Source organism: Panthera uncia (assembly GCF_023721935.1).
Source record: "Panthera uncia isolate 11264 chromosome C1 unlocalized genomic scaffold, Puncia_PCG_1.0 HiC_scaffold_4, whole genome shotgun sequence".
In the NCBI taxonomy this organism is placed as follows: Eukaryota; Metazoa; Chordata; class Mammalia; order Carnivora; family Felidae; genus Panthera; species Panthera uncia.
In genome coordinates this window covers 11,798,602-11,870,502 of record NW_026057585.1, presented here as the reverse complement: position 1 = coordinate 11,870,502, position 71,901 = coordinate 11,798,602, and the positions used below count along the sequence as shown (strand labels likewise).

Sequence of the window (71,901 nt, the reverse complement as noted above, 5' to 3'; positions counted from 1 at the left end):
GTGCCTATTCATGCCGAACTTCTGCCCATTTCTTCACTGGATTATTTGTCTTATGGGTGTGGAGTTTGTAAGTTCTTTATAAATTTTGTATACTAACCCTTTATCAGGTATGTTGTTTGCAAATATCTTCTCCCATTCCATAGACTGCATGTTAGTTTTCTTGATTGTTTCCTCACTGTGCAGATTTTTATCTTGATGAGTTCCCAATAGTTCAATTTTGCTTCTGTTTCTCTTGCCCCCAGGAGACATGTCTAGTAAGAAGTTGTTGCAGGAAAGGTCAAAGAGGTTGCTGCCTGTATTCTCTTCCAGGATTTTGATGGTTTCCTGACTTACATTTAGGTCTTTCATCCATTTTGAGTTTATTTTTGTGTATGGAATAAGAAAATGGTCCAGTTTTCCCAGCACCGTTTCCTGAAGAGACCATCTTTTCTGTCTTTTCTGCTTTGTTGTTGGCTATACATTTGTGGTTCCACTTTTGGGTTCTCTGTTCTGTTCTGTTCTAAGATCTATGTGTCTGTTTTTGTGCCAGTACCATAGTGTCTTGAGGATTATAGCTTTGTAATACAGCTTGAAGTCTGGAATTGTGATGCCTCCAGCTTTGGTTTCCTTTTTGAACATTGTCTATTCGGGGTCTTTTCTGGTCACATACAAATTTTAGAATTGTTTGTTCTAGCTCTGTGAAGAATACTAGTGTTATTTTGATAGGGATTGCACTGAATGTGTAGATTGCTTTGGGTTGTATAGATGTTTTATTATATATTCTTCTAATCTATAAGCATGGAATGTCTTTCCATTTCTTTGTGCTTTATTCTATTTCTTTCATAAGCTTTCTATAGTTTTCAGCATACAGATCTCTTTTACTTTTTTAGTTAGGTTTATTCCTAGGTGTCTTACGGTTTTTGATGCAATTGTAAATGGGATAGATTCTTTGATTTCTCTTTCTACTGCTTCATTATTGGTGTACAGAAATGCAACTGATTTCTTTAAGATTTTATATCCTGCGACTTTGCTGAATTCATGTTGTCAGTTCTAGCGGGATTTTGGGGGAGTCTTTTGGATTTTGGAGAGTATGATGTCATCTGCCAAGAGTGAAAGTTTGACTTCTTCTTTGCCAATTTGTATGCCTTTTGTATCTTTTTGTTGTCTGATTGCTAAGGCTAGGATTTCCAGTACTATTCGAACAATAGTGGTGAGAGTGGACATCCCTGTCGTGTTCCTGATCTTAGGGGGAAGCTCTCAGTTTTTCCCCATTGAGGATATTAGCTGTGGGTCTTTTGTACATGGACTTTATAATGTTGAGGTATGTTCCTTCTATCCCTACTTTCTTGAGAGTTTTTATCACAAAAGTTTGCTATATGTTGTCAAATGCTTTTTCTGCATCTATTGAGTGTCATAGAGGTCTTGGCTTTTCATTAATATGGTGTAGCACACTGACTGATTCGCAAATATTGGACCAGCCTTGCAGTCCAGGAATAAATCCACTTGATTGTGGTGAATAAATCTTTTAATGTACTGTTGAATTTGATTTGCTAGTATCTTGTTAAGAATTTTTGCAACCATGTTCATCAGGGATATTGGCCTGTAATTCTACTCTTTAGTGGGTTTTTGTCTGGTTTTGGAATCAAGGTAATGCCGGCTTCATAGAATGAGTTTGGAAGCTGTCCTTCCATTCTAGTTTTTGGAACAGTTTAAGAAGAATAGGTATTAACTCTTCTTTAAACATCTGGTAGAATTCCCCTGGGAATCATCTGGCCCAGGACTCTTGTTAGTTGGGTGATTTTTTATTACTGATTCTATTTCTTTGCTGGTTATGAGTCTCTTCAAATTTTCTATTTCTTCTGTTTCCGCTTTGGTAATTTGTATGTTTCTAGGAATTTGTCCATTTCCTCCAGATTGTCCAGTTTGTTGGCATATAACTTTTCATAGTACTCTCTTAAAATGGTTAGTATTTCTGTGGTATTGGTTGCTATATCTCCTCTTTTGTTCATGATTTTATCCTTTTACGTCCTTTGTCTTTTCTTTTTGAGAAGTCTAGCTAGGGGCTTATCAATTTTGTTAATTCTTTCAAATTAGTTTAATGATCTGTTTTACTGGGTTTTGTTGTTGTTGTTTCTGTATCATTTATTCCTGTTCTAATCTTTATTATTTCCCTTCTTCTGTTGGCTTTAGCCTTTATTTGCTGTTTCTTTTCCGTCTCCCTTAGGTGAAAGGTTAGATTGTGTATTTGGGACGCTTCTTGCTTCTTGAGACAGGCCTGAATTGCTTATATACTTTCCTCTTAGGACTGCCCTTGCTTCATCCAACGTGTTTGGACTATCGTGTTTTACTTTTCACTGACTTCCATGTATTTTTTATTATGTCTTTAATTTCCCGGTTAACCCTTCATTCTTTAGTAGGATGTTCTTTAACCTTCATGTATTTGAGGGCTTTCCAATTTTTTTCTTGTGGTCTCAAGCTTCATAGCGTTGTGATCTGAAAATATGCATGGTATAATCTAGATCTTTTTCACCTGTTGAGGGTTGATTTGTGACCAAGTATGTGATCTATTCTGGAGAAGGTTCCATGTGCACTCGAGAAGAATGTGTATTCTGCTGTTTTAGGGTGAAATTTTCTGAATATATCTGTTAAGTCAATCTGGTCCAGTGTGTCATTCAAAACCATTGCTTCCATGTTGATTTTCTGCCTAGATGATCTGTCCGTTACTGTAAGTGGGGAATTAAAGCCCCCTACTATTGTAGTATTATTATCAATGAGTTTCCTCATGTTTGTTATTGATTTATATATTTGGGTGTCACAAGTTGGGGGAATAAATATTTACATTTGTTATATCTTCTTGATGGATAGACCCCTTAATTAAGATATAATGCCCCTCTTCGTCTCTTGTTACAGTCTTTGTTTTAAAATCTAGTTTGTCTGATATAAGTATGGCTGCTCTGGCTTTCTTTTCATGTCCATCAGTATGATAGATGGTTCTGCATCCCTTCACTTTCAATCTACAGGTCTATAATGAGTCTCTTGGAGGCAGTATATAGATGTATTTTTTTCTTCATCCATTCTTATCCCCTATGTCTTTTGATTGGAGCATTTAGTCCATTTACATTCAGAGTGATTATTGAAAGATATGAAGTTAGTGCCACTGTGTTACCTGTAGAGTTGGTGTTTCTGATGATGTTCTCTAATGCTTTGTAGTCTTTATTGCTTTACACTGTCAATGTAGAGCTGGATGTGGGGCTCAAACTCACAAACTGTGTGACTCATTTGGCTCATGACCAGAGCTAAAATCAAGAGTTAGATGCTTAACCGACTGAGCCACCCAGGTATCCTGGTATTCTTATTTTTAATGTTTTGAGAGACCTCCATACTGTTTTCCACAATGGATGCACCAATTTACATTTCCACCACAGTGCACAAGAATCTCTTTTCTTTACACTCTTGCCAACACTTGTCATTTCCTATTTTTTCTTTGTTTTGTTTTGTTTCTGACTCTAGCCATTCTGACAGATGTAATGTGATATCTCATTATTTTGATTTGTATTTCCCTGATAATTACTGACATTGAGCATCTTTCATGTCTGTTGGTCATCTATATATCTTCTTTGGAAAAATATCTATTCAGGTCCTCTTCTCATTTTTAATTGCATTATTTGCTTTTTTGGTGTTGAGTTGTGTAGGTTCTTTACATATTTTGGATATTAACCCATTATTGGATATATCATTTGTGAATATCTTCTCCCATCCAGTATGTTACCTTTTCATTTTGTTGATGATTTGCTTTGCTGTGCAAAAGCTCTTATTTTAGAGTAGTCCCAATAGTTTTATTTTTGCTTTTGTTTTCCTTATCTGAGAAGACAGATCTAGAAAAATGTTGCCAAGGCTAACATCCAAGAGATTAACGCCTGTTTTCTTCAAGGGTTTTATGGTTTCAGGTCTCACCTTTAGGTCTTCAATCCATTTTAAGTTTATTTTTATGTATGGTGTGAGAAAGTGGCCCAGTTTCATTCTTTTGCATGTAACTGTTCAGTTTTCCCAAAACCCTTTACTGAAGAGACTATCTTTTCCCCATTGTATATTGCCTCTTTTGTCGTTGATTAGTTGACAATGTAAGTGTCAGTTTATTCCTGGGCTCTCTATTCTGTTCCATTGATCTGTTTCTATTTTTGTGCAAGTTCCATATTGTTTTGATTACTATAGTTTTAGAGTATTCTTAAAATCTGGGATTGTGATACCTCCAGCTTTGTTCTTCTTTCTCAGGGCCTTTTGTGTTTCCATAAAACTTTTAGTATTATTTGCTCTGGTTCTGTGAAAAATGCTGTTGGTATTTTGATAGGGCTAGCATTGAATCTATAAATTGCTTTGGGTAGTATGGACATTTTAACAATACTAATTATTCCAATACAGGAGCATGAAATATCTTCCCATTTGTTTGTGTCATCTCCAGTTTCTTTCATCAATGCTTGCAGTTTTCAGATTACAGGTCTTTCACTCCCTTAGCTGAGTTTATTCCTGTTCCTAAGTATTTTATGCTTTTTGTTGCAATTGTAAATGGAACTGTTTTCTTAATTTCTCTTACTTCTACTTCATTATTAGTGTATAGAAACATAACCAATTGCTGTGTGTTAACTTTTTGTCCTGTAAATTTACTGAATTCATTTATTACGAAGCTTGTATTGTTGACTAATTTTGGATCAGTGTCTTGATGGCCAAAAAATAAATATCTTTTCTTTTAAAAAGTAGAAAATGGGTTCAAAACCTCTTAGAAATTGTAAAGTGGGCTTTCTGCAAAATAACTAATTGACTTAAATACTGAAATGGGATTCTAAATGGTCTTGTTCTAAATAAAGTAATCTTTGCTGTTTTTATCAGTGGTCTTTTACTTTTTAAGGTATAATTTTCCATTTAAGAAAAATTTTAGGGGTGCCTGGGTGGCTCAGTTGGTTAAGTGTTCAGCACTTGATTTCGGCTCAGGTCGTGAACTCACAGTTGGTGGGATGGAGCCCTGCGTGGGGCTCTCTGCTGACAGCGTGGAGGCTGCTTGGGATTCTCTCTCTCTCTCTCTTGCTCTCTGCCCCTGCTCCACATGCTCTCTTTCTCTCTGAAAATAATTAACATTAAAAAAATGTTGGCACCAAGAACTGCTTCCATTACCTATTCAGTCTCAATTCAGGTACTAGAGCCCCTTACGCCTGCCTTTTTTAAAAGAGATAGAAGTTTATCGAATACACTGCAAGGGAGCAGCAGGCAGGACAGCAAGGGAAAGACTGCCTGCTCTAGACCCCCTTTTTAACTTGACAGGGTAATGGTACCATGAAATTTCACCTCCTGTGAAATTTGGAGGAAGGGGCTTGCTAAAATAAAAACAACACTGCATCTGAAGGCAGACATTTGCTCACCTATTTATTCATTTGATTTATAAATATTATTTATATTTTATATTAAAATTTTATAAATATATTTTGTAATTTTTTAATGTTTATTTATTTTTGATAGAGAGACAGAGAGACAGAGAGACAGAGAGAGAAGGAGGGGTAGAGAAAGAGGGAGGCACAGAATCTGAAGCAGGAGCCAGACTCTGAGCTGTCAGCTCAAACTCTCGAACCATCAGATCATGACCTGAGTCAAAGTAGGTCCCTTAATGAACCAAGCCACCCAGGCGCCCCCAAAATTTCACAAGTATTAATAAAACATTTATAATATTTATAAGTATTAATATATTTATTATAAATTTTACTATGTGCCAGTCTCTCAGGCAGATAGAATAGTGATGAAAATAGACATGCTTTGTCCTCACGGAACTTTTGGTCCAATCCCAGTCTCCTCACATTCTTCTGCTTGGGTAATTTTGAACAAGTCACTTCATCTCTCAAAACCTGGATTTCCTTATTTGTATGATGGGCAATATGCACAAGGATTGTGAGGATTACAGATACTATAGGCTTAGCACAAAGCCCGGCATACAGTGGTTACTTAGTAGATTTCAGTGAGGACATCCTACCCAGAAGCCTCATACATTCAGACAGGTACTCATTCATGAGTTCAAACTGTGGTGGATACCAAGGTTTCAGGAAGTTTGGGTACTATATCATAGAGAAAATACTTCAGTTCTGAAGAACAAATGAGGTCATTTCAATTCATTGATTATTTTACTGTTTTATTTGTTATGCTTATTGAACAAGCTGCATTAATTTGTTAGCTTGAGCAAATCTCTCTTTAGTCTGTTAATACTGTCAGTAGATGATCACTTTAATTCCAGAAGGTTGCCAATCACAAACTTACATTTCTTAGAACAGGGCTAGCCTCAGTTACAATTTTTAATAAATGACAGGAATCAAGGAGGACACAAGTTCTTTAGAATCCTAGTTAATGGTTTTGACAATAAATGTTTACTATCATAGATATTGGTTTAAGTTCTCTACCAAGCCTATACAATGAGGAAATGCACAGTAATGTTTTTTTTCCCAGAAGGTAGAAAAAAATTGAATATTCCTTTCAAAATACTATTTTAATCCATTATCCCCAAGCCTAACATAATCATGCATTTTTCATCACTAAATTAAAGCTCTTTATACAGGTAATATAAATACAAATAGTCATCATTAAAGTAGAAGATTAACTTGAAACCAATATTGCACTGTATGTTAACCAACTAAAATTTAAATAAATTTTTTTTAAAAAAGTAGAAGATTAATATAAAGCAAAGGAAAAAAGGAGATTTCCTCTAAGGTGAAGGTAACTTGGTTTCACATAATTTGCAAAATAAACAGCAATTCCCCAGCAGAGTCGTTTGGGAAATGCCCATGAGCACCAGGATCAGGGGAGGTGATGGCTTTGCCCACAAAGGGAATTCAAGTTTACACAGAGGAAGGTTGAAAGATGGGGACAAAATTCAACTGGCCTCATTGGTTCATGTGGAAAGACAACCCCAATTTAGGTTTCTGGCAAGTGCACAGGGAGGTAGCTTTCTGGATAAAAGCAGGATTCCAGATATTTAGCCCAATTCTTTGAATCCAAGGGAGAGAGACATGTCATTGTCTCTATGGCCTGGCTGCCCAAAGTAGGAGGGGACCACTCTGAGGCACTGACAGGTAAAACTCATCTATTCTGCTGGCATACGCTTCAGTGATTCCTGTTTTGGGTCTGTTCTTTGCTACCTAAGGCCAGGGGTACAATTCCCTAGCACACTAAATCAATTATCAGGTTAGTAACAGAATCAAACTATTTGTCTATCTGGTTGGCCAACTGTTCACCTGAATTAACGGGCAGCTAGCAAGAGTCAAGAGCCCTTATCAATAAGCCAAATGTTGGCTGAATTAATTGGTTAGTTGATTGACACCTGAATTCAGCTAAGAGAAAGGATCTCATTCAGAGAGCACCCGAGTCACTTCCTGCCCTCCCATGTTTTTGTTTTTTTGTTGTTGTTGTTGTTAGTGAAGGCAGCAAAATCTGTGATTATTCACTGATTGTTTTTACTTTGCTTTGTGATAAGCCTCTTCTCTTTCCTACAAATTTTCTGTATGTGTGTGTCTTGGGGGAATGAAATGTTTCCCAATTAGAAACACATTTGGAAGGGACATGAAAACTCATCAAATCCAAATAATTCTCCAATGCTTACATCTTCTTTAATTGCCCTCATAATTTATTCTTGTTGAACACTTCTAGTGAAGGGAAGCAGATATCTTCTATGTTCAGATAGCACTAACTGTGCTGACATAACTGGGAAAAAAAGAGGGAATGGAAGAGGAAGAGGTGAAGAGGAGAGGAGGGGAAAGGAAGAAAGCTCTACCACTTACTGAGCACTTACTCTGGACCCAGCCCTGTACCAACATGAATTACAGACATACTGTGTTGTTTGGGCCTGTGGCTATGGAGTCCAGCAGCATAGAGAAGCAGAGTTAACATAGGGGCACGATTTCCTCACCCTGCTAAGGAGACAGAGCAAGAGATAGTGGCTGCATGTTAGAGGAGGGAGGCCAGTGTCATCGACCTCTCTGCTGCCCTATAAATCCTCATTTTCATCCCCTGGAGGTAGCAGAGTTCCTCTCCCCTTAAAGGTTATAAAATGCCTTTGCCTACATATCTTCGTGGTTGAGCAGGGATTGGAATCCAGGCCTATTTATTTAGCGTTAGAGCCTGTGCTCTCAACAAGGCTTTGCTAGTTAGTTCTGTCCTATCTTTCACTGGCTTTCCCTCCTTCGTCATGCCTCTGCATTGCATCCAGCTGGTGCAGCAGTCCTGCAGCATAAATGCAACTGACTGGTGGAAGGGAAGTGATAATTCTCTGGGCACATTCTCAAAAGTGTTCTTGGATTTTTTTAAGGTAATAAACTGACCGGATTTTTTAAGATTATAGAGAAAGGGCATAAAAGTAGCAGTGTGAAAGCAAGTCCAGGAGACAGGTAGAAAAGGTTGTCAGTTTGTGACCCTTTCTGGAACGGCTCCCTCATCAACAACAAAGGCAAACTCACTCTCCCTGAAGTCAAAACCTGTATGATAGGCTGCTTCATGGAAACATTCCTCTTCCCGCCTCTGTGAGACTATGCAAACTAGCCGATGTACTCCGGCCCCGTGAGCAGCAGTGCTCATGGTTAGGAGTGAGGGATTGAGAGCAAATCTGAATCTCATCTCTGCCGTTTTCTAGCTGATGACCATGGGTAAGTTATTTCACTTCTCTGCGAATAATAAGTAAGGATAATAACCCACGACAGAGGGTTGTTGTGATGACAGTTACATTTTTCAGCACTTAGGACAGTGCCTGGGATCGAGTAATAACGTCCTCATCCGCAGCAATAGCAGCAACATCCAGGAGTCTGGCTGTGCTCTCAGAATCGAAGCCCTCCCTCTGACATCTCAGATCCTTATTTGTGCTTTGCAGGGGATGGAGAGAACTTGTCTCTGTGCCTTCCCCGTGCTACACTCAATGGGCTCAGAGTGCGCATCACCAGTCCTGGCGACCGCTCACCGCAAGTTCCAGGTTAGTTCTGTGAGCCACGTGGAAAGCTAGAAAACTAGGGCCCCACAGAATGGCAGGACACTGGGTCGATTTTAAAATGGGACTCGTGTACTGCCAAAAGCTGTTAGTATGATATGAGATCACTGGAAGAACTTAATTACTCACAAAATTACATGCACAAACACTGCAGTATGTGGCAAAACAAACTGGGATTTGTTGCCAATGCTTTCTTCAAAGCAGAGGCAATTTCTTGGTAAACTTCAGTAATGTGGGCAGCCTGGAATAGCTAGTGATTTCACAATCTCTGTATTTATGTTTTTTCCCATGCTAGGCACATGTTCAGTTTTTCTCCTTCCTGGTATCCCATTTCACAGATGAGAAACTGTGTCTCAGAGAAGTTAAACAACTTGTTCAAATGTGACCCTTACAGAGCAGCACCCTGGACTTTGTATAGGACTCTCCGGCTACTCTGATAACTTCATTATTACCCTCACATAGTACTTTCTGTCCCTGCATGTGGGGTTTCCCATCTCCACCTGCAGCAGGAGGGTCCTTCCACAACTATGTTAAGAATGTAACACATCCAGTACAAGGGTGTTGGGAATAGTCACATGGTTTCAGCCTCAGGCTCTGAGGATAACAGACTTTCTTGAGCAGGTTCTCTCTCTATCTTGAACTTCGGGGGAGGGCCTATGACTTAGACCAAGATGGAATTGAGGAGGAGACCTGGGCCTTTGTATCTCATTCAAAAGAAGAACCTGAGGCTACCTTACACTCAATTGGCTGGTCGCACACCATGCGTTAGGCCCCCCTGGTTCTGAATCTTCTTTTCCCATTTACTGCTGCCCGACATAAAATCTTTTTAATGACCTGATTTTATCTTTTTCAAATTGTGAGTGAAAAACACTCCTGCCTCTGCATTACACCAGCACAAGCACTGACCTCAGAATCAAGAGAATCTCAAACCTCACACTCACATGATTTTCTCTTGCTCAGGCTATGGAAACGGTAACAGAAATAAGAAATTTATCTCTCAAGTCACTAAGAAGCTGAAAAGGAGAAAAATTCATAGTAGGTATGATAGGGGCTGTTTCTCTGCACATAAGCAGTACTTGAGGGGGGAAAGGGTTTTTTGTCCTGAGTCCTTGATTCTCTAGGTCCATCTGAGAGTTCACAAACTCTGGAATGTTTGAGAGTTCACAAACTCTCTACTACTTCTACCTTCCTTTTAGATCTTCTTTTCTTTACATAACTCCCCAAGCCACCATAGTGCATTCAGGATGACAGAGCATATAATTCTCCTTTCCTTTCTTTTTACTTTGTCCTTCCTCCCCTTTGTATTCTTCTTCTCCTTTATTCAATGTCCTGCTTTCCCCGAAGCCTGACATTGCTCCTGATGAAATGAAGATATGTATAGGGAGGAGGAGTGCCTGAGTAGCTCAGTCAGTTGAGCGTCCGACTTCAGCTCAGGTCATGATCTCACAGTTTGTGAGTTCGAGCCCCACGTTGGGCTCTGTGCTGACAGCTCAGAGCCTGGAGCTTGCTTCAGATTCTGGGTCTTCCTCTTTCTGCCCCTCCCCCACTCACACTCTTTCTCAAAAATGAATAAAAGTTAAAACAATTTAATAAAAAAAGATCTAGATAGGTAGGAGAAGAGGGGGGATTGAAGCAGTCACAAGTGCTTATTGCAAATTCTTTTCTTTCCCATTTCAGGTTTTGGGGGAAAAAAGAAGATACTCCTCCACCCAAATAAAAAATCTTCCAAAAACCTGAGTGGGGAATGAAAATCATCCACTGTCAGCCCATGGTCTATGTGTAAGCTAGAACTTTCTGTGCTTTGCATGTCTTATCGCTGGGTGCTCTAGGGAAGCAAAGGCATGGTGATCCCACCCTGGGAAAACCAAACAACCATAGCAGAATTTGTGCTTCGAGGATTTTCCTCCATCCGACAGCTAAATATTTTCCTCTTTATGACATTTTTAGTTTTCTACATCTTAATCGTTTCTGGAAACATCCTCATTGTTCTGCTAGTTTTTTTCAGTCATCACCTCCACACCCCCATGTACTTCTTCCTGGTGAACTTGTCCTTTCTAGAGATCTGGTATACCTCCAACATCGTCCCCAAGATGTTGCTGATCATCATAGCTGAGCAGAAGACTATCTCTGTGGCTGGGTGTCTGGCACAGTTCTACTTCTTTGGATCCCTGGCTGCAACAGAGTGTCTCTTGCTTGCTGTGATGTCCTATGACCGGTATCTGGCCATCTGCCAACCTCTCCACTATCCCATCCTCATGACTGGCCCCCTTTGCATTAAGCTGGCTTCCAGTTCTTGGCTCTGCTGCTTCCTCCTCACAGCAATTACTATGGTCCTACTGTCTAGACTAACCTTCTGTGGACCCAATGAAATCGATCACTTCTTCTGCGACTTCACGCCTCTGGTCCATCTTTCCTGCATGGACACTTCACTGACCGAGACCATTGCTTATGCCACCTCTTCTGCAGTGACTCTGGTTCCATTTCTCCTCATCACAGCCTCCTACTCCTGCATTCTTGTTGCCATCCTAAGAATTCCATCTGGCACAGGGCGGAGAAAGGCTTTCTCCACCTGCTCCTCCCACCTCACTGTGGTCACGGTGTTTTATGGGACACTGATTGCCACGTACCTCGTGCCTTCAGCCAATTCTTCACAGCTCTTGCGCAAAGGATTCTCTCTGCTCTACACCATCCTGACACCCATGTTCAACCCCATCATCTACAGCCTGAGAAACAGAGACATCCGCGAAGCCCTGAAGATGTGCTTGAGTAAGAAGCCAAGTTTCCTCCTTGGATGATGCAAAAAGGAAAAGTTCTATATTTGTCCAAGGGATGATTAATTGGATTGAGTAATTTAGATTCTACATAAAAGGCAATAACTACCCCAGGAGTTATTAAAGCCAGATGATCAGATACCTCTGAGCATGGCTATGGTATCTGACATTATATATCTGCTGAGTTCTGACAGCCTCAGGTGAACTGGTGTCCCATGAATGATGTACATAGGTCAGGTTCTGCTCCATTATCTTCAGTAGACCTGCATCTTTTGTGTAAAAGCTCAGCCTCAAAATGAGCTGCTAAGGCTGGTTGTTCATTTATTCAAATATTCATTGAGGTCTACTATGCTCGAGGCACTGTACTACATATAGGTGATAAAATGAACAAAAGCAGAGGCAGTCCCTGCTTCCACTGAACCCACAGGCTATAAGGGGATGACAAACATTAATCAAATAACTAACATAAAGCTACATATATAAATATAAAATTACACTTGTGATTCAAAATTAAAAATAATAAGATGATTACTATGTACTTATTAGACGGCCAAAATCTGGGACACTGACAACATCAAATGCTGGTGAATATGTGGAGCAACCGGAACTCTGATTCACTGCTGGTGAGAGCGCAAAATGGTACAGCCACTTTAAAAGACAGTTTGGAAGTTTCTTACAAAACTAAGTACACTTTTGCCATACACTCCAGTAATCACACTCCTTGGTATTTACCGAAACGAGCTTAAAACTTGTGTCTACACAAAACACTTTACATGGATGTTTATAGAAGCTTTATTCATAATTGCCCAAATTTTGAAGTAACCAAGATGTCCTTCAATGGAAAATGGAAAAATAAACCATGGTGCATGCAGACAATGAAATATTATTCAATGCTAAAAAATAATGGGCTATCAATATCTGAAAGACTTGGAGGAAACTGTAAGTAGGTATAATTAAGTGAAAGAAGCCAATCTGAAAAGGCTACATACTATATGATCCCAGCTGTAGGGCATTCTGAAAAAAGGCAAAACGGTGGAGATAGTAAAAAGATCAGTAGTTGCCAGAGGTTAGGGCTGCAGGAGAGATAAATAGAGAGCATAAGATTTTAGGGCAGTGAAACTATTCTGTATGATACTACAAAGTGGATACACGCCATTATACATTTGGCAGAACCAACAGAATGTACAATGTCAAGAGTGCACTCGAATGAAATTATGGACTTTGGGGGATAATGATGTGTCAGTGTAGGCTCACTGATTGTAACAAATGTACCACTCTGGTGGGAAATGTTGATAATGGGGGGAGACTGAAAGGGTAGGGTATTAGCCCTAAAAATAAAACTGCCAGTTATCATACCAGAAAAAGTGGATTTAAAAATAAAACTGCCAGTTATCATACCAGAAAAAGTAGAGAATTGCAATCCAGATCAAGCAAGCTATGACAGAACCATAGGCAAGTCTGCAGAACAAAGAAGAACGCTCCTTTACAGTGGAAGGGAAAGTTGGGAAGGCTGTTACAAACAAAATGTCCATTGCAGTAAACTGGGAGTTCAAAGTATAGTGGCTTTTCATTGGCTGGACTGTGAATAAAGGTTCTCTTCTTTTCCTGCTGGGGTAGTAAAGTAGTATCCATGTGCAGAATTCCTCTCTCCTGGTTGGGTGTGTAATTGACGAGTGAGAGGGCATTGAGAGCTCCCTCTGCTGGTTTCTCAACTCCATTCTAAATGAGATTTCCTTTTATTAATTTTCATGTTTCCCCTTTTTGGTTAAGATTTTTCTTTGAAAGCGTTGCTGATCAGGAGTCAGGTTTTCCATATTTAGTGGTTTTGCCCCTCAGTACCAGGAAGGACCTTTCCTGGCTGTCACAGCCTACATTGGAGGGAAAGTGCATAGCATTTGAAACCGTTTACAGCCACATTTGAGTAATAAGGAAGGTTAGGAGGGAAAAACCCTCAAGTACTCCAACTTAAAGCCCGTATTATGTCAAGGTCATGTGTGTTGGATATCATCTCAGAGCAATGAGCTAGCATCACCTTATTGGGTGTATCATTTTTTAAAAAGTTTGCTAGGCAACAGAATATAAAACTTAAAATAATTATAAAAATAGAGGAAGTAACATAACAAACCCAAATTGTGTGATGCTTCTAAACCAGGACTCTAGGTCTGAAAGGAGCCATCTGAAATACTTATTGGCATTTGTTCTGACGTATGGGAGAAAGGTTCTACCTATGAAGGAAACACCCATAATTGTCATACATGCCTCCTGGAAGTCTCCACTTAAACCCGTCACAAAAGTAGAATACTAAATATTTTGAGAAATCACTGAAAAAGTTAACCAAGTACATTTGGGAAGATACAGTGTAGGTACAAACTTAAAGCAGTAGCTGATGAGGGGTGCCTGGGTGGCTCAGTCGGTTAAACGTCAGACTTCAGCTCAGGTCCTGATCTCACAGTTTGTGGGTTTGAACCCCGCGTTGGGCTCTGTGCTGACAGCTCAGATCCTGGTGCCTGCTTTGGATTCTATGTCTCCCTCTCTCTCTGACTCACCCCCACTCATGCTCTCTCTCTCTCAAAAATAAACATTTGAAAAAAATTTAAAAGCAGTAGCTGATGAACTTTTTGAAAAACTTCAAAGACATTTTAAAAGAATGTTGTTATCTCAAAAGAACTGTTTAGAACCAAATGTATTATCAACAATAGTAAGAGTGAAAATTGAGAGACCATGAATTTGGAAAACAATCTTAAGTCAATTAATAGTTTAAAGGAAAGAAAGCTTTTGTGAATTCTGAACTTTCTAATCCTTCAGAAAAATCAAGTGAAAAATTAATGTGTACCAAGATCATGAAGCTGTTTCCAAAAGGCCATAATCAAAAGAAGAGGTTTCCCCCTTTTGCAAGGGCTTGGGAAATGTAGACCGAGTATTGTCTTCCCATAAAAGAGAGAGAAGAAACAACAGTGAGGAAAAAGATATACAAGCCTGGTCAGGACACCTTGGCAAAGCTCTCATTATATGTCTTCTTCTATTACTGGAAGTCTTTACTTTCAGATCACCAGATAGCGTGCAGTTCCAGTCAGACTTTGGTGCTTTCTTAGATATGAATCCAAGAATCTATTCCCTGGAGTTTGGTCACACATGGGTTGGCTAGCAGTTTCTGATAAGGACCTCTCCAGTGAGGTTCAAGAGTCTTTCTGGAAGTGTCTTTTCCAACAGATGAAATCTATAGGTTGCAAGGTGCTTAAGGTCATTGTCTCCTAGGAGTGCACTATGGAAAGATTACTCCACCATGCATGGCTATTTTTAATAGAAGCAATTAGGCTCTCACACGGTTGAAGTATCTCTATCTCCTTTTATCAACTGTGGGTCAAAGAAGGCAGGGGCCAGGTACATTGGACATTCTGTGACTCTCTCAAAGGAGGAGTCTATGAGTTCCCAAGGGGATGGATCTGAGACTTAAAATGTCCAATGGAAAAGCTTCCAGCCAAGGTATTTGGAGGGTCTCTATAAATTTTGCCGATTAAGTCTTAGTGCTTGACTTAGTGCATGTGTGACTAACTCTGAGGATTGAGGATGATATGCACGAGGAAAATGTAAAACCGACCAAGCAACAACAGAATTGTCAAAGCACCTGATGAGTAAAATGGGTTCCCTGATCACTATGAGGTTTGAGAGAGGTGCTTCAAATAAGGATCATCTTTTCTACCAGAAGAAGCATTGGCGTGTCTATAACAGAAAGCTTTGGTCCAGTGGGAAAACATACAAACCAGGACTAAAAAATATCCACGAAGGGAGGGAGTTGTATGAAATCCATTTGTGTGAACAGGTTTCCCTGAAATTTACTTTGGACAGGTGGGCACTTTTTACAGCCTTATTAACAGCCTTATCAACTGTTTCTCACCAATACTGGTTCATGAATGCTATCATGTTCAGGAGACCAATGGTTTAATGTACATCCAGTGGTAAATAGTGGGAGTTTTAGAATTTCTAGTTGGGCCAGATTGTTGTTTGGTCCAAACCAGACTTCTCTTTCAATCAAGCTAACAATTACTAGATTTTCCATATTGTTTCCCCCTCCCTGGGGCCAACTGTTGGGTATCTCTTGTCAATGTTTCTGAAATTTATCATTCGAGAGAATATCCCTTTGGGCCACGACAGAGGTTTGGCTACTGGTTTCCTTGAAGGTAATAATTTTGGTGGAAATACCAGTGGGATAGACTACTTTGGCCTCCAGGGAACTGAGACTGGAATGCCTAGGAACCTTAATAGCCAAAGCAGCTGACAGAAGTATGGCATGTAATAAATTTTGAATATGGGAGACTGTTTTTCATTTTAAAGAGTAAGAGACAGCATGAGCCGGACAGGGGTAGAGGGGGGAGTGGGAGAGAGAGACAGAGAGAAGAAAGGGAGAGAGAGAGGGAGAGAGAGGGAGAATCATGAGTTGGACACTTAACTGACTTAGCCACCCAGGCACCGCATTTTAAATTTTATTTCCATTGTAACTTCCCCGGTCACTACAACCAAAAGATGGCAACCATACTTGGGGCTACTGGGACACAGACGATGCAGCAGCCCTTCTGTCAAGCTTGACAATGTGAACTTGGGGGTCACAAGGTCCAGCATGAGTTCCTCTACTTACCTGACTGTCTGATTCCTCTCCTGGGGCGGGATCTGCTCTCCAAACTTGGGGCCCAAATAACTTTTGAACCCACTGGACACACTAGCCTCCAATTAAACCCATGGCAGAAGGAAACCCTGTTCTTGGCAATTACCCTGTCAAGGGAAGAAGAATGGAGACTATTCTGTGCCCAGGCCCTACCCTGTAGCCCCTCAGAATTCAGCCCCAAGATAACCCACCTGGACTAGCTTGAGTCGGGCCCCCATCATTGTTGACCTGATCCCTGGAGCCCAACTTCAGAGACAAAGGCAGTACCCCCTTCCACTCGAGGTTAGAATGGGTACACAAGAGCACCTGACCAAATTCAGAGAAGCAGGTATTCTAACTGAGTGCCAATCGGCTTGGAATGCCCCGCTTTTGCCAGTCAAGAAGCCAGGAGGATGATACCGATCAGTACAGAATTTGAGGGCCATTAACAAAATGACTGTTTCTTTACACCCAGTGGTTCCAAACCCATAGACTCTCCTCAGCCAAATTCTTGGGTCAGCCAGATGGTTTATGTGCCTCGACCTAAAGGATGCTTTCTTCTGCCTCCACCTAGCTCCTCAAAGTCAACCACTGTTTGCCTTTGAATGGACTGAGCCCATTACAGGGCGCCAGATGCAGCTGACCTGGACACAACTTCCCCAAGGTTTCAAGAACTCACCCACTCTTTTGAGGGGAAGCCCTACCTGCAGACCTCCCCGACTTTCTGACGAAAACCACAGGGTGCGTCCTCCTCCAATATGTAGACGACCTCCTCCTTGCCAGCGACACCCAAGAAGACTGTACGAAAGGTACCAAGGCCCTCCTGCAGCTCCTGTCCTCCTCGGAGTACCGGGCCTCTTGGAAAAAGGCACAGATTTGTCAGCAGCAGGTCTGATACTTAGGCTTCCTCCTCACAAAAGGAAAAAGAGAACTAGGACCGGAAAGGAAGAAAGTTATCACCACACTGCCACAGCCCCAAACAAAACGAGGCTTGTGTGAATTTTCAGGGACCACCGGGTTCTGTCGCATTTGGATTCCAGGATTCTCAGCCACAGCAAGGCCCCTGTATGACCTGTTGGGAGGGCCAGCCCGGGAGCCCCTCGCATGGACTGAGGAGGCAAGGGCTGCTTTCACAGAAATAAAGTCGGCTCTGGGACAAGCCCCAGCCCTAGGTTTGCCTGACATAGAAAGGCCCTTTAATCTCTTCGTACATGAAAAGGACAAAATAACCCTTGGAGTGCTCACTCAGAGCATGGGGCCTTGGCAATGGCCAGTAGCCTACCTGTCAAAAAAACTTGATCCTGTGGCTGCAGGATGGCCACCCTGCCTCAGAGCACTGGCAGCCACAGTCCTGCTCATCAAGGAGGCAGACAAACACACTGGGACTAACACTTAAGGTCCCACACATGATCATGTCCCTCATGGGCAGCCAAGGACATCGTTTCCTCTCCAATTCTTGGCTGACACAATACCAAGGCCTTCTCTATGAAAACCCAAGGGTCACTCTCAAAACAGTAAGAACAGTAAACCCAGCCACCTTCCTTCCCACGGAGGAGGGAGAACCCGACCACGGCTGTTCCAAAGTAGTGGATGAAGTCCACACCAGCCTCCAAGACCAGGCTATAACAAGCCCAGAGATCACCCTGTTCAGCGATGGGAGCAGCTATTTACAAGAGGGCAGCCGAAGAGCAAGATACATGGTAACCACAACCACCGAAGTTCTGGAAGCCAAGGCCTTGCCGGAAGGATGGTCAGCACAATGAAGTGAGCTATACGCCTTAACCCGAGCCCTCATCCCGAGCAAAGGTAAATGAGTTAACATCTACACTGATTCCCGGTATGCCTTCGCTATTGTGCACGTACATGGGGCTATCTATAAGGAAAGAGACCTCCTCACTGCTGCAGGGAAAACTATCAAAAATAAGGAAGAAATACTAAAGCTTCTTGAGGCCATATGGCTGCCAGACAAGGTAGCTATTCTACACTGTAAGGGACATCAGAAAGGAGACGACCCCGTAACTCAAGGAAATCGCCTGGGTGACAAAACAGCCACAGCGGTCACCTGTGGTGACCCAGGCGAAGCTCCTACCTATGCTATGACTCTTGTGCCCCAGAGGGAAGCCTCTCCACTTCTGTACACAAATGAAGAAAGAAGATGGGCCTCAACAGAAAGGGACACACTAAGCAAAGAGGGATGGTGGGTCATGCCAAATGGACACATCTTTGTCTCCTAGCGACTCCTAGTGAAGGAATATCACTAACTCACTCACCTAGGGAAAACTGCACTGGAGCCCTCCTCAAAAAGAACTACTATATCTGCCAGCTGCCGGCATTATGCCGAGCTGTCAGTGAGCCGTGTATAACGTGTGCCAAAAACAATGCTCGGTCTGCCCCACGGCCCCTGCCCGGCACACAAAGGACGGAGGCCGCCCCTTTTGAAGACTTAGAGGCAGACTTTACCAACATACAACCAAATAAAGGATTCAGGTACCTTCTTGTAATAATCTGCACATATTTGGGATGGGTCAAAGCATTCCCGACAAGAACGGAACGAAGTCGCGAGGTGGCCAAAGCTCTTCTACGGGAGATTGTGCCTCGGTTTGGTCCACCCTTAACCATACACGGTGATAACAGACCTGCATTTGTGGCAGACATTATACAAACCCTAACAAAGTCCCTCGACATTACTTGGAAACTGCACACTGCTTACTGACCCCAGAGCTCAGGGAAAGTAGAACGGATGAATCGCACCCTCAAGGAAACCCTGGCTAAGTTCCACCAAGAGACTAATCTCCCATGGCCAGATTTACTACTGCTGGCCCTCCTGCGTGCCCGATGCATGCCTGGAACACTAGGATTCTCCCCTTTTGAGTTATTATATGGGAGACCCCCCCCCCCATGTTTAGGAAAACTCCTAGGAGATCTACACCAGATTGGAGACAAGGGAATAAGAGAACAGCTCCAGACCTTGGGGGCAGTCCTAAACAAGTTACAAAGATACACCACAGAGAGGGCCCCAATTTCCTTAGGGACCCCCATTCACCCCTTTCAGCCAGGAGATTCTGTGTGGGTCAAAGATTGGAAGAGGGAACCTCTTAGACCATGGTGGACTGGGCCTCATACTGTTATTCTAACAACTCTAACAAGCCCTTAAAGTTTCAGGTATAACCCCATGGGTCCATCACTCCAGAGTTAAGAAGGCCAACTCAGGAGAACCCACAAACGGGCGAAGTGATCCAGATCTAGTCAACCCACTTAAACTGACCCTCAAAAGGGAAACTGGCCCCTGAGACCTCCAGCCCTGTTCCAGCCATGCCTTGGAAGCTGGTTGTCCTGCGCATGGCAGAAGCTTAAGGAATCAACGAGTGAACCTAGCCCCGGGGTATGGATGCAATTCTGCCAGTCCTTATCCCTTACTGGTGTCATAGCCCTGATCTTACTTCTTACTATAGGGCTGATAGAGAAGCTGGACATGGGACAAAAGAGGCATGCTGGGTCTCACATACCTCCTCTGGATGGGATGATTATTAAGTATTGCCTGTATATTATGATAACCTCTCTCACTCTCACAACTGCCACTTACCCACTTTGCCCCCAGGATTGTTATATGACAATAAGGAGGTCAAGGGTGTTCAGTGCCTTCACCTCCCTCCACAAAGATTGCTACAAGGGAAAAACACCCATTCTCTGTCAGTCATCCGGTGCCCCAAGGACTAAGTATTAGACTGTAGAGATAACCTAGAATGTCAGGAACCTATGTCATAACAAGGGCCTCCAGAGAGGGATGTGAGCTTGTTACACTTACCTTCCTCAATGGGGGATCTCGGATGGGGGAGGGGTGCAAGACAGGGCCCTTCAAAAAGTTATAAAGGATACCCAGGATAGGGTAATACAAGCCATAAAGGCGACCACTCCCCTGGCAGCCTACCAGGGTCTGAACCTTTCAGCCCTCAATCAGATGCTTACCAATTCCCCACTCCAGCGTTGGGCCAACGCTACTCTACAAGTCCTCCATAAAATAGATAATCACACCCAAACCTGCTGGATGTGCTTGCCCCTCAGCCAGAGGGCTTACTTAGCCACTCCCATCCCTTTGACCTGGGAAGCTCCTGAAAATCTCAAAACCAACACCTCTGTCTTAATTGGATGCCTGGCCACTGGGGTCCATCTCACAAATGCTGACAATCTAATCTGTACAGTCCCTGAAGGTATGAACGGTACCTCTCTAAGCAGAAGAAATATAACCTTAAAGAATTCAACCCTATGTTCAACCCCTGGGGTATTCTAGCTGTGTTCTAATTTGGCCAACTGATGCTTAGAGATCAACTGGACTCAGATATGTTATTCCGTTTTCCTAACCCCAGAGATATACGTTTACACTGAAGATCAGCTCCGAACAGCCATTAGCCCCAAGTCCTGGGCTAAACAGGCAGTCTTGCTACCTGTTCTGATAGGAGCAGGAATTGTGACAGGAGTAGGAACCGGAATAGGGGGCATAGGTTCATCTGTAGGACTATACCACAGACTAGCTCAAGAGATAAGTGAAGACATGGAACGGGTGGCAGATTCTCTGTTAACCTTACAAAACCAAATAAACTCCCTGGCGGCAGTGACCCTCCAAAATAAGCGAGCTCTTGACGTCCTCACTTCAGAAAAAGGAGGGACTTGAATCTTTCTGGGGGAGGAATGTTGCTATTTCGTAAACCAGTCAGGAATAGTTACAACTAAGGTTAAGGAATTCAGGGAAAGAATTCAACATAGATGACAGGAAAGTATCAATCAATGAAAAGGATGGGATCTCACAGATTGGGCATCCTGGCTTCCTGCTCTGGTGCAGCCCCTCCTCTCCATAATTTTACTTGTATCCATCGGCGCCTGTATACTGAATGCCGTGATACATTTTATTGAAAACGCTGTTGTTCACCAAACTACTGCACGTATCTTAGCCTTTTGAAAGTACCAACCTGTAAAACTGAAAGGTGATGCCTAATAAAAGTTTTTTTTAAAGGCATCAAAGGGGGGAATGTTGGAGAAGTGAATCAAGTATGACAAAGATGGGAGACGAGGCTAAAACAGACTTTGGTCTCTGGCTCAGAGACCCCTTCCTCTGGGTTCTTCTTCCTTTGTTTGCTGCGCGCTCAAAAACCCCACAGATATGGAAGCTGACGACTATAAACTACCCTCCCCCCTTGCATTCGGCACTCAGATCTTTGGAGAAATGGTCTCCTCTGAGCCCGTCAGTATTAAATAACTCTCCGATCCACCAAGATCTCCGAGTGCTGCTTGCTTTTTCCACCAGCGTTCCAGCCTGGTTCCATAACAATTTTAAGCATCAACTTTTATCCTGAGAATCATTTAATCTCTTTTTCCTGAATCTTGAGGCACATACATCAGTGTAAACACTTCCCCAAAATGGCACTGGCAACCTCCTTACTGGCAGGCAAACGAGCAGACCGAAAGAGGTTACAACATGTTTAAGCTTTTAAACCCCCCAGAGTCTTCCATTCAATGTGCCCCACACTTACAAATGGGGCCCAGATTAGAGGAAATCAATACCAACAAAATATCCTATCCATAAGAGGAAGAGGAGTGCGATGAGGAACCTCTCCCTATTTCCCCAGCTTCCTGGGGTAACCTCTGTCAACCCGATAGCAAGGAGTAAAGACAGTCTACTTTATCGGAAGGGTGATTCCTCAAGCTTCTGCCATGCGTAGACCAGCCAGCTTCCGGGGTGTGGCTGGAGCAGGGCTGAAGATAGGATCTGGGTCAGTCTTCCAAGTCTGGGGTTCCTCAGGACTGGCCCTCTTGACTCTGGAGTGGTGGACCCCTGGAGTGAGACCTCTATGAGGCCCAGTCCACTGTGGTTTGAGAGGGTCTTTTTCCAGTCTTTGACCTCGACCAAGTCCCCTGGTGAGAAGGGGGTAGATGTGCAGGCAGCCCCACAGCACAAAATGCAGGCTTACATCCTGGTCACCTGGGTGGGTGATGATGGGGCCAGCTTTGGCATGATGGGGCAAGACCCGGCTGTTCAGGAGGGAGTGGTCACCGGGTCCCCTGCAAGTCCAGGTAGTGGGGACCCAGTGTGGTCAGGTGGCTGGCCAAGAGCCTCCCTTGGCTCCTCGGTAGCTGAGGCACTGACCACCCTCTTGGAGCCACGCATGGGGCTGCTGTGGTCCGGGAGGCTGGGGCTGGGGAAGAGGCGCAGGGGTTGGATCCCATGGCTGAAGAGCTCATTGGCCAGACCCAAGTAGTTGTGAAGTGCCAGAAAGGTGTCCCACTGCAGCCTCACCATCTTGATCTGCCCCCCCCCCACCCCCACCAAGCTCTCGAGGTACTTGGTGAACACAGCAGAAAAGGCCTCCATTGGCAGCTGCAGCACCGTGGAGTCTTGGGCCACCTGGGCAGACACGGTACCCTGGGGGTGCTGGTGGCCAGTGATGACATCCAAGATGCTCAGGAGGCTGTTGACACTGTCCCCAGGGGCCACTTCTTTCACCACACACTCCTTCCCATCAGGCCCTGGCAGACAGATCCCCAGCAGCCCAGCCTGCACCACATAGATACTGGCATCCGGCTGGCCTGGCCAGAAGACATAGTCACCCTGGCTGGGCCACTGGGAGAACATGAGTCAGCAGAGCTCCAGGAAGAGCAGCTTCTCAAAGTGGCCCAGCACCCAGACATTCTTGAGTATATAGAGCACCTTGGGGGGCAGGTGGGAGTTACCCAGGTCACCCTCATTGAGTCAGCTTCAAACATCGCGGGTGGGGGCTCCTTCTGTTGCGGTGTTGGTGCCTCTTTCTGGATGCACAGGATCTTCAACACCTGGGGCCATCTGGGGCTGGGGTTTTCTGCACTCACTCGCAGTCTGCATACCAGTGGCAGGAGGAATACGGCTGTCACCAGCACCGCTACTCCAGCCCCAATCATCATGTCCAGCACCTCCTTATTAGCTGCTTTCTTGGCTGCTTTGTCTGCTAGACGATTTCCTCATGCTGTAGGGTTGTCTCCATTCTGGTGTCCTTTGCAGTGTGAAACCGTAACTTCTTTTGGAAGCCAGACGGCCTCAAGGAGCTTTCTTCCCCACCATGGTGAGGCCCCTCTCTTTGTAGATTGCCCCATGTTTATGTAGAGTAGCAAAAGCAAACTGGGAGTCGATTGACTCGCTTGTCCTTTTGAATGGTGAGGGCTCAGTGAGGGCACGTCATTGCATGCCCTGCCTTTTGAACGTCCTCCGTGATGAAACTGCTACCATCACTGAACGAGGTGAGGTCTGGGTTCTGTCCAGCCTGGTCATGCAGATCTGGGCAGCTTGCGAATACTTTATCAGTCACCTCATAACAGTCATGGTCTGGTTTCCCTTCCTCAGAAGGTAGGAAAGCTGCAGGGTTCAGCGTGTGCACTGTTTTAAGAGTGACCAGTGGATTCTCGCAGAGGAGCCCCTGGTATTGTGCTAACTGCGAGTTGGAGAGGCATGAGAGTTTCTTCTCATGCGCAGAAAGATTCCACACTGAAACAGTCTGTGACCAGCCAAAACTTGCCGGCAAGGGACCCTCAAGGATGCCCAGTGGTACATCGACCTTATCACCTGGAATCTGAGAGCAACAAGCCCCCCACCAAGCTACCACACAACTGTCTATCAACTCTCCTTCTCCCCCAGTACGAGCCCAGTTCTGGCTCTGCAGACATTGGCAGTGAAGGGTGACAATCCCTGGGCCTCTGCGGCCTTCCTTTTTCACCCAGGGCTGAGAGCTGCCACCTCTCCCAGGCTGAGACACAGCAAAGTTCTCCCCCAAATGAGCACCAAAGCATAAATCCACTCCACCATCAAGAGTCACCCCAGCGCACAGTCTCGGCCCCCTCCTTGGGCTTCTGAAACAAGCATCTCTCCGACCCGAGCAGGTACTGATAGATGACTTCACAGAATGAATCAACCTCTCAGCCCTCCATAACACCGTGCTCCTGTGGGCAGAGAGGCATCCACACCCCCGGCTGTAGCTGGAGATGTAGGAAAATTCAGGAGTGAGGGGCAGGGGGCAAAGATGGAAGTGGCTGTACCACCTTTTCTGAAAGTCACTTCAAAAGGCTTTTCTGTATTCGGCAGGCCAAGGGCTGATACCTGCCCCGGGGCAGCTTTATCTCTAGGAAGGTGGCTTTGGCCTCTGTCCAGCCAGGGGGTTCTCCATCTGGCCCTACCAAAGATTATAGAGGGGTCTTGCTGTTGCTGAGAATCTGGGAATCCAGATTTGGCAGAACCCTGCAGCCTCCAGGAATTTCATAGCCCCATCTTGGTTTGGGGCTAGGGTAGGGAGGTGATGACCTTCTTCTCCAGCTCTAGTGCTCTCTTTCCATGAGACCCGATACCCTGAGTCTGACAGGAGTTGGAGGAGGGCCCTTGGGCCCTCTGTAAAATTCTCTCGGGTATTGCTGGCAAAGAGGAGGTCATCCACACGCTGGAGAAGGGTGCAGCATGTGGCCTCCCTTGGAAAGCTGGCAAGCCCTCCGGCCAGTGCCTCCCCAAAGAGGGAAGGCAAGTTTTAAAACCCCTGTCGGAGGTGCATCCAAGTCCATTGCATTTGATGCTCTGTATCTGATTTGGTCCATTTGAAGGCAAAAAACAGGGTTGAAGGCAAAAAAAAGGGTTGGCTCCCGGGGCCAAGTGGAGGCAGAAGAAGGCATCCTTTCAATCTAGGCAGGTAAACCAGCTGGCAGACCCTGGGATCTAGCTAAGGAGGGTGTATGGGTTCAGGACCACTGAGAGCAAGACTTGAACTGGTTGGTACCCTCCTCCCGGCTTCCTCACTGGCAAGAGTGGGGTGTTCCAGGATGACTGGCATTCAACCAGAATGCCTGATTTGTTGGATGCCTGCCCTTGTCTCCTGTGGGGGGTGGGGGGAGGGCATTGCCACAGTCTCTGCAGTTGAGCCCCTGGGATTAACTCTACAATGATGGGGGCATGGCTGTGGGCAAGTCCAGGGGGGTTGTACTTAGGCCATGAAGTGGGGAAGGCAGTCCTGAATTCGGACATGTCGCTTGGTTGGGAATGGGCACAGAATAGTCTCCATTTGGATCGAATCTGAGGCTGGTACATCCCCTTGGATCAAAGGTTATTTGGGCCCCTAGCTTTGAGAGTATATCCCAGCCAAGGAGAAGGATAGGGCACTCAGGTAGGTCATGCCGTACTGTGTGGCCCCCGAATCCACATAAAGGTCATAGTTTGGCCCCCTACTTTTATTTTGACTGTGGGCTCATGGAGGCCAAGAAGTGAGCCAGGTCCCCCTCAACCTGAAACTATTCTTGCTTTAATATCCTTTCTCCTTGCAGCAGGCACAATGATCCCTTGCTGAGGAGGTTGTGGGCCTCCTCCCTTTTTGAAGCTGGATCTTCCCCATCGTTTTGTCATGGCTCTCTTGTGCCTCAGGGTCAAACAGGGTGTAAGCCTTGCATAGTCTCTCATAATAATCCCTGGGGGATTCCCCTTGGGCTGGACATATTCATGGGCTTCTTCACTTCTGCTCAAATCCCCACGGAAGAGAGCCTCTTGGTACCGGTGCTGTGGACCGGCATCTGGAGAGTGTCTGTGCCTGGTGGAGGGCGCAATCTGGCCACTGGTTCCAGGGGAGAGAGAATCTGCCAATTCCAGACGTGGTGGGGAGACCAAAGGTGGCAGAGTATCAGGAACCAGAAGTTCATACGGTGGGGGGGGGGGGGGGGGGGCGGGCAAAGATTGGTTCTTTCTCCAGTTCACCGGTGAGAATTTGTGGAGGTCAGGACTTATACAGGAGCTGATCAGGGTAACCTGGGTCTCTGGTGACAACATGCCAGATGTAGCAAACCATTGGGACAACCAAGGTTCCCTCAGAGGGCCTTCCTACACCAAAAGTGAGCCATTCTAACTCACATAGGGTCCTTAGCGTGCCGGGGGTTATCTTAATTCCATAGTCTCCCCAAAATCCCTTCTTTGCTCTGTCCTGACCCCATAATGTTCCCATGAGGCAGAGTCGCAAAGACAGACAGAGGGATGGGGTGCCCCCTCTAATGAGGAGACCAGTCAGATCCCCGTTTGTCCGTGTCCAAAAGGAACTTAGGTGACACTTAGCCGTAGCAGTCTCAGCTTTGTGACTTATGATAGAAAACTATTCCGAGGCCACCATAGACTGTATGCCATTCACCACAGAATTGTAGACGGGCCCACTCAGACTCCATATGCTTCTGGGGACCTTAAGGGTACCCGCTTGTGGAGCCATAGAATCAAACTCAGCAAGCAAGCCAGACCGAGTCGCACATTCACACTCACATACACACCAGAGGTTATGACATTCCCTCCCACAGAATGTCTACAGATGAGACCACTGAGGTCTCCGGGGAGTGATCAGGTTCCCCTTCCACCACTACGGGTGGACAGGACAGAACAGAATTGGGTCCCAGGTCTTACCAATCTCCGACGTTGGATCCAGATCCTCCATTTCCAAGTCTCGAGTCTGGTAGGAATGGTGGAGCAGGGCCGGCCCAAGGTGACCCAGCGGGAGACTGCCAAAATTCAGGCAGGGTGCACCTTCTCCACTGCGATTCCTCATTCTGTCACCGCCTCGCCGTTTTCCCAAACTGGTGGCAACAATGGGCCAGTGCGGTTGGGTTTCCCAGTCAGGGAACTAAATGTTACGGAAACTGGTCTGGATCACCCAGCAGAAGAACCAAGCGGCACTCGAAGGTCTTGGAAGCCAGGAGGTTTATTTTACACCAGTGGGCTCAGAGGTCTGAGTCCAGAGTGGCAACAGAGGGGATAATTTATAGTCTGTTACTTCCACATCCCTCATTGGTAGTAATCTGGTGCCTGAGGCAAGCAGGGTGTGAACAAGAACCTGGAAGGGAAGTCTTCAGACAGGGACTGAAATTCTCTCATCAGTCCTGTCGGCCATGATATATCAGATTTTTCCCTAACACTACAAGGGTAGACACATAAGGGTAGTTGCAAACCTGTCCACTGAAACTTGGCAGGGCAGAAGTGAGTGGTAGGAAGTATTCAATGTTCTGAATAGGAAAAATATGCAGCCAAGAATCCTTTATCCAGCAAGGCTGGATATTCTCCATTCAGAATAGAATGGCTATTCTCCATTCAGAATAGAAGGAGAGAGAAAGGTTTTCCCAGACAAACAAAAAGGAGTTCATGACCACTAAACCAGCTCTGCAGGAGATCTTAAGGGGGACTCCATGAGTGGAAAGCAGCAAAGACTACAAAGGACCAGAGACATCACCACAAGCACGAAACCTAGAGATAACACAATGACACTAAATCCGTGTCTTTCAATAATCACTCTGAATGTAAATGGGCTAAATGCCCCAATCAAAAGACACTGGGTATATCAGAATGGATAAAAAGCCAAAATCCATCTATATGCTTCCTACAAGAGACACATTTTATACCTGAGGACACCTGCAGATTGAAAGTGAGGGTATGGAGAACCATCTATCATGCAACTGGATGGCAAAAGAAAGCTGGAGTAGCCATACTTATAGCAGACGAACTAGATTTTAAAACAAAGACTGTAACAAGAGATGAAGAAGGGCATTATATCATAATTAAGGGATTTATTCATCAAGAAGACCTAACAATTGTAAATGTTTATGCTGCCAGTGTGAGAGCACCCAAATATATAAATCAATTAATCACAAACATATATAAATGTATACATAATAATACAGTGATTGTAGGGGACTTTAATCCTCCACTTACAGCAAGAGACAGATCATCTAGGCAGAAAGTCAATAAGGAAACAATGACTATGAATGACACATTGGACCAGATGGACTTAACAGATATATTCAGAACTTTTCATCCAAAAGCAGCAGAATACACATTCTTCTCGAATACACATAGAACATTCTCCAAAATACATCACATACTGGGTGAGAAAACAGCTCTCAACAAATATAAAAAGATTAAGATCATACCATGCATGTTTTCATATCACAATGTTATGAAACTCAAAATGAATCACAAGAAAAAATTTGGAAAGCCCTCAAATACATGAAGGTTAAAGAACATCCTACTAAAGAATGAATGGGTCAACCAGGAAATTAAAGAAGAAATTAAAAAAATATATGGAAGCCAATTAAAAGGAAAACACAATTCAAACTCTTTAGGATGCAACAAAGGCAGTCTTAAGAGGAAAATACATTGCATCAGCCCATGTCAAGAAGCAAGAAAGGTCCCAAATACACAACCTAACCTCACACCTAAAGGAACCAGAAAGGCAGCAGCAAAGAAATCCCAAAGCCAGCAGAAGAAGAGAAATAATAAAGATTAGAGCAGAAACAAACAATATAGAATCCAAGAAAGAAAGAAAGAAAGAAAGAAAGAAAGAAAGAAAGAAAGAGAAAAAAATATCAGTAGAACAGATCAATGAATTTAAGAGCTGGTTTTTTAAAAGAATAACCAAAATTGATAAACCCCTAACCAGACTTCTCAAAAGAAAAGAGAGAGGACCCAAATAGATAAAATCATGAATGAAAGAGGAGAGATCACAACCAACGCCACAGTAATACAAACAATTATCAGAGAAAATAATGAAAAATTACATACCAACAAACTGGACAATCTGGAAGAAATGGACAATTCCTAGATACTCACACACTACCAAAACTCAAACGAGAAGAAATAGAAAATTTGAACAGACCCATAACCAGCGAAGAAATGGAATTGGTTATCAAAAATCTCCCAGCAAGTAAGAGTCTTGGGTCAGATGGCTCAGGGAAATTCTACCATACATTTATTTATTTATTTTTTTTATTTTTTATTTTTTATTTTTTTTTCAACGTTTTTTATTTATTTTTTTGGGACAGAGAGAGACAGAGCATGAACGGGGGAGGGTCAGAGAGAGAGGGAGACACAGAATCGGAAACAGGCTCCAGGCTCCGAGCCATCAGCCCAGAGCCAGACGCGGGGCTCGAACTCACGGACCTTGAGATCGTGACCTGGCTGAAGTCGGACGCTTAACCGACTGCGCCACCCAGGCGCCCCTCTACCATACATTTAAAGAAGAGTTAATACATATTCTTCTCAAGCTGTTCCAAAAACTAGAAATGGAAAGAGAGCTTCTAGACTCATTCAAGGAGGACAGCATTACCTTGACTCTAAAACCAGATAAAGACCCCACTAAAAAGGAGAATTAGAGGCCAATATCCCTGATGACTATGGTTGCAAAAATTCTCAACAAGATACCAGCAAATTGAATTCACAGTGTATTAAAAGAATTATTCACATGATCAACTGGGATTCATTCCTGGGCTGCAGGGCTGGTTCAATATTCACAGTTCAATCAACGTGATACATCAGATTAATAGAAGAAAGGATAAGAACCATACGATGCTGTCAACAAATGCAGAAAAAGGATTTGACAAAATACAGCACCCTTTCTTAATAAAAACCCTCAAGAAAGTTAGGATAGAAGGAACATACCTTAACATCATAAAGGCCATATAAGAAAGACCCACAGGCAATATCATCCTTAATGCAGAGGGCTTTCCCCCGAGATCAGGAACATGGCAGGGATGTTCAATCTCACCACTGTTTTTTTTTTTAACATAGTGTTGGAAGTCGTAGCTACAGCTATCAGACAACAAAATGAAACAAAAGGCATCCAAATTGACAAAGAAGAAGACCAACTTTCACTCTTTACAGATGATGTGATCTTCTACATGGAAAACCCAAAAGACTCCACCCAAAAACTGCTATAGCTGATACATGAATTCAGCAAAGTAACAAAATATAAAATCAATGTACAGAAATCAGTTGCATTTCTATACACCAATAATGAAGCAGCAGAAAGAGATATCAAGGAATTGATCTCATTTACAATTGTACCCCAAAACCATAAAATACCTAGGAATAAACCTAACCAAAGAGGTAAAAGATCTGTATACTGAAAACTATAGAAAGCCTATGAAAGAAACTGAAGAAGACACAAAGAAACTGAAAAAAAATGCAATGCTCATAAATTGGAAGAACAAATATTGTTAAAAAGTTGATAATACCCAAAGCAATCTACACATTCAATGCAATCCCAATCAAAATAGCATGAACATCCTTCACAGAGCTAGAACAAACAATCCTAAATATTTTATGGAACCACAAAAGACCCCAAATAGCCAAAGTAATGTTGAAAAAGAAAACCAAAGCTGGAGGCATAACAATCCCAGACTTTAAGCTGTATTATAAAGCTGTAATCATCAACACAGTATGGTATTTGGCACAAAAACAGACACATAGACCAATAGAATAGGATAGGGAACCCAGAAATGGATGCACTAATAGATGGCCAACTAATCTTTGACAAAGCAGGAAAGAGATTCCAATGGAAAACAATATAAGTCTCTTTAGCAAATGGTTCTGGGAGAACTGGACAGCAACATGCAGAAGAATGAAACTGGACCACTTTCTTACACCATACACAAAAATAAATTCAAAATGGATGAAACACCTACATGTGAAGCAGGAAAACATCAAAATACTAGAGGAGAAAACAGGCAACAACCTCTTTGAAGAGCAAAGGAAACAATCAATAAAACTAAAATGCCAATTGATGGAATGGGAGAAAATAATTGCAAATGACAAATCAGATAAAGGGTCATTATCAAAAATTTATAAAGAACTTACCAAACTCAACACCTGAAAAACAAATAATCCAGTGAAGAAATGGGCAACAGATATGAATAGACACTTTTCCAAAGAAGACATCCAGATGGCAAACAGACATATGAAAAGATGCTCAACATCGCTCATCATCAGGGAAATACAAATCAAAAACCACATTAAGATACCATCTCATACTTGTCAGAATGGCTAAAATTATCAACTCAGGAAACAAGAGATGTTGGCGAGGATGTGGGAAGGGGAACCCTCTTGCCCTATTGGTGGGAATGCAAACTGGTTCAGCCACTCTGGAAAACAGTGTGGAGGTTCCTCAAAAAGTTAAAAATAGAATTACCCTACAATCCAGCAATAGCACTACTAGGAATTTATCTGAAGGAGACAGGAGTGCTGATTCAAGGGACACACGCACTCCAATGTTTATAGCAACACTATCAATGATAGCCGAAGTATGGAAAGAGCCCAAATGTTCATTGACTGATGAACGGATAAAGAAAATGTGGTTTACATATAACATGGAATACTACTTGGTGATGAAAAAGAATGAAATCTTGCCATTTGCAACAATGTGGATGGAACTGAAGGGTATTATGCTATGTGAAATAAGTCAGTCAGAGAAAGACAGATACCAAATGATGTCACTCATATGTGGAATTTGAGAAACTTAACAGATGACCATAGGGGAAGGGAAGGAAAAATAAGATACAAACAGAGAAGGAGGCAAACTATAAGGGACTCTTAAACACAGAGAACAAACTGAGGGGTTGATGGGGGTGAGGGCTTGGGGGGGGGGTTGTGAAAATGGGTGATGGGCATTGAAGAGGGCACTTGTTAAGTGATAAATCACAGGAATCTACTCCTGAAGCCAAGACTACACTGTATATTAGCTAACATGACAATAAATTTTATTTTTTTAATATTTATTTATTTTTGAGAAACAGAGAGAGACAGAGTGTAAGCAGGGGAGGGGCAGAGAGAGACACAGAATCTGAAGCAGGCTCCAGGCTCTGAGCTGTCAGCACACAGCCTGATGCAGGGCTGGAACTCATGAACTGTGAGATCATGACCTGAGCTAAAGTCGGTCACTTAACTGACTGAGCCACCCAGGCACCCTGACAACGAATTAAAAAAAAAAAAAAAAGAAAGAAAAATGTATCCAATTACAAATAGAAGTTCCAACAAAAAAGCATTACCCAAAGTTGAGATAATACAAAATGCAATTATATAACATAAAAACTAAATTTTGGACACTGTCTTCAAGCTTAATATTTAACAAATTTAGATTCTTGATTTTGTGTGATAAATTTCATTTATTTTTGTTGGCTTCTATGGAAGAATTTGAGACTCCATTCATATAATATATTGAATAGAGTTCCAAATTGTTTTGATTTAAGTACAAAAAAAAAGATATGATATACATAGTGAAATATTACTAAGTCATAAAAAAGAATGAAATCTTGACATCTGCAATGATGTGGATGAAGCTAGAGAGTATTATTCTAAGCAAAATAAGTCAGAGAAAGACAAATATCATATGACTTCACTCATATGCGGAATTTAAGAAACAAACAAACAAAAAAACAAGCAAAGGGAATAAAAGAGAGAGGCAAACCAAGAAACAGACTTCTAACTTTAGAAAACTTTAGAAAACATACTAATGGTTACCAGAAGTAAGGTGGGTCAAATACCTGATGAGGATTAAGGAGTGTACTTGCATGAGCACTGGGTGTTGTATTTAAGTGTTGAATCACTAAACTGTATACCTGAAACTAATATTACGTTGTATGTTAATCCACTGGAATTTAAATAAAAACTTTTCAGGGCGCCTGGATGGCTCAGTCAGTTGAAAGCCGGACTTCAGCTCGGGTCATGATCTCACGGTTCGTGGGTTCAAGCCCCACATTGGGCTCTGTGCTGACAGCTCAGAGCCTGAAGCTGCTTCAGATGCTGTGTCTGCCTCTCTCCCTGACCCTCCCCCGCTCTCTTTCTCTCTCTCTCTCTCTCAAAAATAAATAAACATTTAAAAAAAATTTATATAAAAACTTTTAAAGAAAGAAAATTCTTACTGGAAACAAAAAGGGATGGACATACCCTGTTTAAAAAACAATAATTTTGATAATATATAATGTATCTTTGAAAGAAAATAACATTTTCAGAAATCAGAAAAAAAAATTAAAAATAAAAACATTACTACCGTCCTACATAATCTCAGCACACAAGCATATATACCCAACATAGAGCAATACACACTTCAGTATGTCCACATATCAATCACATGCCTAAACCTTATAATACACTTGTACAAATCCTCCATCGACACATGGTATGAATTTTGGTACCAAGTGGGTATGGAACAAAAGGATATATATGATAGATAGATAGATAGATGATAGATAGATAGATAGATAGATAGATAGATAGATAGATAGATAGAATGTAGGATGAATATAAATATCATGAAAATAGAATGTGACAAATATGAATAGCCTGAAAGTACTGTTACTACTCAACCCTCATGATTATCACTTTCCATACTTTAACCCACCCCTAGACAAGCTTCCAGTGTCAATGTGATACCCAAAGGAATACAACATCATATCCACAGATGAAAACAATACATACTGTAACTATTATTTAACAGATTTTCCAAACTTTCCATTTTTTGGCAATTTTTGTGTGAGACATAAAGATATACAATGTGACAACACACATGACACTTGGTACCCCAAGGTTTCATCAACCTACTCAACATTTAGAAAAGAGGAAATGGAACATTTGCACCCACAGGATTAGCCTGGAAGTTAAAAATAGGACCAACATTGCTTACGCACCCAGACCATCACTTCACACATCAACTAGACCTTATTTACATGTACCAAAAAACACACATTACTAGATGAAACCATTATGCCATAATTGGACATTGGCATGCCTCAGGGACTTTAAAGGTAATTTTACCGCATACTTACACAGGGACGATGTTACAAGACCAATGCTGTCATTTATTTATTTATTTTATTTATTTTTAATGTTTATTTATTTTTGACAGAGAGAGTGACAGAGCATGAGCAGGGGAGAGGCAGAGAGAGAGGGAAACACGGAATCTGAAGCAGGCTCCAGGCTCTGAGCTGTCAGCACAGAGCCCGACGGGGGCCTCGAAATCACAGACTGTGAGATTGTGACCTGAGCTGAAGTCGGACGCTCAGCCAACTGAGCCACACAGGCGCCCCAGACCAATGCTTTTAAAACCAATTCTTCTATGATTTCAACTGAACCTTATAGCATCACACCCTATGGGGCACTTTCATGCAGAATATTCAGAAAACCAGCACCTAAAGTATCCATTTGGACCAATTCACACTTTGGTTTAGAGGGCATGGACATCACCCTGAAGGGCTAGTAAATTTCCCTAGAGCAGGAAAGATAACCTCAAAGTCAGTCTTTGAAATTTTCTCCATACCACGTCATAATGGAATGGAATCAAAATTCTTGAATAATACCATGAATGGACAACTCCCACCTAATGGGATAGCTGCATTTAAGTTATACCTCAATAACACAGGATATAGTATATAATGGAATGAAGACACAAACGGTTGTATCTATGGATGCCACACAACACCTCAATCACTGAAGACATCCCCATGGAATATATCATTATTGTGCCACACCCTCATGGAGTTGACATATCTTCCAGTGATAACACTTTTGGATATGATCCAAGCTTACCAAAAATTGAATGCAATATTAAATAGTGGAATATTTTGAGAGATAACGTTTATGGCTTTAGGGATTACCTGTTATGGAGTTTCCTACTACAAGCTAACATCACAACCTAACAAATTACCAGTAAATATCACTAACTGTTGGAAATTTGGTCACTCTGTAGTTAAGGCAAAATGGTTCTCAGAACAGTCTATGACACTTTTACAATCAAACCTAAATGAGTTTTGGCACATGAGAGGTAAATGGGGTAATACAGTGTTTACGTGTGATCATACTCTAGATAATTTTAATAGCCTTGCACCTCTGAGGTCCGGTCACCTTAGGTCCTTTCACACCTACATAGAATAAGACACAACTCAGTTGCCAATACTATAATGCTATCTTAATATCAAAATCTAAAGTCAACCTATATAACAAAGGAAGTAATCATACCTCCATGTCCATTAGAACAATTAGATGCAATATATTTTTTACTATCCCTTGGTTAATAAAGCTTCAATTACACAAGGAAGATCCACAAGCATGATGGGAAACATTAGGAATTGATTTTAATGCAGATCTAGTGACACAGATCGATCCAGGTATGCAGCAATATTTCTCTTCATTGATCCAACCATCAGAGGCACAATGGGGTAGAACACACATGGTCAGCACAGCACCCCATCTCTGAGAATATAACCAGAACTGATGGATCAATACCAATTTATATAGCTAAAGAAGTTACCTTTGGCAAATGTGATGTATCACACAATAGTGTAATGTATTATTGAGAGGGGATATTGGAATACTACACATTGTATGAGAACTTTCCATTGGGAGCCATAATGGACACATGGCATTACCGACCCAACACCAAAAATTCTCAGACAAACTATGTTTGAACCTATATTACTTAACCCTGTGAGAATTGCATACAAATTACGTGGCATAGAGTTGAAGTAACCTTCCAAAAGAAACAATTCAAACTGTTCTATATACAACCTGCATGTGAAATTTATGCAACAGAGCTGGGAAGAGCCACCACGAACTGCCCGACTTGCCACCCATCAAGAGAATTAGATTAGAATATCTCTAACAATGCAGGTAGGACTAGACATCATCTTTAACTTAATTATCTCTGGAATTCAAGAAGGAGAAATCCAGACTATTGAGCAGGAACTATTTTGTGTTTAAAAAACACGTAAACCCCCTACTTACTGCAGTAGGAAATTTAGGTTCCAAAATCTCCTCAGTGTTCAGAGATCTACATTCTATTATTTTGCCTATGCATGATTACCATGCCTAGCACCTGGAGCTTAACTATAACACTGGCCATAGGCTCCAAACCTTCCAACAGAATTTACTCAATCTTAGAAATCTCTACCTAAGAGAACAATTAAAAAATTACTGTAGAATCAGTGACCTACTGGACAGAGTACGGAATAATATCAGAAACATTATTATAACAGGTAAAATGTGTTCTTTGGGCTGGATGGAGTCTCTCTTACAGTTGGACACCTCCAGACCATCGGGTTGTGACAATACAAGACAATGTAAACTTTCATTGTTGAGACTATTAGGGGGTCGAAGTCTATTAGCATTTGACACATACACATATGAAAGTACATGGTAACACAGCTCTTTTGGCAACCCATGTACCCTTCTGGATTGATGGCTATTTACTACCCAAAGAGATGATATTTCAATGGTCTAATGGCATGTATTATACCTAGTGTGAATTAGAAATCAATGCTAATCTGGGGCACCTGGGTGGCTCAGTCAGTTAAGTGTCCTACTTCAGCTAGGGTCATGATCTCACAGTTCGTGGGTTTGAGCCCCTAGTCAGGCTCTGTGCTGACAGCTTAGAGCCTGGAGCCTGCTTCAGATTCTGTGTATCCCTCTCTCTCTCTCTGCCTCCCCCATTCACACTCTGTCTCTCTCTCAAAAATAAATAGAACATTTAAAAAATTTTTTAAAAAAAGAAATCAGTGCTAATCTGTATCCTTTTCCAAGAACATCCAAGGAAAATGTATTCCTAGACATGGGACATTTTAACTGGACACCTGGTGTTAAGAACTCAGAGGTCATATTCTGTAATCACTCTATGATGAATGATACTGTCATCACCGTGGACAATGAGTACATTAAAATACTGTATGCTATTAATGTGACATTGAATAATGTTACTATGATGGGTATTTTTATCTCAGAACATTCATATAAAGATTTTCCAACATCCTAGCATACTAAAGTAACAGAAATACCTTGGGTAAAACTGACAAAATTGACCAGCTTTTAGATGGAAGCTTAGAAGATCCCATAAAACCTAGCAGCCCATAAAACAAGCTAACCCACTCTGAACACCCTGCACAGGCCATTCATGCACCCTCAAAACTCGTCAACACCAACATAGCTGCATTAAACAGAGATACACAAAATTTACATATTATTTGTTTTGTTTTGTTTTTCTCTGGAGTTCTATTTCTGTTCTTGTCTTCAAAAAAATTTTCCCCGTTTATGTTCAAAATAAACAACTGTATCGTTACTTCCTGTGTTTTATTTCAATTGCACTATACTTGGAATGTAGATGTATTTGGAAAAGTCAGAGTACATCAAAACTATTACAAGAGTGTTGAAAATTACAGTTAATGTTTCAGAAGAAATCTGCTCAGGTTTGCAGGTTCTTTATCTTTCCATTAAAAGATGAAAAAAAGCCAGCCTAGTCACGCCTCACATTTAATCAGATTCTTCCGTATTAATGCGTTAAAGCTTTGGAACAAATCAGTCTCAACCAGGAACAGCTCGTGTTAGAAAAAACTAGAATAAGAGCTACCATTCAATTTTTCATGTTCAGAATGCCTGCGAAAGCATTTTTGGACTATTAAGAAAGTTTATTTAGCATAAAAGTTCAATATGAAAACGCACGACCTGATTTTTATATTGTAGTAAAACAGATGCTATGGAGGGGACATGTGAAAGCGGTTGGTTTCTTCCGGTGAACACACCCATTGTTTATACTCGTTCCAAGGTTTCTAACAGGATGATATGATTTCCTGGAATTACCACCATTCCAATATTGTTCTCTTGCCCACTAGTTGCCATCTCCACACATTCATCCATCACAAGATTCATAAAGGGATGGAAGCCCCGCAATATTCCTTGGCCACGTCTGCCACCATTTAATTTCAATGGTAATTTCTTGTCCGTAAATTTTTTCAACTCAGGAGGGTGAGCTTTGCTCATGGTGTCTACTCGGCAAGCTCAAAGATCCAAAATTTACATATTAAATATTCCTTCCTGGAATTGCTAACAAAACCTTTTCAACATGTGATTTGTTCTGGCTATATTTGTTCTGGTCTGGGTATAACCCTTAAAAATACTTACAGGTGGGCAGGAATTATTTCTCTACCCATATTTGGAAATCCATTAAGGAAATCTTTCTCATTGCTTTTAGCTATTATCTTTGCTCCATATCTTATTGAAGATGCTATTATAATGTTATGCACCCTGAGGCTTAAGAAGGGAAAATTACAAAAAGACTGATTAACCACACCTTTGCCATTCTTTTCTGTGAGCCTATAATGAAGATCTCATATGTATTTGTGGACTTCTACCTACCTGTACTTGACAATATGATTTTCATTTGGTTGTTTTGTTGATTTCTTAGCTTACCTTAATGGACTTACTTACTAAGATAATTTCACTTACCTTAATACTAAATTCAGATTTAGTTTGGCTTTTCTTACTTGACTTAATTCTTATTAAATGTGACTTTGGGTTTTAGTTTTGATTCTGATTTGACTTTATAACCTGATTTGACTGATATCTGATTTAATCCTTAATTTTGCTTTACTGTAAACAATCGAACTTGTTTTATTTAGTGTGATGTTCATTTTATGATGTCAGTTGACATTTCATAGGATCTGAGATTGATTTGATTTTGTTTGATTTTCATTGGAACTATGGTTGGGTGACTTAGATTTGCCTTCATCCAAGTTAGCAGAATAAAAACACAGTGCTGATCTGGTTAAAGATGTAGTTGATTCCTGAATGATCCTTAAGATTAGTCATGAGGAATCTCTGGGTGCGATGTAGAGAACAAGATGGAGTCACTCCTGTCAAGCAATCACTCGTGTCAAGCAGTGACATAAGCAGCCAAGGTATTGCAGCTAAGACCAGATATCACTAAAACCAGCACAGGCTGATGGCATCCAGAACCGATAACCAGCAAAGCCAAGAGAGCCTGGAAGAACCCAGAGCTGATCATCACTAGAATCAGAAGAGACCTGCAAAGTCCCAAGACTGATTAAACCCCTTTTAAAAAGGAAGGACCTTCTGCAGCAAACTGTCAGACTCTGACGCTGACTCTTCCACGTCTGGCTGCATCAGAAAGACAAGTGCCGCCAAAGGCTCTGCCCTATTGATCTCTGAACATAACACAGATCCTCCAACAGCCTGAAAATAATAAGCCGTAAGTACCGAGAACTGACCAGGACCCTACCTTGGCCTCATCTCAACTGCGAGCTCACAGACGGACTTCACACTTGATTTGTTAACTCTTACCCCTTTTTGTATCTCGTTTGTTGTGTGCCTTTGTATTATGCTTTGCTTTGTGTGGCATGTATGAAGCCACGTTACATGCATAGTATTATCTCATGGAGTCTGGAACCCTGCACCTGCTTTCAGTTATACTAACCTTGCTCTATGATTGAATAAAGCGGACCCTGTCAAAAAGACACAACTCATGTGTACGCCTTCGTAGCGTGCTCGCCACAGGCCTGGAGAGCTTGAACACAAAAGAGAATGAAGCTTGCAATCGAGGAGAAAACTTACCCTCAAACCCATGGGTGGGCGAGAAAGCAGGGAGCTCAGCTGGCTCCGTGGGTACAGACACCTGTTTGCTCACCAGCCTCAGAGTTGGGGGGTCTTCTTCCTGCTTCAGACGGCCAAGTAATGTTAACCTTAAAAATAAAACCGCCAGCTGTCTTGCTAACAGAAACGGGTTTGAGAGTAGCACAGAATTGCAATTCCCAACTAGCAGGTTACGGCAAAACCACAGGCAAGCCCAGGGAACAAAGGAGAGGAGGGCTCTTTTATAGAGGAAAAGTGGGACGTGGGGAGGACGTTCTAAACCAAAAATTCATTGGGGTAAACTGGGAGTTGGAAGTGTAGTGACTTTTCATTGGCTGAGTTGTGATAGTCTCTCATTGGGTGGGCTGTTGCCAGGCAAAAGGGAGAGACTGTACCCTTTCCGCTGGGATAGTGAAATAGTATCCAGGCTCCAGGTCCATTTCTTCCTCTTGGGGAGGCAGTTGACAGCGCGGTAAGGTGTGAGAGCTCCCCGTGCTGGCCTCCCGACTCCACGCCAAACAAGGTTTCTTTTTACTAATTTTCACATCGGCCAGGAGATAGATATAAGAGCTCTCTGAACCTTCCGCTCATTTTTGCTCCAAAAATAAATTTATTTTAAAATAACATAGTAATAACGATGAGACATCAATTACCCATCAAGAATTTGGAGCTTCCGGTTTCTTCCTCTGGAGTGGATTTGGTCTAGGCGGAGCATATTCTAATCCCTTGCACTAGAGAACTTCACAGTGGGAAGTGAAGGTTTGGGGAGGCGAGGCTAGGCAGAGGACCCACGACAATATCCACAGGTCTCCTTCTCCCCTCCTGCTGTAGGGGCAGGCTCAGTTAGAAGCTGGGGCTTTGTAGCTGAGTGTCACCTCCCCCCCCCCCCCCCCCCCCCCGCCCCCGGGCGCTCTGCCAGGCTCTTGCCCTAGTCACTCCCTTTCTGACGTCACGTGCTCTCTCTACTTGGAACACAGGGTGTGGTGGGCATGCGTTTGTTCTTTGCTCTACGCAACTCTAAAGAGCTGAGTTGACTTCAGAGTAGAAAAGCTGAGCTCAGCAACACACACTCAGATGCTCCTTGCCTCTTTGGCTTCTCAGATTATGCTCCCCCAGTGCCGGGGATACAAATATGTCTTGCCCAAACTTTTCTTGCCTTTTTTTTTTTTTTTTTCTAAGTTAAGCAAAGAGATTATGTTCCTCATTCATGGAGGTTACTCAAAGCCCTGGCTGGAAACAGTACATGTGAGTCTGTGCTGGGTGTCTGAAAGCATTCTCAGTCTTTGCTTTTTATTTTATTTATTTATTTTTTTAACATTTATTTATTTTTGAGAGACAGAGTGAGACAGAACACGAGAGGAGGAGGGGCAGAGAGAGAAGGAGACAGAGAATCTGATGCAGGCTCCAGGCTCTGAGCAAGCGTTCATCACAGAGCCCAATGGGGGGCTCAAACCCATCATGACCTGAACTGAAGCTGGACTCCTAACCGACTGAGCCACCCAGGTGCCCCCCCCTTTTTTTAATGTTTATTTATTTTTGAGAGAGAGAGAGAGAGAAAGAGAGTGCTGCTGGGCTCGAACTCGCGAACCGTGATATCATGACCTGAGCCAAAGTTCGGTGCTTAACCACTTAACTAACTGAGCCACCCAGTGCTCTGGGCTTTGCTTTTTGAAGAGAGAATTTCACTCTTCTTGTTCGTCCTGTAAACCCGGAAAGTATTGTGAGATCACCTTAGGGTACTCCTGGGAAAAGTAGACCTGGTCAGCTTTCAATTATCCACAGGTTCAGCAAGTATTAGACTGTCAGATTAGCTCCCAAGGAAGCTGGATAGCTGGAAAGGTGAGCAGTCTTTTGGTCATGGGCAAGTTTTTCATTTGGGCTCTGCCGCTTTCTAGCAGTGTGCTTTGGGCAAGTTACCTGAACAGGCTAGTCTTAGCCTTTCTGCAGCAAAGGAGGAGATGCCGTGCCTATTCCACACTGCCACTAGGTAAGAACATGTGGAGTGTGCTGTCTGGACCACAGGAAGAGCTCAGTAAATGGTAGCTGTTGTACCTCTGCTTCTAGGCTCCACCTCCTACACCACATCCTAGCCAAACTACTATTTTTTAGGAATTCATTTTCGATATTATAAGGTCATAGATGTTCTGAATTTTTAAGGTCCGGAGAGAATGTGCAGATTACCTTATCTATTTTCTTTCACAGAGAAGTGATCCCTTAGGGGATTGGGTGGACTTTCCCTGGGTAATTATAGAATGACGAGAATCCAGAATTTTTGTTTCTGAGTCCAGGCCTTTTTCCCCCACACCACACCACTTATCAAAACCCAGTGGCTTTTCTCCTTGCCCAGGGACCAGAAGGAGCTCCCCCTGGGTACGCCAGAACTGCCGGTAGGATTACCATTTTGTTATACTTGGCTAGGAGAGAGCGTAGTGTGTCACAGTTCACAGGCCTGTTGACCGCCCAAGCCCCACATTGTGCCTCCTACGAGTTCACAGCCTCCAATGAGGTAATGAAGCCTCTGGGTGTTTTGTGGCTGTCAGCTGAGAAAAGCATTTCCCCATTATTCTTTCTGCAGGAAGCCACAACTCTCAGCCTCCCAAATGGGGAAGAGGAGCTGTGGGGTGTAGGACTGGCTTCCTATTTCCACTGAGCCACAGCAATGAAACTCAGAGCCTGGGGAGTGTTTCTCCAAGCGAGTGAGGGCTGAAGGACGGGAGGAGCCACAGCCCCTGGTCCCACAACTGAACAGAAACCCCACCACTGGCAAGGCAACCAGCGGCCAGTGGTTTTCTCTCCTTGGGGTTGGGCAGAGAAGCCTAAGAAGCCACCAAAGGCCGGAGAGGAGGAGCCCCACCTCTGTGTTCTCTGAGCAGTTCTGCTTTTATCTCTCTTAGTTATCGCTGTTCCATTTTAAGCTTCATTTGAATAAAGAGTTTTGCTGCTATGTATGAATACTCACACACACACACACACTCTCACACACGCTAGACTTTTTTTTTTTTTTTTTAACTAGACCTTTTCCTTTTAGCTTCCCTTACTTTCCCTGCTGGACAGATATACAAAAATGAGGGGCTCACATTTGGATCAATTCATGCCCTGTAAGGCCAAGGACAATTGGTGTGCCCTGAGAGGAGAATAAGGAGAGAGTATTTAGAGAGAGCCACAGCTTCTGGGATTACCAGCCTTCTAAGGATGTTTACCTGCACTGTATTTTTTAAGCCTCTATATCTCTGTAACTGACTTGTTTACAAGTTGAATCTCAAAGCAACACTTGCCCAAGGACATCCCCAGGCTTACTGAGGATGCCCGTCCTTGGGAGGCACTGGATACCCCAAGTTAGCATGGCCGCACCCTGACATATGTGTTCTTTGAGCCTCAGGAGTGAATTGGCCTGCAAAAGGACCCCTTTGTCACTCAGATTTATATCTCTTTTGAGGAGAAATGAAGGGGATGCTACAGAATGACCTATAAGTTCTTAATTCTTGTCCTAGGGTGGTGCAGTCTTTTGCTGATAAATGGGAGGGGATATAGACACACAGTCAAGACTGGATGGGTCGGGGGGTGGTCAGGAAAGGAGATCATAGCCACTTCTGTCATCACAGAGTAACTGTGTTTGCAGAGAGACCTGTCACTCTGCTCTCTGAGCTCAGGCAGGAGGGCAAGAAAGCCCATTTTGTCGGCACTACGGTGTCATGCAATTTTGGTGGTTTCTTACTTATCCACACCCATTTGAGCTCAAAGACGACAGAACCCTAATAAGAGAGAGTCATAAGTTCCATGTGGAAATCATGAGCCTTCAGCACAAGGGGACCACTTCTTCTGCATCCTCCTGGGACTGACCGTCTCCCTAACCACTGAGTGAGCTAACGATTGTGATATCTGCTTAGTTCCTATGTAGCTGACAGAACTTGATCAGGAAGCCCCCTCTCACCAGACACCAAATCGGATGCCTTGATCCTAGCTTCCCCAGTCTCCAGAGCTGTAAGAAATAAGTTTATGTTTATAAACCACCCAGTCTATGGTATTTTTGTTATAGCAGCTGGAATGGACTAAGACAGTATGTTTTTTTTATCATAGCTACAATAACCAACCATGATATTGCCTTGCTTAGTCCAATAAGACATAGATTGGCAAGCATACATCCATGGCAGTGCCCCACTGATACTATTGTCCCAAGTTCCATACTGCCAAACAGTTACATAATGTCTGTGATATAGCTACTTAGTTTAAACCCTGAGAATGATATGGGCACTAGACAATAAATACTCACTTGCTGAAACCCAGATTTGTAATTTATTTCTCAACATGGATGGTTTTTTGGAACCCCGGAAATATCCAAAACATACAAAGCCAAATGTTAGAATTTTAAGTGCCCTATATTTATTTCTAAGATATAATAGCGATCAAATTGCACAACGAATTTTCTTTTTACAAATGATACTCTATTGTGCTCTCCTCAAAACTCTAACCTCAGAGTCCATAAGCAAAATCCACTGTGCTACTCGTTAACTTCAATCGCCCACTGGAGCTTACAGTCTTGCAATTTTCAAGCATCTACCCCTCCCAAACTCGAATATTCTTGCGTATTTCAGTAACTTGATGAAAAACAAGTTGGGGCTTTTTATTTCCGCTCATATTTCAATAATGACTTTTTTCTAATAATAAGAACAAATTCACTCCCCTAGAAAGTTTTAAAAAAAGCAAAAAGCTTAAATGAGGACCAATGATTTCTCCCAGGTACCACTGTGACCTATGTAGCTTGATCAATAGACCACTCACTGAGAAGACCAAACTGTGAGTCTAAGTTTCTGCTTATCTCTTTCCTGATTTCATTTTTCAAAGTGTTTGAGCATTCTCCTGGACTATTCAACAACACAGTCTGCCCTGACATTGTCTTATTCTCAGGGTTTTTCCTTGTCTCTCCAAATGGACTGTAAACATCTCATGGTCAGAAATAGTATTAGTTCTCAATAAAATCTTACAGGTTTGGGTCTAAGTGGGCATACAATTCTCCTCTCTTACCTGATTCCCAGACCACAGCCACGTCTAACTGTCAGGCACTTAGACCAGATCTTCTCAGTGGGATCCGGAGAGGGGTACATTAAAGGAAGAGTTTTCTACATTAAAATGAGTGTCCATTTCTGCTGCAAACAACTCTTGAGACATTCTTTCTGATGATCCTAAAATGCCCTCTCTCATAACCACTTCTCCCTCCACAGATGTTCATTCTCCTGACGTCTCTTTCTCGTACTTGTTCCTCCCTTCCCAAATCTTCAGTTACCCTAACTTTCAGGCCTCACACTACCTAAAGCGATTCGAATATTTATAGAACACCTCTGGCCTGCCAGACGCAATCATCCAACATCCACTAGAGAAACACAGAACCTACCTATGGAGCTTTGTGTTCATAGCGAAGACAGACAATTATAAAAACAATGAGTGATAAGGGGATACGTGTGGGTAATGGGAGCGTGTAGCAAGAGTACCTAGTCCTGCTTTGAGGGCTTCCTGGAGGAACCGAGTTATGGAGAATGTGTAGGAATTAGGTGAAGAGGTGAGAGGATATTCTAGAAAGAGAGAGGAAGGGAGAGCGGGAAAGAGAGAGAGATAAAGACTTGTTTCAAGCAACTCAAAGGAATTCAGCATCAAGTGTGGCAGGGCCATGGTGTTGGGGGTCAGGGAGGAGAGGCCAGCTGAGAGTTCTAAGAGTTAATAGGGGCCGCTTAAAACCTAAAGGGGGCCTGGCTGGCCCAGTCAGTGGAGCATGCCATTCTTGATCTCAGGGTCCTGAGTTTGAGCCCCACCCACACTGGGTGTGGAGCTTACTTACCCAAAACAAAACCAAACCAAAAACCTAAGGGGAAACCATTGACGAGTTGCAAGCTGGGGAATGACACGATTAAATTATCATCTTTAGAAGGCTTTCCTTGCTAGGGTGAGCAAGAAAACACCCCCAGCTGATCTCGAAGGAGGTTGGGATGCAGTAAAACAGGTGAGAAATGAGGACTAGTGTATGGCTCTGGAGTAGGAGAGAAGTTGCCTGATTTTAGAAATATTTAGGCAAAGGGACAATTTATAGGACACGGGGGTTGATAATATGCTGTGAGGTGGGACAGAGGGTAGCCTAGGACGCCTGACTTGAACAACATGGAGGTTAGTGGGCCTTTCCCCGAGCTGGTGAATACAGGAGAGGAGCAGGTTCAGCAGGAGGATGCCCAGGTTACTAAGCTGAATGTTGCATCCCAGATTTAACGCACTTGCGTGGAGCTCAACGAGAACTCGGGTTCCACGTATAGCTTTGTGAATCTCTGGCACAAAGAGAGAGTAATGGAAGCCACAGAAAACGTGTGAGTCAAGCAAGAAGTCTTTTCTCAGCTCTTTCACCTCAGGGTCCTGTCATCATGACAGCAGCTCTGAGTAAGGGGCACTGCCTCCACAGACTGATGTCAGACGGGGACAGGAGAATTTACGACAGCATTTCTTAAGGGGCAGTTATGCTGAAAATCTGTTCCCTGAGAAAAACCACACAGCCACATGCACACATACATGTTATTTCGTGATCAAATAAGTTTGGAAAAACCTGTTCATCTAGACACTATTAAGGGCTGACAAGTTCTGCAGTAAAGATGCATTTCCTCTTTAATGCAGCATTCTTCACAAGCCAGCCCTGGTCACAGGTGATTCTGTGAATCACATTCACAGAATCTGAATGTGTCAGGGTGAAGGAAGAGAGAGAAAGCTAACCTTTCCCAGATGCGTGTTTTTAAGTCAAGCCCTAGGGAGAGTGTCCACGCCTTCATTTATCAAAGTAAAAAATTGTATCTCAGTGGTAGGTTACACATTTGACAGCTTGGGATACATTGGGCTTATCACTTAGCCCCTCAAGGTTTCAGTCTCAGACAATCCCAGTAGACACAGCAGAGGGAAAACTGGCAGTATAATTTTCAAAATCTGAACTGGTCATAGGGTTTCTAAAAAAGCATTCTCTGTGACTTTGAATTTGAGTCCCAACTGTGCTATTTCTTTAACCAGCAAGGCCATCTTTCAGAATGGAAGGAGAGATAAAGAGTTTTCTAGACAAAAATTAAGAGTTCATGACCACTAAACCAGCTCTGCAAGAAATTTTAAGGCGGACTCTGAATGGAGTTAAAAAAAAAAAAAAAAGACCAAAGCAACAAAGACTAGAAAGGACCAGAGAACATCACCAGAAACACCAACTCTACAGGTAACACAATGGCACTAAATTCGTATCTTTCAATAATTACTCTGAATGTAAATGGACTAAATGCTCCAACCAAAATACATAGAGTATCAAAATGGATTAAAAAAAAAACAACAACAAGATCCATCTATATGCTGTCTGCAAGAGGCTTATTTTAGACCTAAAGACACCTGCAGATTGAAAGTGAGGGGATGGAGAACGATCTATCATGCTAATGGACATCAAAAGAAAGCCAGAGTATGGGGCACCTGGGTGGTTCAGTCCGTTAAGTGTCCAACTTCGGTTCAGGTCATGATCTAATGGTTCGTGACTTTGAGCCCTAAGTCAGGCCCTCTGCTATCACTGCAGAGCCAGCTTCCGATCCTCTGTCTCCCTCTCTCTCTGTCCCTCCTATCTCCCCTCCCAACAATAAATAAACATTAAAAAAAAGAAAGAGGGGCACCTGGGTGGCTCAGTCAATTGAACGTCCAACTTCGGCTCAGGCCATGATCCCGCAGTCTGTGAGTTTGAGCCCCACATTGGGCTCTGCGTTGACAGCTCAGAGCCTGGAGCCTGCTTCGGATTCTGTGTCTCCCTCTCTCTCTGCCTCTCCCCCTCTCATGCTCTGTCTCTCTCTCTCTCTCTCTGTCAAAAATAAATAAACATTAAAAAAAATTTTTTAAATAAAAAAAAAAAAAAAAAAAGAAAGAAAGAAAGCCAGAGTAGCCATACGTATACCAAAGAAACTAGATGTTAAAACAAAGACTGGAACAAAACACGAAGAAGGGCATTATATCATAATTAAGGAGTCTATACATCAAGAAGATCTAACAATTATAAATATTTGTGCCCCCAACCTGAAACACCTAGATATCTAAATCAATTAATAATATACATAAAGAAACTCATTGATAATACAATGATAGTAGGGGACTTTATTTCCTCACTTACATCAATGGATAGATCATCTAAGCAGAAAATCAACAAGGAAACAGTGGCTTCAAATGACACACTGGACCAGACTGACTTAACAAATATATTCAGAACATCTCATCCTAAAGCAGCAGAATACATGTTCTTCCTGGGGGCACATGGCACATTCTCCAGAATAGATCACATATTGGGTCACAAATCAGCCCTCAACAAGTGCATGAAGATCAGGATATACCATGCATATTTTCAGATCACAGTGCTATGAAACTTGAAGTCAACCACAAGAAAGAATTTGGAAAGACCACAAATACATGGAGGTTAAAGAACATCCAATTCTTGTGTTTCTTAGTTGTATAATCTTGAACCGAATATCTAAACTTTTTGAACCTCTGTTTTCTCATCTGTTAGTGGGGATATAACAGTAAATATCTAGAAGGATTATTATTAGATGTTACCATGAATAAACTGAAGGGGAGAGGCTGAGGTTGTACCACAGAGTTGGAAGAGATAAAGCTGGAATTGAAACCCAGAGCTTTGGGTCCTAAATCTGGGGCTCCCTTTACTAACCAAATCATTTCTACCAGTGTCCTTTGGATTGTGTCTTGGGGTTTACCTTTGACAATAACCTTATACAAGGAAAATCCAACTTCTGAGACACAGAAGTCTGGAAACGACAGCCCAATTCAACAGGAGATGAGAGATCTTCTGGAAGGCAGCTGGAGAGAGGGTGGGGAGAAGGCCAAGGGCCTTAAGACACATTCCTGTCTCAGTCCTAGAGAACTTTTAAAAATAATTATTCTTGGGTTCTACTCCAGTCTCAGTCTACCAAATGGAGAGCCAGGCATACTTATTCTTGAGCAGATCCACAAGTAATTCTGAGATGCCACCTCAATTGAGAAGCACTGAGTTTTTCTAGACAAAAATCAATGCCCAAATCACCCTAGAACCCACAAGTGCTCACCGATTAGTGCCTGGACCAGCTCGATCTTTGACTTTTCATGGGTTTCATAGAAACAAGTTTAGTTATTTGTGTGGGTTGTGGGAGTAGGTGTTTAACAGGCCACGGGGGAAGGAGTATCTCTGTACCTCTGAGGCTCAAGAAGGTGGGCAGAGCCTCACTTCCTCCTCTCTTCAACTGGGCTTCCTGTCATCACAGCATGAGCACATTTATTTTCCATTCACTTCTCCTTTTACACAAATAGCCCCGGACGTCCGTGTTACCAGCCTTGTCGTGGCCATTTCAAGTATAATCACCAATCCTGCCTGAAGAATTGAGCGAAAGTGCCTGCAAAAGGTAAGATTGGTGATATTTTCATTGGACTTGAGAGCAAAGACCTGAACCATATTGTGTGGGATAAGGTATCTTCTTAGGAGTCTCCGTAGATCTCTCTAGTAAGCCTAAAACCTCCTGCAACTTCTATTTCACAGATATTTAGTGCATGAAGGTAGAAAGACCAAGATCCTAGCACCCCTCAAAAGGCAAGCAGGCCAGAAAGACTTTTCAATTAATTGGTTCGCATTATCTGATACCTCTTTGGGTCAGGGCGTTTATATGCTTAAGTTGCTTCAGAACTTGAATTTTTGTGTGTAGTCATTTCTGATGTCTGGAGCCCTCTGTGTGACATGAAATTGTGGAGATTTCATACATGTTCAGGTCTCTTAGAAGACCGATCTTGTGATTTTAAGGTGAGGAGAGAGCCAACAGCCAGAGCCTTAAGAAAGGCAGCCGGAAGACGGCAGTTCTTAATTTTACAAATTTTTATGAATCTCACTGTGATTCCTCAGAGCCACTAAATAGAAGGACAGCTACAAATGACAACACCCAGCTCAGAGTCAGGAACACAGAGAATGCCCACTGCCTGTGTATCAAGAGGTAAAAACTGAATGCGCCTAAGAGATGCTTAGATTGATTGTTTTCAAATAGCAGAAAGAACATTGTGATCCTCAGGGTTCTGCCAAACCCTGCCAAATGTATACATTCAGTATACAAAATGTAAATATTGATAAACATAATATGACATGCATCAACCAACAAAACTTGATATTGTAACCATTTCTAATTCACGCCATGTAACGAATGACTGTGGCCTCCTGGACTCGGAAAGTCATGGCCAGGCTTTGGTTCTGGTGGTCTGTGACCACCATAATAGTTACTGGATGTCAGGTGACCACAGGAAACACTGAATATCAGAGCTTTCTCCTTCCAAGACCCGCAAGAATCTCAACTGATCATACCCGGGAGGAGACAGAAAAGTCCTCAAGGACCATACCCACCCACCTAACAATGAGGGATAGCAATGCCACCGAGGGCTTTAGATTCCCAAAGCACCTCAGGGGCCACTGAGCCACAAATTAAAAAATTTTTATTTTATTTGTTTAAGATTTTGTTTTAAGTAATCTCTACACCCAGCGTGGGGCTCGAACTTACAACCTCGAGATCAAGAGTCGCATGCTCTACTGACTGATGCACCCAAGACCAGACTTCTTAATGAATTCATTTAATAATCATATGTTCAGTGCCTCCTGGAGCCAGGCACTGTGCTCTGGAAGATACTGGTGGGGAGGCAGAGTAGCAAGGTAGAGACTGGTCCTGAAAATAGTCCTGCCCTTTAGGAACTCCTGTGGAAGATAAGAGATATCAGATGTGTATGTTATCAGATGTGTATGTGTATGTGTATGATATCAGATGTGTAAGTGCTGTGGAAAGACCACTGAGCAAAGGCAGAGTCGTAGCTGCTGGCTGAACAAAGAAGTTTTACTTCTCAGTCTCCACCAGAATCTGCACTGTTTTGAAATTGCGGTTGGTTTGGAGCAGAGACTGAGCTGAAGCATGATTTCCTGTGTTGTTTTCCCTGTGAGCCAATTAAGAGTACTTAGCCTTTAAATGAAAGGATTGGGAGCCTTTATGCCCACAGGGAATGATTCAAAGCCCATCCCTGTGCACTTGCGGCTGCTAAGCCACTTCTCCTTTGGTAATTGACCGGCACAAACCGGCAAGATCAAGCTCCATTGGTCTTTGATTCCTGGTGTCCTCTGGTTGACCTCTGACCACCCAGAGGGCTTCAGACACCAGATCTGAAACCTGTTCCCCTTCCTTAGTCCCAGCCCACAGCATAAGAACAGCTAAGCGTTGTGCTAAGTGCTGGAGACAGGGAAAGCTGGTGCTTATCAATCTCAAAGCATTTGTAGATTCTGTTATGGAGCACAGACACGACCACACACAAATACAGCACAATGTGATCTTTTCTATAATGGAGGGTAAGTGCACAAAATGTGGTAGGCATGTTGGAGTGTGCCTTGGGAAGGAAGTGACTGCTTTGGGTCGTTTTCAAAGAAGTATGACTTTGCTATGGAGACTGGGGGTAAACAGCGTTCCAGGTAGGGCACAGTATATGCACACTTAAAGAAGTGTGACCCTCCCACCCCCCAGACATATTTGAAATGAGAGTAAGCAAGTCAGGCTGTAGTGCAAGCCATGGCTGCAGGAGCACAGGAAGTGGAAATGTCCCTCTCTGCCTTGGATCTAGAACCCTTGAACCTGCAAGTGAGAAGCAAGACCAAACAACTGGGCGGGTAGTAGGTCTAGGGGTACGCTGAGATGTCAGTATTGATAGGATGTGGCCTGAAATGAGGGTGAAGGGGCAGATTTTTTACTCCTCAATCTCGATTTCCCCCAGATTAGGGTGAAGCTAGGAGCTTTTTTCGAGGTTATGGCCTCTCTCTCTCTCTCTCTCTCTCTCTCTCTCTCGGCTTCTGTTCCAGGAAATGCTATGTTGATTTAGTTACAGTGGTTTGGTTTGTGTTCTTATATTAGTCCTCCCCCAGCACTTCCTGTACTGAGTACCCAGTGTGTGCAGATCACCCCGGGCCCACAGACTGGGTACCTGAACTCAGGAAGCTCCGGGCCCCAAGAGCCCCTGCAGGTACAAAATCCTGAAGCAAAGAAACAGAGAGAGAAGACTGCTACACACAGTAGGCCTCCAGGGTGGCTGCTGGGCCAGAGGAAGCAAGGACTGCAGCTGGAGTGTGACTGTGGGAAAGCTGTCTGGACACAGCTTTCTTCTTTGAGAAGAAGGGAGCCATTTCCAAAGCCATTGGGTGAGCATTCAGACCTCTGTGCTGGGGTACAGAGGCAAGTCCTCTATTCAGTCCCCACGTCACAAGCACACAGGAGGCTTCCTACCCAAGCAGTAACATCAGTACATCATAACTATGGCCAAGAGCTGTCATCATTCCAAATAGAGCACTATTTTCCAAGTGTTAGAATGTTGTTACTTCAGTGGAATTTAGAGGTTATTGAAGTTCGAATAAAGTGTTCAACTCATAGTGAGAGCCCAGGAAATGTTAGCTATTCTTGTAACATTCTAAACTGGTTATTTTCCAGGTAGGGTGAAACTTGTCCAAAATCGTACAATTAAATAGTAATTCCTGATTCTCAATGGGATGCTCCTTCCTCCTCATTACACTATACTCTCTTTCCTTATAAACTTTCTCATAAACGTAAAGAAATCTCCAGTACACTTTAACATGAGCAAACATAAAGAACATGACTTAATTATAAATCCAGTTGATCTGACATCAAGATGCTAACAAATCAAATATTTAAAATATATTTAATTTGTCAAAGTTTTGTTTGACATTTTATATTTCAGGAGAACTGGATTGAGGAATGGGGGTGGGAAATTATTTTGATACCTCATGTCTTTTAAATTTGGACTCATGGCTTAATAATCTATATCAGGAGCAAACAGAGGCTCTAAAGAATCATCCCGTGGTTTGTTCTTCTAAAAACAGCTCCTGTGGAATCTCAGTATTTATACCATTAGGGAATTATGTGATGTAATGACTTAAAGATCAGAATTCCTTAGATTATTTACTCATATTCCACTCCTTCTCTGTCTCTTTAAATTCAGACTTAAAGAAAACTTGCAAAAACACTACCAAGAATTTCTGAATCCCCCTTCCCCTAGATTTCCCAAATAGTAACCTTTTATCACATTTTCTTTATCCTTCCTTGACTTTCTCTTTGGGGGTAATTGCTGGCCTAATATCCTTTCCCACAGAGTACTTTACTGTGTATTTTCTACAAACAAAAGCATTTTCTTACATAACCACTTTATATTCATCAAAATAGGCAATTTACACTGATGCAATACTGTTAACAATCTATAGATTTTATTCAGATTGCATCTGAATTAGTATCCCATTAGTATCTTTATGGAGACTGGAAATCTCTGATCACACATTGCTTTTAACTGTCCTGTTTCTTCAGTCTCCTTCTGCTTGGAACAATTTCTGAGTCTTTCCTTGTATTTCATGACATTGATATTCCTGAAGCTATTTTATAGAATGTCTCTATATTTTATATTTGTCTCCTGTTTCTTCATTACTGGATTCAGGTTATTCAAACTTTTGATGGGAATACCACATAAGCAGCTTTTATTATCCTACAGAGAAACTTGCTTGCTTTGGACATAGCTTGCCTGAATGCACCATAGATGGGTCTCTAGGACAGGGACCCTTCACAGGAAACCTCCACATACTTTCAGCAAAGGGAAACACAACCTCTAAGAAATGAGCCTCCAAGATCATCTGGATTTGTCTTTCCTCATTTTTTCCCTCCTCTTCGCTTCTTCCTTCTTTCTCTCTTCTACAGATCACTAATTTCTCTCCCTGATCGCAGCTTTGAAAAGGAAAAAGTTTTCACCAGACCACAATTTTGGGGAGAACTAAGATGACAAACACATTCCTTGGACAAAGTGACGGAGAAATGAGGGGAAACTAATGCATCAACGTGGATGGTTTGGTGTGGTTTTATTTGAGTATCACCTCTCCCCCTGCAATTGCTTATTACTTCCTCAAAGAGACATACTTGCAGAACCCCCATTCCTCCGCAGCCACTGCTCACAGGGGTTCACGCTGAAGGATGGAAGGAGTCCTCCTGGGGCTCCTCACACTGCAGGGCTGTGAGTTGGATTGGGAAGTGAGAGACACAACATGGAGCCTGGGGCAGCAGAAGGAAGGTGGGCTAGGAGGCTGCGAGACCTTGCCTTGTGCCCTATGTTTGCTGTTCATTAGCTGGGTGACCTTGCACCAGTAAATAAGATTTATTTGTGAAGAACTTGGCATTGTACAGGGTTCAGTGAACTCCATCATCTATTTAAATTTATTTTGGCCTGAACTCAGGGGCCCTCTTCGAGAACAGATTTTCTTTCTATTTAGAAAAATCTTGTGTGAATCAAGGCCCCACTTTCCACAAACCTCTACAGTCTCTGTGTAGAAAGGGATAGGAAGCCAACAGTCACCTTGATGAATATCTTGTCCTTCTGTGTAAATTGTCAAATAGATCCACATAGAGAAAAATGTCTAGGAAGGTGTTCACCAAAAATGTCAGTTGTGGTTATCTTTGGATATAGGGTTTCAGAAGATTTTTATGCTTTACACTTGTACTTTCTTTATTGTTTGAATTTTTTTGCAGAGGGTGAACAAAGATTTTTTTTTAAGTGTTTACCCAAAAATGAATCAAGCAAAGGATTATTAAAGGCCTTCTGGTCCCTTCTGGTCCCTCAGATGTATTTTATTCCTGAAAATCTAGCAGGAAGCTTGGGGTTGCCCTTAGGAATGGACTGGTAGGGAAGCTCTAAACTTGATCTTTTATGCATAGGGGCACTTTTACCCCAATGTTTATAGCGGCACTTTCAATAACAGCCAAATTATGTAAAGAGCTTAAATGTCTATCAGCTGACGAATGGATAAAGGAGATGTGGTTTATATAGTCAATGGAATACTACTTGGCAATGAGAAAGAATGAAATCTGGCCATTTGTAGCAACGTGGATGGAACTGGAGAGTGTTACACTAAGTGAAATAAGTCAGGCAGAGAAAGACAGATACCATATGCTTTCACTCATATGTGGATCCTGAGAAACTTAACTGAAGACCAGGAGGAAGGAAAGTGGTTGGGGGTGGGGGAGTTACAGAGGGGGAAGGAGGCAAACCATACAGACTCTTAAATACTGAGAACAAACTGAGGGATGATGGGGTTGGAGGAGAAAGGAAAGTGGATGATGGGCATTGAGGAAGGCACCTGTTGGGATGAGCACTTGGTGTTGTATGGAAACCAATTTGACAATAAATTATATTTAATATAAATACAATAAAATACACAAAAAAGAGAAATAAAACACATTTTCACTCAAAAAATAAATAAATACACGATCTTTTAGTCAGTGTTCACTGAACCAAGCACTCTGATGCTGAGCCATCCAGGAAATGTTATCTCATCTAACCCCCTGAACACCCTGTGAACCGTATGTGAATATCACTATTTTAAAGATGAGACGGTTGTGAAAGAGAGGTTACACAGCTTACCCCAGGCCACACTGCTGGCATGCAGCACTACCAGAATTCAAAACGAGGTCCATCTGATTCCATTAACTAGTGTTTATCAAACTGTGTTCCATGGAACACTATGTCCTTTGAGTTATTATAAGTAATCTTGTAAGAACAGGTGTGTGGTAACAATGTACATTAGTGTATGACAAGTTGCTCAGAAGTCGTTCATTAAAAGAACTATTTATTGCTTTTTCTTTTATTTTTATTTAATCCTGTTTACTTCCAAAATTATTTGACCATGGATTCCTTTCAGTCCCTATGGTTTTGTTTGCTTGATTTTGTTTGGGGAACACTTATTAACATCTCATAAATATAACAGTCTGCATAACACCGAAGCTATCTTACTGTGGTTCCAAGACTGGATCACATAAGGCTATATTGAATTGATAGCTTCTTGAAGCTTCTGTCCCAACCTTAGCCACTTTTTTGTTTTTTAAGTTTGTTTTTAGCCACTTCTTTGTTTTTTAAGTTTGTTTGTTTGTTTACTCACTTATTTATTTATTTTTGAGACAGAGAGAGAGAGAGAGAGTACACAAGAGCAGGGGAGGAGCAGAGACAGAGGGAGAGAGAGAATCCCAAGCAGGCTCCACGCTGTCAGCACAGAGCCCGAGGTGGGGCTCAAACTTCCAAACCAAGAGATCACGACCTGAGCCAAAACCAAGAGACGAACGCTTAACTGACTGAGCCACACAGGTGCCCCCCAACCTTAGCCATTCCTAAGCTTGACTGCTTCAAGACTAGATTTGATGACCCCGCAAGTATGGGTTTAAAAAGGGGGGAGGCATAGAACTAGGAATGCACACGATGGTTTACTAGCCCAAGATCATTGCTTGGCAGAAACTAAAAAGTGAGCTTCATTCCTGGCCTCCACAGCGGGCCGTGGGAGATGGCCACAGCTAACTGCAGTTTCATCACAGGAGTTTCCTGGAAGCTGATGTCAGGGACTTTCTTCACTGAACCATGAGTCATGGGGCTGGGCAGCAGATTCTGACTGCAGAGAGATATCAGTTCTTCCAGACCGTGGGGTCGGAAGGGGCAGGAGCTGATAACTGGCACAGTCACAAGGAAGAAAGCGGGGTGGGGGGGTGGGGGAGCAGAGTGCTGTTCTATCTGTGTTAATACAAAAAGTGGGGCCATCACTGCGTGTGGTGAAAGTAGTGACCATCTCCACCAAATAGGCAGCTTTTCTCCTTCAACTGGTGGGAGTCTCAGCAAGTGGAAAATCATGGAAAGAGAAACAAGAGGTTTTTCTTCCTGTCGAAGGGAAGAATCAGGAGGGCCATTTGCAGGTCTCTGGCTGCCTCATTAGTTGGTGCTCTGTGGACACTTCAATTACGGGGGCCTGAAGCAGGTCTCACAGAATCCCCGGATGTTAGGGAAGCGGTGACCTTAGGAGGCATCTGGCCCAACCTTCTGTGTAAGTTATTGGCCCACGTCCAAAAGTTTAGCTTCTTGGTGCATAAATCTCAAGCCCAAGGCTTCGGATGCTGCCGTGTCACGTTTATTGCACTCCATCAGCTTATTTGGGGTTAATGGACAAAGGTTTATTGAAGAATCGCACTTTTTTTTAGTGTGATCAGGGGACTGTGTAAGATCTCGAGGATTCAAAGATGAATAAACTAGTTCCTACCCTCAAGGAGCTCACATTCCAGAGAGGAAAGAGATAATTATAAGACAAAGTGGCTAGGGCAATAATGGAGATGTGTAGGTATTACAGGCACTCCTTGTGGGGAGTCGGCTGGGGTGTGGAGAGGTAGACACAAGGAGAGAGGGCTTCCTGGAAGAGTGACACTGGAGCCGAGTGTCAGGATGAATAGTGGCTAACCAAAGTAAGGGGTCAGAGGGAGAGAAAGGGACAAATTCCAGCAAAGGGCACAGGTAAAGAAGGAGCCATTAAAACAAGCACTCAGTGTTGCTCTCTAGACAGGAGATGTTGCCATAAGTTTGGAGAAATGGACAGGAACAAATTAGGAAGGGCCTTTTGACGAATGCGTACATGCCTAAAACTGTCACAACAGTCAAGGTAACATATTCATCACTTCCAAAAGATTATTTGTGGTCTTTTGCAATCCCTTTCTCCTGCCTGTCTCTATTCTCCTTTCATTTATCTAACACTGCCACTACCATCACTTTCCTCTACGTCCGTCCCCAATGACTGATCTGCTTGCTTTCTGTTCCTATATATCAGTTTTCATTTCCAGAATGGTATAGAACTGGAATCATACAGTATGGATCTTCTTTCTGTCTTTGTTCATCCACCATAATTATTTGGAGATTCATCAGCGCTGTGTTGTGTATCAACAGTTGACTTTTTATTTTCTCCAGAGTGGTGCACCATTTCATAGCTATATCAACTTGTTTTTCTATTCATCTGTTGATGGACCTTGGGTTGTTTCCAGTTTGGGGCTATTACAGATAAAGCTGCAGTGAACATTCTTGGATAAGTCTGTATGACCATATGCTTTTTGTTCTCTTGGTAAATTCTTTGGAGTGGTGTGGCTGAATCATATGATAAGTGTATGTTTAGCTTTTCACAAAACTGGCAAAATGTTTTTCAAAGTGGATATACCATTTTACATTTTCACCAAAACCATAGCCTTATCAGTCCCTGGTATGGTCAGTTTTTTGTCTTTGGTTTTTGTTGTTGTTGTTTGTTTGTTTTTGTTTTAATTTTAGCCGCTCTAGGAGGTACGGGTATCTCATTTCCCCAATTTACATTTCCCTAATGATTAATGAAGTAGAGTACTTTTTCATGAACATATTCTCCATCCATGTGTCTTCTTTGGTGAACTATCTGTTCATAACTTCTGTCCATTTTTATGTTTTTATTTTTTTATTCTTAAAAAATGTTTATTTATTTTGAGAGAGAGCACGCGTGCAAGCAGGGGGAGGGGCAGAGAAGAGGGAGAGAGAGAATCCCAAGCAGGCTCCACACTGAGTGGGGAGCCCAACATGGGGCTCAGTCTCAGATCTCACAACCGTGAGATCGTGACCCGAGCCGAAATCAAGAGTTGGATGCTTAACTGACTGAGCTGCCCAGGCGCCCTGTCCATTTTTAAATGGGACTCTTTGTCTTCTGAGTTTTGAGAATATGTTGTCACAAATGGGAGGATTTTCTTCTTTCTCATGGCTGAACAATGTTCTTTTGTATATTTATACCACATTTTCTTTATTGAAGTTTGGACCTAGGTTGTTTTCCTGTCTTGGCTATTGTCAATAATGTTACAATATACATGGGGCTGCAGATATTTGAGACCGTGATTTCCTCTCCTTTGGATATATACCCAGAAGCGGGATTGCTGGATCGTAGGGTAGTTCTATTTTTAATTTTTTTTTTTTTTTTAGAAACTTCCATACTGTTTTCCATAGTGGCTGTAACCAATTTACAGTCCCACCAACAGTGCAACGAGGGTTGTCTTTCTCCATGTCCTCTCACTACTTGTTATCTCTTATTTTTTTGATGATAGCCATTCTAACAGGTATGAGGTGATACCTCATTGCAGTTTTGAATTGCATTTCCCAACCCGATGGTTAGATGTTGAGCATCTTTTTCTGTACCTGTTGTCCATCTGTGTGTCTTTTTTAGAAAAATGTCCATTCACTTGCTCTGCCCATTTAAAAAAAAAATTTATTTATTTACTGTGAGAGAGAGAGAGAGAAAGAGAGAGTGGGGAAGGAGCAAGGAGAGAGGGGGAGAGAGAGAATCCCAAGCAGGCCCTGCATTGTCAGCATGGAGCCTGAGGCAGGTTTGAATTCACAAATTGTGAGATCATGACCTGAGCCAAAATCTAAAGTCAGATGCTTAACCAACTGAGCCAGCCAGGCACCCCCTTCTCCTCATTTTAAAATCAGATTTTACTTTTTGTTTATTGCTATTCAGTTGTAGGAGTTCTTTATATATTGTGAATATTAACCTCTTCCCAGATATATGATGCAAATATTATTTCCCATTAAGTAGGTTGTCTGTTCATTTTGTTGATGGTTTCTTTTACTGTGCAGAAGATTTTAGATTGATACAGACCATTTGCTTATTTTTGCATTTGTTGCCTTTGTTTCTGGTGTCATATCTGAAAAATCCTTGCCAAAACTAAATGTCAAGGAGCTTTCCTTTTATGTTTTCTCCTAGGAGTTTTGTGGTTCCAAGTCTTACATTCAAGTCTTTATGCCATTTTTATTTTATTTTTGTGATTGGTGGAAGATAGGGGTCCAGTTCAATTCATTCGCAATGTGGCTGTCCAGGTTTCCAAACACAATTTATTGAAGAGACTGCCTTTTCCCATTGTATGTGCTTGGCTCCTTTGCTGTAAATAAATTAACCACATATGCATGGGTTTATTTCTGGGCTTTATATTCTGTTCCATTGATTTATGTGTTTGTTTTTTATGCCAACATCATACTGTTTTAATTACTATAGCTTTGTAATAGATTTTGAAATTAAAACATATAATGCTTCTAGTTTTGTTTTTCTTTTTCAAGATTTCTTTGGCTATTCAGGGTCTTCTGTGGTTCCACAAAAATTTTAGAATTGTTTATTTTGTATCTGAGAAAAATGCCATTGAAATTTTTATAGGGATTGCATTTAATCCATGGATTACTCTGGGTGGTGAACAATATTAATTCTTCCAATCCAAGAGCATAGAATATATTTCCATTTATTTGTGTCTTCTTACATTTCTTTCATCAGTTTCTTGTTGTTTTCAGTGTCCAGGATCTCTTACCACTTTGGTTAAACTTATTCCTAAGCATTTTATTCATTTTATTTTATTTTATTTTAATGTTTATTTTTTAAGAGAGAGAGAGAGAGAGAGAGAGAGTGCAAGCAGGGAAGGGGCAGAGAGAGAGAGGGAGACACAGAATCCAAAGCAGGCTCCAGGCTCTGAGCTGTCAGCACAGAGCCTGATGTGGGGCTCGAACCCATGAACTGTGAAATCATGACCTGAGCGGAAGTTGGACACTCAACCGACTGAGCCACCCAGGCACCCCAGCATTTTATTTTTTTTGATGAAATTTTAAATGAGATTGTTTTCTTAACTTCTCTTGCTGATAATTCATTACTAAATGTTCTTTAATCCAATTGGCTATCTTGTGTCATACCTGGAATATTTAGAGCATTTCATTTACTGTGCTATTAATATGGCTAGAGTTGAGAATATTTGCTTTCTATTTTCCCCATCTGTTCTTTGTTTTTCTTTTAGTCTGTGCAGGTTGCTATAACACACTACTACAGAGTAATTTACAAACCACAGAAATTTACTTCTCACAGTTCTGAACCCTGGAAGTCTGAGATCAGGATGCTAACATGGTCAGGCGAGGCCACTCCTGAGTTGCAGACCTTTTGTTGTGTCCTCACAAGGTGGAAGGAGCTAGCAAGCACTCTGGGGTCTCTTTTAGAAGAGCTCTAATCCCATTCAGGAGGGTTCTACTCTCATGACCTAACTACCTCCCAAAGGCTCCACCTCCTAACACTATCACATTGGGCATTAAGATTTCAACATGTGGATGTTGTGGGGACACAGACATTCAGACCACAGCAGTTTCCTTTTTCCTCTTTTTAGGTTTCTTTCAATTAATCTAGTAGTTTAAAATAATTTTTTATTTCCCTTGCTTGCTTATTAATTACAATTCTTTGTTTTGTTATTTTAGAGGTTGCCTTATGGTTTATACTTTACATCTCTAACTCACCACAGTCTTTCCTCAAGTGACATTACCACAACACACATGAGAACCTTATAATAGTATATTTCCATTTCTCCCTTCCCAGAGAGTTCCTTTAAGACTAAATAATCATGGGTTTCACTTACTGACCTATCCCTCAAGACCATCTGATTTCTGGCTGCTGTTAAGAGGGTAGAAGCAATGGATTATACACGCAATCTATATACTAGAAAAGGCATAGTTCTAATGGGAAAAAACCAATAAATTGACATTCTGCCTTATGGATCAGTCTTATGTGCAGTTTTAAAATATGAGTTACTCTAGGGAAACTAATTGTGTCTGACAGAAAATTCACAATTGTGTATCCAGATCTCTAGAACTGAGGATGAGGCTTTGCACATTAATGTCCTTGCTGGGAAATGAAATTATATTTTTTAAAAAATCAAGCTCCAATTTCTATCCCTTTTCATTCCTCCATTGGGTATTGGTTAGCCAGTTTTACCTCTGCTGTAAGATTCACATCTTCTGGAGGGTAGGTACTGGAGAGTCATGGTTATATCTCTCACTGTATCTAGGACAGAAAACATCATAAACGTTGCTTCAATAAAAGAATGAATCAGACATAGGTACCCCCCCCCCCATTTTCATGTGGAGAGGTTTATAGACCACATGTGGTATGTACATGCATCTCAGGGCATTTAAGGAACAGGCTGATCAAGTCACTGACCTTCTCCACAGCTGATGAATCAGCTGATTAATGCCTGAACCCTGGTCACCTTCTTGAGCGAGTGCCCAAGCTCTAGTCTCTGAGAATTGGCCTAGGGGTGTCACTGTGACTCACTCTCCTCTGAGAGCAGCTCCATGGGTTTCTTCTACAGCATCTAATTCAGCGGTAAGCATTCTTGGCTTGCAGAATTGGAGCCAAAGTGAGAGTCCAAGATAAACCGATTGGTACCTCAATGCAGAGATCGAGAGATCCGGGAGTTTGGGGAAACTTCCCAGAGGAGAGTCGCAGCTCAAACCCATGGTGATGCTGGAGATTTTAAACCCTGAACATTTGTGTCCTCTCTTCTCTGGTGCCAGGTCACTTACCTCCTCTTTTCTTTCACTTTTTAGGGCAAGAATATCCCAGCATGGGCATGAGTGGCTTGAAATTGCTGAAGTACGTTCTGTTTTTCTTCAACTTGCTCTTTTGGGTAAGTGTGTTTCTTCCGAGCATGACTGAGCTCACCTCCTCCCGGCTACACTCTATTTCTCTGTCCTCTACTGAAGAGTCTGCTACGAAGAGCAACCAATGCGTGTTGGAATGACATAACCAGCTTAGAACAAGGGAGTAATAATTTCCTCCCCTTTTCCCATCCTCCCATAGGATATGCTTATACAATTGAAAAGTACCAGTGCAGTTATTTATAGGCGGGCTGTTTCTCTCTGGGGACTTTAGGCGACTACTGCTCACTGCTGACATCTACGGGTGAGAAACCTGACACTCTACGTTCTGTGTATAAATGACTCTTTTTCTTGCTCTCCCCTCGCCCCAGTCCCTTAGACAAATAGCTGATTGAAAATGAAGTCCCCTTTCTCGGGAAAGTTTCACTGTACCAAATCCAGCAATTGAACTTCAAATATAGAATCGGTTTGTACTCAAGTGTCTATGAGAAGATTCTTAAAAGTTTGGCTTCTCTAGCTTTCTGCCTAGCAAGATAAACTTCTCACCCAGGGCCTCCCCTCTAACGGTTGTGGTTTCCAAAGGGAAGACCACGTGTAAGCCGTTGTGGGAACGAGGAGTGGGGGATCTGAAGCACGAAGATACTGTATTACTCACAGGAAGGAGCTTCCCCTGCTATCTGATATGGGTGGGATGAAGCATGAGTAGGACATCACGGGTAGAAGCTAGGGTCACCTCTTTTCTGGATGCATGGGGAAAGCTGGAGAAAGAGGTTGCTCATGACAGTCTCAATAGAAGCAATGGAGGGGCGCCTGGGTGGCTCAGTCGGTTGAGCGTCTGACTTCAGCTCAGGTCACAATCTCGCAGTCTGTGAGTTCGAGCCCCATGTCAGGCTCTGGGCTGATGGCTCAGAGCCTGGAGCCTGCTTCCGATTCTGTGTCTCCCTCTCTCTCTGCCCCTCCCCCGTTCATGCTCTGTCTCTCTCTGTCTCAAAAATAAATAAACGTTAAAAAAAAAATTAAAAAAAAAATAGAACCAATGGAAAGAGCTGATTCTAATTTGAAGTGAGAATGTGAGCAGATATTCAAGAGTGTTGCGGAATTCTTTCTTTCAGTTTTGTGGCTGCTGCATTTTGGGCTTTGGGATCTATCTCTTGATCCACAACAACCTCTGGTTGCTCCCCTTCCTCCCACTGGGCAATGTGCTTGTCATCGTGGGCTCCATTATCATGGTGGTTGCCTTCCTGGGATGCATGGGCTCCATCAAGGAGAACAAGTGCCTGCTTATGTCGGTGAGTCCTTTGCAGCAGATGTGGTACCCTAGGTAGAGGGACGTGATGCCCTAAGCCCCAGGCAAGATATTTCTTGGTGGCTAATCTATGGTCACAGGGAAATCATAGGAACATAAGATTGGCACTTTAGACCATTTGAGTCTGTCTAGACCACTAGTATTTTGTTTCTGACTGGGATCCCAGGGATGGGTGGCAGAGGACATTGCTATCCTCCTTGGGATTCATTTTACAGTGTTACTAATGACCCGCATCATAATTTGCCTTTATGGCATTTTATTTCTTCATGTCTGGTTGAAATCGAGTGTCATCCACCTGCCTAAGTGCTCTTCACATTGGTACGTATTTTGAGGATCTGAGTCAGAGTCACTAAGTGGTGGAAAATCTACTCTCTAGATTCTTCTGAGTACTGTGGCCTTCCTAAAAGGAGGCAGAAAATGCTTCTCTATCTCAGATCTGCACAAGGCACACTAGAGTGTGATGACTCAGCTTAGGTGAAGGCCTAGGTGGCAGCCATTGTGATCTAACATGAGAGATGCTAGAACCTTTCAGTTGCTCCCTGTCAGTTAAGTATCCTGAGGAGAACCCTTGGACTTAGGTTTTGTTTGTAAGCTCTCTGAAGGAAGTCTCCTTGTTGCTCTAGTAGACCCAGAATAGTGCTTGCTGTAACAGTGCCACTCCGTCCGTAAGTAAGTGTTCCCAGTTGCCTCGGTTCTTCCTTAAGTCATTGGTCAATCTCTTTTCCTTTATGAATCAACTCAAACTGGAGCCAAGAGATAGAATTAAGAAGTCCCTGTTCTCAGATAGCTCTCAGATTAATGGCAAAAGATAGGAGATGATAGACACAGGGAAAAGGTAAAGCCGCCAAGATTAGTGTTGGGATAAAAAGGTGAAGGAGAGGGAAGAAGTGAAAATGTGTTTTCTGTGGTGTGTGATTAGCATAGAGGGAGCAAGCTTCTCCAGTTGGAGATAAATAAGGGTTAGGAGGGTGACTAGAATACCTCTTCTCCCCACCTGTACAGGGCTCCTCTCAACTTCCACTATCACCTGCCCCCACCCCAAACTAGCCCTGATCTTGCAGAAAGGACCAGGCCCCAAACTCCAAAGGCACATAGGTTAGTTTGCTGGTCTTTTGTTCAGCTGTCAAAAAGCCGATGCCAAAATTGCTTCATTGATTCAACAACTAGTATTGCATATGCATTATGCGCCTGGAATTGGGTAGGCACAATGGGAAGGGGAGAACAAAGTTACAAGACAGTTGATCTGCCCTCCAGAGACTTGGGGTCTAGTTGTAGAAAAATGACACACAGCCCTCATAAAGCAAGAGAAGGTTTATGAATGTCCGAGCGGGCAGGAACAGGAGCCTCTGCACATGTGCAAAGACACACCTAGATGTTTCCAGCGTGGCGTGGGAGTGAGGGAAGAATGGGAATCAGCACTGTGAGCATGTCTCTGCTTTGCTTCAGTTCTTTATCCTGCTGCTGATTATCCTCCTTGCGGAGGTGACCTTGGCCATCCTGCTCTTCGTGTATGAACAGAAGGTAAGCTACAAAGAGCACAACTCGTTGTATTTCTGGCTGTAGGGAAGAAGTTGGCCCCAAATAAATCCTATAATAGAGGTAGAAGCAAAGTGGAAAAGGGATGGAAGAAGAAAAATCAACTGTAATTGGGGAGAGGAAAAAAATTCTTAAAGGAGATTGCTGTTGAGTCATGCTTTGAAGCATGAATAGGAAGAGCTATAAAAACAAGTTTATCTTCCTCCTACTTACTTTTCTCCATGTTTGGCAGTAGAAAATGTCTGTCTCCATGCCTAAGAGAGCCCATGCTTTGGTTGTCCCTCTTCCTCTGAAAAACTAGAGTTCTGGAAGGGCAAGAGATCACCACCACGCACCATCTTCCTGTATATATACTCCCTCTTGTCACACCCTTAGCTCTGAGGAGATCATTTGGAAGGGAGGAGCAAATGGAACCATTAGCCTATACTAGAAATTGCTTATTCCTTGAACTCACCTGCTTTTTATAATGTCTCCTCTGCTGGGATGTGCCCGCCCAGCTGAATAAGTATGTGTCTGAGAGCCTGACTACCAGCATCCAGAAATACCGCTCGGACAACAGCACCAGGGAGATGTGGGATTCCATCCAGTCATTGGTGAGTGTAGATGAAATCCTCCTCAGCTCAACCAGATTTGATTTTCCAACCTCAGTCCCTGGGAGCTAGAAGGACCTTCCTTTCTTGAAAGTTTCAGAATTTAAGGTCCACAGTCCCTAAGTCAGAATAACAGGAATCAGTTTTATTGGTACAAAATTGTCTACATTCTCTCATCCTTCCCATTCTCAGGTAGGCTTATTATCTAAGTCCTACTGAGACGTAAGGAAGACTCAACCATGTCAGACTAAATCCGCTGTGTGTTTAATTTTTCATGTGTAAAATGTGAGTAAATTAAATATGCCCTGTCTGCTTCAAGCAACCTTATGTGATGGAAATGGTATGATGGATTTGAAAGTATTTTGTTCTCAGGAGCCATAGTAGCCCAGGTAATTCTGGATTTTTGGCTAGAGTCAGATATGAAGGGCCCACCTTCTCTCCAAGGTTCAATTTTCTTTCTGTTGACTTTCTAACCATCACATTCTTGGGGGTTTGGCTTTTAGCTGCAATGTTGTGGTGTCAATGGAACAAGTGATTGGAACGGTCACCCACCAGCATCTTGCCCCCAAGGTCCACAAGTTCAGGTAATTTTTTAAGCAATATTTCTGTTATTAATCTCTTTGGTTAAACTTTCAATTGTCTTAGAAACTCCAGTCATACTGAGCTTAATCGTCCCCGCCAGAAACAGGGAACCTTGGACAAAACAGAGGCCAGGGAGACAACCCAGGTAACTAAACAAACTAGACAAAAGTTGTCCAGACAACTAGACAAAAGAAACAAAAAAGGAACAGCCTCATTTAGACTAGGAAGGCCATCACAAATCTTGCTACTCTAAACTATTACATTAGAGGGGGGAAGGTTTATGTGATGACAGTGGTAGATCTACATTTTTCTTGAGCAAAAATTAGGTCTTATTGTTGAAAGAGAAATTTGTAAAGGTGAGCTAGAAAAGCTTCTCCTTCTTCCTCTTTCTCTGCTCTTCTTTCTTGGAAAAGACATCACCCAGCCCCTTGGTGAAATGAATCATAAATGAAGGAGTGAGGAGTTGGGGAGAGAGATAGTTGGTGGAACTATTGAAACAACCGGTCCACTGAATTCGGACCTCCAGATTAAGCCCAGAGAAGAAGCCAAGGTCATATTCCCTCAAGATCAAGTTCCTAAATTCCTGTTACCCCATGTTATGCACCCTTGGGATTTTTTGAAAATCTCCAGACATTTTTAGGTCTGTGAAGAAAGACTGAAACACTCACCAACGAGAGCTGCCCTGGAGCTTGGTAGGGCCATGATAGATTTACATTTCAGCAGAAGCTGAGATGCAACCAAACCTAGAATTCCACGGGCTATATTCACTTTTAGTAATCTCAAGTCAGCAGTGAGAGTTCAAAAAAACCTAAGGATACCTATTGCTAAGGTGCCTCTCAGGAGCTACTTTGACTCAGTGTGCAAAGATCTAGGACTTCTGCATCAGGTGTCACTGTAATGATAACAACACCAGAAAGGGTTCTGTTTAATGTTTGCTGCTTGAAGCCTGTTTCTTCAACCATAGAAAGAAAATAAAAATGGTCTAAGTCTCTTGGCATAAGGCAAAATAGAAACTATCTTCTGAAATTAGCCTCCTGATAAAGTCAAATAATATAGTGTTATCATTTGTACTTGTGATTTTTTTCTAGGGTTGCTACGCAAAAGCAAAACAGTGGTTTCATTCCAATTTCCTGCATGTTGGAATCATCACTATCTGTGTATGTGTGATCCAGGTAAGAACTTAACCACAGGACTATCGTGAAGATTAAATTATTTAAGCCATGTAAGGTTTTAAAACACTACCAGGTACATAGTACATGCTCAATAAATATGAGCTTCCCCAGTCACGTAGCAAATGATGTCATTACCAATTTGAGGCATACAGAAAATATCCCGATCTATCGGGTCAACTTATCCCTAAGAGATATGATTGCTTCATAGTCAAATTAAAGGTCATCAAGCAGACCCCTACTTTGGTCATTCACTCAGCTGGGATGGAAAAGCTTGCAATAGATAAACATTCTATATGAAAATTTGGCCTTGTATGCTAAGCAGGAGTTGATAAAAGTTACAATCAATTTCCTCCTTGTTTCTCTGCTTAGCATGATAAGTCAGGGGCAAATTTTTTATTATGTGACATTTCTACTATTTTTATATACAAGTGTTTTGGGTGTGTCACAGAATAACTAAGATATCGATCAAGAAGCTCCGGGGGAAACAGTTTTTCTCTGCTTGGAAACCAAGGAGTCCCAGGGCATGTGTAGAGATGGCTCACTGCACAGCGTTGACTTGTGCAGAACTTGACTATACAAGTGACTTCTTAAGGAGACAAAGATGTCCCAACACTCTATCCTCTACTGTTTTTGCACCATCATCTCCTGCTGCCTTTCTAAAGCTAACTAAGGGAACGGAGAAGGAATTGGAAGTGATGGCAGGAAGGGTGGTTCCAGTGTGAGGAATACTTTGTTTTTCTCTAGGGCTAATCCCAGGGGTTATGGGAGAGATGGCTCCTCCTATGAAGACCTGATATTTTCCCAACTCTTTTCTCAGGTGTTGGGGATGTCCTTTGCGCTGACCTTGAACTGCCAGATTGATAAAACCAGCCAGGCCCTAGGGTTGTGACACGCTACTGCCTTGTGCTGGAGAGGCTTATTTCATCTCTGGAAATCCAAAGTCATTTATAGCATGAAACCCTAAATGGTCACCTCTTGGCCTGGTGTCTTTGTCCCCCTCTCATCTCTTCCCTGTTTTGGTCCCTGTCTCATATAACCAGAGAAGAGATGTGTTTGCTAGTCATTTCCCATCTCAAGCACCAGAACAATCATTCACCCACTCATGGAGACGCACCTATGTCCCTCAAGGTGGTGACACTAATACCGACCATTTTTCAGACACGAGAGGCCAAGAGACCTCTGGCACTAATGGTTCAAGATCAAAGGATGAGTCTGGGACTTGAATCTTTGCATCTTCTTATTGTCAAATAACTCTCTAGCTTCCAAATGATGCCCTGTCCACTCTCCAAAGTCAAGCAAAAGACACACTGAAGGGAGTTCTGGGGCCAGACTCACTGGATCACTGTTACAACCCCCTGCTTCCTTTTGGCTGGGCCTGGGCCTTGGCTACAGGAATGACAGAGTACTCTTTCTCCAAAGGGTAAGGTTTCTTTCAACTTCCTTATTACGGGCCTTATTGATTCATTCTGTCCTTCCAGAAGAAACTGTCTAGTGATTTGTATCCTGACTTCAGCCAATCTCAGCCTTTGATTTACATAGCTGTGGAGGAACTCAGCAGGACCAGTATCTCTGGTGGTTTAGCTGATAATCACATTCATAAGAATTCTGGTGTTATTTCTCTATCAAATAAGGTTTTGTTAATGTACTATTTTAACTCTTCAATAAACAAAATAGCTTGTGATCTCAATCATTACATTCTTTTTCTTATATCTGAAATATATTTTTTGTGACTCAGTCTGAATGTCCTCCCAGCAGTCGATAAGTTATCAATTGTTGCATAACAAATTATTCCCAAACTTAGTGGCTGAGAACATAGACACATTATCTCACGTTCTTTTTGGTGAGTGGTGAACCTGGGAGCAGCTTAGCTGAGTGAGTCTGATTCGTGGTCTCTCACATGACTACAATCACTATGTCAGCCAGGGTTGCATTTATCTGAAGGCTGGACTGGAAGAGGATGTACTTTCAAGATCTTTCACATGCCTCTTGGTAGGCCTCAGTTCTTTGCCACTTGCAACTTTCCACAGGGCTACTTTACGACATTGCAGTTGGTATCCCCCATTGCAAAACAGCCATGAGAGAATATGAAATACAGCACCCCAAACAAGCCATAATCCTTTATAATCTAACTCAGAAGTTCCATCGCATCAATCCTGCCATATTATGTGCCTTAGAAGTGAGTCAAAAAGGTCAGCCCACACTCAAGGGCAGGAGATTATACAGGATGTGAATACCAGGGAGTGGAAATCACTGGGGGCCGTCTTAGAGGTTGTCAACAACATCATGTCTTTTGGGCCAGGAAAAGCTGAATTATATTGTCTAGAAGCTAAATTAAATGATTTGATAACCATATGTTACAAAGCATAAAATCAGAATGTATTTCGCACAGAACCGAATGTAGAGAAGGTAGAGAAAAGGACAGAAGAATTGGGTTTTTGTTCTTGAAGTTTTGTGTAAGATCTCCCGCCTCCCTTTAAGGAAAATTGGTCATTTTCGTGGTAGTTATAGGGAAACCTACATATTTTACACTTTCCTGAGAGAGACCAGGAACAGAGGACACGTTCTTTTGAGCACAAGTATCAAAAGCATCCCACGTTCAACATGTACAAAACAAAACTTATTGTACCTTCCAAACCGGCTCCTCTTTTTTTGTTCCCCATATCAGTGAATGATAACACCAACCACCCAGGTGCCCTAGCCAGAAACCTGGGCTTTGTCCTGAACTCTAGCCTGTCCTTCACTCCAACATCCAGTCATTCATAAAGTTCTAACGGTTCACCTACCAGATACCCCATTCATCTATTTTTCCTATTTCATTTCTTGCCTGTATTCCTTCAATAGTCCACCATCTGTTCTCCTAGTATCCATCAGTGACCCCATCTAAGATATCTTCCATACAGCAGCCAAAAATAATATTTCTAAAACATAAATAGAAATAAGATACTTTCCTGCTCGAAACCCTCCAATACTATGTTTCTCTTAGGATAAAGTTCCTTATTATGTCTACTAGGCCCTACGTATGTCCCACTCTTGGCTCTCCAGACTTACCTTTTATTCCACACTTTAGTTCTATTAAAGTTTACTTAGTTGCTCTGGGCTCTATCTATACAAACTGATTTCTCCCATTCATCCAATGATCCCTTTGTCTGGATAATTCCTACCCTCTCTCTAAGGTAGGTTTCCCTAGTATGACCAAGTTTAATATCTATCGAGGTCTTTGCAAGTATGAGACTGCTTGCTAAGAGCTTTATGTACATCTCCCCATTTAAATATTGACAAAATGTCTTTTGTGAGTACCTCCATAATGCACTCATAGAAACTTCACAGATCTTATTACATTCTATTTTAACTCCTCTTTATTTGTCTCTATTAATTATTGGCCTAATCAAGTTAGAAAAAGAAAGAGAAAAGGCAAAAATTAACTATAAATAAAAATTGTGTCATAACCACAAATAGAGTTCAGATTTTAAAGCCCATGAAACTATACAATTAAAAAAAATCTAGGCCAATCATTTTGTGGAAAAAAAAATGTAGTTGCTATAAGCATTTGTCTAAAATAATAGAAACCATCTAAATTGAGTCAAATAGCAAAAGGAGATTTCTGTTTCTGATAAGATAGCAGACAATACTACTACACCAAACTGCCACTATAAACAACTAAAGTGCTAGATAAAAGCTTTAAAACATTTTGTTAAGAGCACTATTTAGCTGGAATGAAAGTGAGGAATACTCAAGCCAGAGACGTTGTGATGACGAGAACCAGAGAGGTAAGAGGAATTTGAGGACATTTGCCAAACTAGGTGAACTTGGATTTCGGTTTTCATGCACACGGGGTATAGGAGGCAAATTTTAGGGTCTGTCTAAGGCGGAGAGTTTAAGCAGAGATCTTTCCTCTTATAAGTCAGAGGCACCTAAGTGCTATATACACCTTAGTAAAAGAGTAAACTAAAAATACCACTCACTTTCACCAAAGATTATGTGAAAATTTGTCCTCAACTTTGCAATTTAGCAGAGGAAGGCAATATCCCTAAAAAGTTGAATCCATAATCTGACCATTTGGCTTAAAGTGCAAATTTATAGTGTTTGAGTCATCTGCAAACTCTCAAACTAAAACTTTAGTTTAAAATAGTTCCAAACAAGAAGTTATCCCAAACTCTGGCAGAAGCAAAATACATACACTTTCTGAATGAGCCCACAATAATACCAATAATATTAATATTAATAATAATATTAGTAATAACAATTAAGGTCTCCATGAATCTCAAAAAGCAAACTTTTTATGAAATTGAACTACTCACAAATAAAATTCACTAAAAAATATGAGAATACAAGGCACCGTGAACCTAGAGAATCAACAAACAATAGGAATGGACCTACAAAACTTCAGATATTGTATTTAATTGAAACAAAATATAAATTGCCATGTTTTTCTATATTTAAGAAAATAAAGAACATCTTTAAGATGTGTGCAGAGAATGAAAGAAAGAAAGAAAGAAAGAAGAAAGACAAAGCATTTTAATTTTTATTTTTGAGATGGGGAGGGAGGACAGAAGGAGAAAGAGACAATCTTAAGCAGGCTCTACGCTAGCATGGAGCCTGACGTGGACTTGATCTCAGAACCATGAGATCATGACCTGAGTGGAAATCAAAAGTCAGATGCTTAACCAACTGAGCCACCCAGGGGCCCCTAAGCATTTTGAAGGATGAAAATATATAGTTGAATTTTTTTTCATTTAAATGAATATGTTAAAATGGATAAAGGACCTGAA

The 71,901-nt window shown here is 42.3% G+C and overlaps 3 protein-coding genes and 1 long non-coding RNA gene across 5 annotated transcripts; 3 read left to right on the top strand and 1 right to left on the bottom strand.

Annotated features, from left to right (window-relative positions):
* The first annotated feature begins 10,824 nt into the window (after positions 1–10,824).
* Positions 10,825–11,778, top strand: LOC125913345 (olfactory receptor 11A1-like). The gene has a single exon (XM_049618413.1). It carries the CDS (start codon positions 10,825–10,827, stop codon positions 11,776–11,778), a length of 954 nt encoding a protein of 317 aa, XP_049474370.1.
* Positions 11,779–37,349: 25,571 nt separating this feature from the next.
* LOC125913451 (small nuclear ribonucleoprotein G-like) lies at positions 37,350–37,988 on the bottom strand. The gene has a single exon (XM_049618581.1). The coding sequence runs from the start codon at positions 37,986–37,988 to the stop codon at positions 37,758–37,760; it is 231 nt and encodes a 76-aa protein (XP_049474538.1). The 3' UTR covers positions 37,350–37,757.
* A 2,629-nt stretch (positions 37,989–40,617) lies between these two features.
* Positions 40,618–42,770, top strand: LOC125912269 (uncharacterized). The gene is made up of 3 exons (XR_007454658.1): positions 40,618–40,841; positions 40,936–41,099; positions 42,172–42,770. It is a non-coding gene; the product is annotated as an uncharacterized LOC125912269 (long non-coding RNA).
* A 6,162-nt stretch (positions 42,771–48,932) lies between these two features.
* On the top strand, positions 48,933–68,624 carry CD53 (CD53 molecule). 2 transcript variants are annotated; one of them, XM_049616602.1, is made up of 8 exons: positions 48,933–49,024; positions 61,896–61,975; positions 63,059–63,235; positions 64,699–64,773; positions 65,286–65,381; positions 65,882–65,962; positions 67,049–67,132; positions 67,950–68,624. In XM_049616602.1, the coding sequence occupies exons 2-8, from the start codon at positions 61,913–61,915 to the stop codon at positions 68,019–68,021; spliced, it is 648 nt and encodes a 215-aa protein (XP_049472559.1). In that variant the 5' UTR covers positions 48,933–49,024; positions 61,896–61,912; the 3' UTR covers positions 68,022–68,624. The 2 variants fall into 2 exon arrangements, with proteins under 2 accessions (XP_049472559.1, XP_049472561.1); XM_049616604.1 differs by lacking the exon at positions 48,933–49,024 and adding an exon at positions 61,511–61,671.
* Positions 68,625–71,901: the final 3,277 nt, after the last annotated feature.

Excerpts from the sequence above, each read along its gene's own strand:
- LOC125913345 (XM_049618413.1), top strand. The coding sequence starts at position 10,825 with ATGGTGATCCCACCCTGGGAAAACCAAACAACCATAGCAGAATTTGTG.
- LOC125913451 (XM_049618581.1), bottom strand. The coding sequence starts at position 37,988 with ATGAGCAAAGCTCACCCTCCTGAGTTGAAAAAATTTACGGACAAGAAA.
- CD53 (XM_049616602.1), top strand. The coding sequence starts at position 61,913 with ATGGGCATGAGTGGCTTGAAATTGCTGAAGTACGTTCTGTTTTTCTTC. Across the intron at positions 63,236-64,698 it reads ACAAGTGCCTGCTTATGTCG|TTCTTTATCCTGCTGCTGAT; the intron begins GTGAGTCCTTTG and ends GCTTTGCTTCAG. Across the intron at positions 65,382-65,881 it reads GGGATTCCATCCAGTCATTG|CTGCAATGTTGTGGTGTCAA; the intron begins GTGAGTGTAGAT and ends TTTGGCTTTTAG.